The sequence below is a fragment of the Pseudopodoces humilis genome, chromosome 2 (genome assembly GCF_049639895.1).
Source record: "Pseudopodoces humilis isolate 2021_Gansu_Grassland_sample_001 chromosome 2, ASM4963989v1, whole genome shotgun sequence".
NCBI classification, from domain to species: Eukaryota; Metazoa; Chordata; class Aves; order Passeriformes; family Paridae; genus Pseudopodoces; species Pseudopodoces humilis.
Genome location: NC_142201.1, coordinates 82,694,758 through 82,766,846, shown reverse-complemented (window position 1 = coordinate 82,766,846; position 72,089 = coordinate 82,694,758).

Here is a 72,089-nt window from a genome sequence, read left to right as displayed (position 1 = left end):
CAAGAAAAGGTTTTAATAGCATCTTGCCATCACAGTCTCCAGTCCTGCCACAATTTCTGAGTGCTTAGTGACATTAGAATAGCTCCAAACTGTAGCTTGAGATGCTCCTTAATTAAGCCACAAGAAAGCAAACAAACAAGCAAACAAAATGAGGCTTGAAAACAAGCCATTCATGGTTTGAGAAATACAGCTAAATTGTATGTAATGCTTTATTGCTTTGAGTGAGAACATTTGGCTTCAAAAGTTGGAAATGTATTATTCTGTAAATCTTCTCATTAATTACATTTCATTTTAAATTCAAAGCCAGGCCAGCATCAATTTATTTCACTCAATTGCATCAGCCCTGTAATGTTATTCTTCAGTTTTACTTTCTATCTGGCTCTGACTGATAACATTTTGAGATCAATAAAAAGGCAGAGGTTGTTACCAAAAATAATGGTATGGTTTAAAGCTGTTGTAGTCCAACAATTAAGGACGTTTTATTACATAATAAAGCCATTGCTATTTTTTTCACTGAAGCCACACAACATTAATTCAGACACTAATTTACACGTGGTGTATTATTGATGGGGCAAAGATGCATTAGTTTATATCAAGTTCAAAAATCATGTATCTTTTAATAAATTAAAATCAGAGTCCTCAGGAGGTTACAATTTGATCTTTTTTACTTGAGACAAAATGTATGTATAGCATTGATTAGATTCACTTGTCAGAGTGGTCCTTCCTGAGCTGGGTGTTATGGAAAAAAGGTAGAAACCACTTTCTGCTCTATAGAACTTACCAGCACTGCATTGAACAGCATTACTAAAAGTTTATTCTCACTGCTTCTATCTAGTCTGAGAAATGTATTCAGGGGAGAGGTTATCACTGGCAGGAGTTTTTTACTGTTTTTAGGTGCACATTTCTCTCGCTTCCCATTACAGACTGACAAGTGAAAAAATGCATCTGGCATTGGGATCAGAAAAAGAACCTTTTCGTCCTTTAAGAGATCCCTGCACAGTTTTGGCCTAGCCCCAAAAAAATGGTTCTTTAGCACAGGAACAATATATGTATGATACATAATTGTGCTCTGTCTGAGAAGTGGAGCACTTCTGGATTCTCCAATGACATTTTAGATAAACTGTAGACAGATCAGATCCATGCAGATTTCTTCTGAGGTTGATTCACATCCCGTAGGAAGCCCGGAAGAATACAGAGAATTTGAGAGAGTAGTACATTCTTCCCGAAGCCTTCTGAGGAGTGCAAGTTATGACTAAGTGCATGCTTCAAGGATGGATTGTAAAATTTAGGAATTCAAATTTATAGTTTTGTCTTTAACACATCTATGTTTGCAGCTGCCACCAATGATAGTTACTGAGCTGTTTTGGTTGGATATGAGCTGGTACCATTAAAGTCCAGCTTTGTAACAGTAACTGTTGAAAGTGAACAAGAATTCTGGAAAAAATAGTCATGCTTCAGACCTCAGTTCATCACAAAACTTTGCTTCAGTTATTTATTCACCACAAAAGTTTGGGAGAATTCTTTTTCTAGTGATTGGATAAGTAAAAATCTTGCAGCAGTGTCTGCTTCTGAATTAGATCCTTAAAGGTAATTTTTAGAGACAGGCTGCTGAGTAAGATGGAGGACTAGCCTGATTCACTGGGACTCTTTCTCTGTTTCAAAAGCTAGAATGATCCTTAGCTCATTAGAGAGTTATTTGCATCTGTCAAAGATCCATGCTGTGTTAAAGACACAGAACTCATAATCTGGGAGACTTTTTTTTTCCATTCTAAATTATTCTATAGACCTCCACCATGATCTTTGTCAGGTCACAAATTAGACCTCATTTCCTCAGCCCTTGTCATTTTTGAATAGTGATAATAGTACTTACCTCACAGGACTGCAGTAGATCTTCGTAACACAGAATCTGCAAAGCACCAACAGTATATAAGAATCCATAGAGAAAAAATGTCTGTCATTAGGCACCTTTCAAATTAAACCAGATGAGGCAAATGAAAAGAGGAAGGACCAAAACAACACTCTCCTGGCTCACAAGGGCATGGCAAAAGTGATCAATGTCATTGTAATTTCCAGCAGCCTGCCCAGTGTGTGAATGCATAAGAGGAGCCAAGACATGGATTTATGAAATCCCCCGAAAGCATGAGTCCTATCTAAATCCCAGTTTCAGAAAGAAAGAAAATTTCCTCTGTCTGCTCCTGTCACAAAATATTAAAGTTCCTTTTTTAAACTGTTGATAAAGTAGTTAAAGTCAGAAGTGAAAAGCAAATAAATTAAAAGGATATTATCTCTGAAAACAAATAGATCATGGTGGTATGCAGGGAAAATATTGCTGAGTTGACCATCATTTTTACTACTGGATGGCAAGCTCTTTGTTAATAACTGTCTGTGGATGTGGCATTCACTGACAGAGGTCCATATGTATCACAAAATCTCAGGCATCAGATACAGGCAATCTCAGTTGAATCAGGAATTGAAGATGTGGAGTTCAAAATTCCCTTATCAGTCATGCATTTCTTCATGGTGTGGTGGGGGTTTTTTGTTGTGGTTTTGGGGTTTTATTCTTTGCTTATTCCCCAATTTCACCAAAGTCAGCTTTGAAATCACTTAAGCTCCTAAACTGTCCCTAGGTTAAAAGGAAGAGGCACTATCTATGCCATAATGGACAGGGTACCAATCTTCTCCATTAAATGAAAGAAAGCTGAAAAAGCAATAATCAAGGTATCTGAAGGACAGGAGTAAAATCAGGTTGCTTAGAATTGGAATTTAGTGAAAAAATATCTGAGAAGAGACTCCTGCAAAGAGGGACTGACCTTGCAGCCTACTGTTGTGCAGGGCATGCACAGGGAAAAATTACAGACTCGGAGAACTGCTTCAAAGAAGCCATTCACACAAAAAGAGAGAAAAGAGAGAGCTGGTAGCCATTAAAATGACTTGTGCCCACAGCCCACACTTGAAAAGGAGACCCACAACATCAACAGGACAGAAAAGTCTGTGACTGGTGCCACTCAGGGGCAGAGACTTGTGTTTGAAGGGATTTTGCCAGCCAGCTTCTCAGCCACTGGCTCTGAAACTGCATCTGTAAAGGTAAAGTGAGTGTGGCAATTCACAGCTAGTATCCAGATGTGGATTGACTGTACAGGGATTCTTCTGAGCCTGTGCAGTGAGACCAAGCCCTGCACCATGACCACAGTGAGATCATCTTCTGTTTTAATGTGGAATGAAAGGGGGTTTTTGTTTTCAGAGAGAGACAGAATTCCTCATTACATGCACAGTCACACACAGGCCAATAATCAAAGAGCTTAAATGCCTCATCTCAAAGCATGAAATCAAGGGGGAAAGGGATAAAACCAGGGCCACTAGAGATAAGCCTGAGGGTAGCACACCAGTGTTAGAGGAATGGTGTCCTAGCAAGGTCCTTCATTCATCTATCTCACCCTCCAAAAGGTATATGCAAGGAAAGAGTGGCATTAGGGTTGTGGCACCACCCCTGGAGGTACTTAAAAGATGTATAGGTGTGACACTTAGGGACATGGTTTAGTGGTGAGCCTGGAAGTGTTAGTTTAAGGGTTGGACTTGATGATCTCAGATGTCTTTTCCAACCTAAACGATTCTAGGATTCTGTACTGTAAAGAAATTTCAGTCTTGAATCTTAGAAGCACTGACCTGTTGTAGAGTCACAGCTCTCAGCTATCTGCAACAAAAAAGATTAATTAAGTATCTGATTTTTATGCAACTTGACACATTACGCAAAAGGCTGTATTTTGGTGTCTCTTGGCAAGACTAATGGTCATCATTGCCTGTTAGATCCTCCTCCTTCCAGAAATACTCCAGGTCTGGGGTTCCACTACCCTACAATGAGGCATCCACCTTGCAGAGTGGAAATAGCCGAGAACATTAGGAAAGGATGAAGAGTATGGCAGAAGAAAGATCCAGAGACCCACATGAATAATGTGCTGAAGGCACACCTATATCCTGTGAAAAGTCTGATGACTTCTGACTACTAGATGTGAACTTGCCATTGAGAGACTCTGGCTACTGTTGTGGATTGTACTTTTAAATGCGTGTCTCTGCTGATCTCTGTGATCCCCAAAGTTTTGTTTTTATTTCTTTAGCCTCTGTCTTATCTTTATCTCTGCTTAATCTTACACTGTTTCCTAAAATATAGCTTGTTTTTTCTAAATCTCATTTTAGCAATGATTGTTTTTCATTCCTAGAGTTTTAGGTATAGGGAAATATTAATTTATGCATCTGATCATTAGGTAGCTCTAGTCCATACTGGGACTCGATTTGACTGAACCAACAACAAACTAAAGGCTGCGACCTTCATCTGCCTCAGGAATAACCCAAGAATGATTGATTTCCAGTGGGCCCTTTGCAAATGTGAAATTAAACAGCACAACCTCTTTTGAGGTAAGTTTGCTCTTTGAAGGATGATCATGTATTCATTTGATCCTCCTTTTAATCCTTGTCTGCAATTTTTCATGAGGATTGTGTTACAGCATAAGAAACACAGTGGACTCAGCAATGACAGTGGTACCCACACATTGAAGAGGGGACATGAGAAAGAAAGGATACCTGCCTACTTCACCTTCCATGACTGGCAACAGGTTGAGAGTTAGTTTTGAAAATAATTATTATTTCCCTCATGTGTTATTGGACACAACATCTGGAATTCAATTCTCTAGCTAATAAGAAACCACAGGGGATCTATCACACTGTGATGCTTTCTTTGAGGAAATGTGAAAAGGATTTTAGATAATACATTCATCAGAGAGTTCAAAATCATTTGATCTTTTATAAATAGCAAAATATGATAAATTATTCCATTACCTGCCTCACTAACACTTTGGTGAAAATAAAGTTTGGCATGGTGTCCTTTTTGTCTACAACTGGAGAACACAGAACCTGATAAAATAGCATAAGAAAATTTAAAAAAAATGTAAGTTATGGAAATGGATAAGGTTTTCTGTTGATAAGGCTTTAACTTCTAAATTTCTCACAGACCCTTTGTCAATAACCCTACTTTTCAAAAATGCCAGTGCTACCATTTGTCTGATGCCAAAAACCTAATAGGGCACATCCATAAGAATTATGATATACAAAAATATAGCAAAAAACTGCCATTTCAAATGGAGATATAATGTTTCCTGCCCTTCTCACGTATTTTCTGATTATACCAGCATCCAGTAGAGGGCAGTTTTGGTTTCAGTAGCAATCTTGTACAGTTATATTCTCATTTGGGGTAAGTTTGAGTAACATTCATGAAAGCATTAAAATGGGATAGAATTCTGCAGATGACAGTGAAGTTGTCATTTTTATACCTTTTACATAGATATGAAAAATTAGTATTTAAAGATTAACTCATGATACAAACAGATCATGCTGGAGAATAGAATAGAATAGAATAGAATAGAATAGAATAGAATAGAATAGAATAGAATAGAATAGAATAGAATAGAATAGAATAGAATAGAATTCAGTTGGAAGAGATCTACAGTGGTCATCCAGTCCAACTGTGATGGGAAATTGAGATAGCTTGTATGGTAAGCACAATGCCATTGACATAATCTTAAACTTGGATGAAGGTTACAGCCCAGCCATTTAAACTGTTTCACTTAGGACTTCTAAGCAGCTAGGATGAAAAAAACCCCTCAGGCTAAAAAATTAACATAGATAATAAAGTAATCATAGTAAATATTGAAAATAATTGTAAAGTTTACTTGACATAATTGTGGATGCTAGTGATTCCTAAACTAGAAAACAAAACTGTGGGACAGAAAATAAAAACTATTATGTTACTTCTCTAAACACCTTGAAATCTGGAAGGAACATTTTACTTTCCTCTCTATTGGCTGGGATATGTTTAGGAACAAAATTTCTTTATTTCTTTCATTTTACTTATCATAGAATCATAGAAATATGGAACACCTTGTGTTGGAAGGGAATCTTTAGAGGGCATCTAGTTTAACTGCCCTGCAATTAGCAGTAATGTTTTACACTAGATCAGGTTACTTGGAGACCCACTTATTCATGTTTGAAACCAGTATTATAGACGGCAAATAGTTTTTGCAAAACCCAGTAAATTATTCATTGATTAGGTGCCCAATAGCCTGGTAAAGACAAAGAGTAAAAACCTTTCCTGAACAAGGGTATTTAAATCTGTGTTCCATACAGTTCATCTTGTAAATTCACTGCTGAAGAATCCCAGAGTTCTAGTAACCAATCTATATTGCAGGGTTAGTCAGATATTCAAAGGGATGTTTTGCAGTGAATTCAATCACAAATGTTACCAGAGAGTAAGAAAGCTGAAGGAAATCACATTTACTACCTTCATGAAATATTTTTTCTGAACAACAAACATTTCAGCACAATCCACTTAAATCATAACTAAACTTTCCATACACCAGTCCTTCTATTTTCAGTGCTGTTTATATAGGCAACAAAATTATTTATTCTTTAATAAATTACCTACTTGAAAATATTTTTGTTTGCAAGATACCTAAAAGCAGCAGCAACTGATTATGTTGATCCTGAAGGGTGCAATCTGCAGTCATGAATTGGTGGGGGAACACCCTGAACTCCTTTACCATCTATTTAGAACCACTAATATTCATGAAAATCTGACCTTCAGGAGTATGTTAGCTCCTTTTAGCTGAGGGATTTCAAGTAATAGGAAATTCAGTTGTAAAGTGAGAAGCTTGAATTATCTATGTATAGATGTGCTCTAGTTAACATAAGTTTTGAGCTCTCCTTATATTCTAGCCTATCCTCTAGTTAATGTAATTTAGAGTCTTGGAGAAATTATCCCACTTTAGATTATGCATTACTACTATTATTATTATTATTATCATTATCATTACTCATGGGCAACTGAATTGTTTTCCAGGATTCACTGATAACAGACAGATCTTGCACCCAAGTGTCGTGGTTTTAAAGTAGTAACTAAAAAAATTACTAGAAAACTTACTTATTTCTTGCTGTGAGATATGGATTAGAACAAGAGCAAAACAGGTTTAAAACTTAAAAGGAATAAAGAAAGTTTATTAATAAAACTACAAGAATAAGAACACCAGAATAAACTTCCAGAAAACTCCTTTATCCCCCACTACCCAACCATTTCCTTGTTCACATGACAACATAGAGACAACAAACTTTGGAACTTTGGTGTTCAAACAGTCCCCAGTTCCTGTTAGAATCTTTTCATCAGTCTCTGTAGGGAAACAGAAGTCTTCTTCTGCTCATCTATGGAGTTTCTCGCAAGAAAGCTATTTCTGTTATAGTTTTCTATTTCTCTGATGCCAGCTGCCCGGAAATCTGTCATCAGTTCTTCTCCTCCCATTTCACATCACTCTGAGGTGTGTATGGGCCATGAGTCTAGGGATGTCATTTTTAAGGATGAGTTATTCAAAGGCAAAAGTTCTCTTCATCTGCCTCTGTGAGCTTCCCTGGAAAACAGAAGTTTTCTCTTTGCCTCAAGTGGCCCCAAATCTTCAACTATTACTTCTCCCCTTCTGTTCCAGCACCTCACTGTATCACAATTACTCCATCTTTTGCTCAAAATCCAAATTTTGAACACTCCATTCCTCCCCATATACTCTGTCATGAATTAAAGGAGTTTTTTTCAGAACATTATTGCCCATCTCCATAGCTTTAACAGAAAAGTATTTCAGCTTAATTAAAACATCTCCTTATTCTCTACCTTTTCTGAAGCTTATTTCTTTTCTTTACTGTCTCTGATAGTTTATAAAGTCTCTTTACATGTTGATTACTCTCTTTTTCTTTCTCTGGAAAAAAGGATTAATCTGCAAGTCTCATCTGGGTAATGAAAAGGTTAAAATCTTGCCCAGGCTTTGTAGATGGTTTTGTGATCTCTGCCGGAGCAGCGGCTGGAGCTGTCTGCGATGGAAGATTCTTCATGGCTGCTCTGGAGAGTGTGGTCGCTGTCTCAGCCCGCCGCAGGTCAAGAGCTTTTTTCTTTCTTTACTCAGCAGTCTCTGGTGAATTCAGTCACAACAAAAACTGCAGCCGAGCCAGGGACCGGCCTGGCCCGGCCAGAGCCCGGGGCAAGCCCCGCAGGCCCCATCTCCCGGCCGGGAGCCGCTGGGCCCAGCCCAGCCCCTGGACAGGGGACAGGGAGCCAGCTAAAGCTCTGTTACCTTTCACAGCCAGGGAACAAAGAGACAAAGAAATTCCCAGGCTTAGGTCTTAAGGTGGTGTTCACAGGTTGATCTCACTTTTCAATGGTTAAAACTGCTGTCAATTCTTAGAAATGGCCAGCCGTTGGCTAGGAGACAAACTCCCATCAGCCTCCAGCAGTTTTAACTTCTTTAGGTGTTTCTCTTTGTTTTCTTAAATGCCAATCTATCACACCAAGACCCATGAAGATATCCATAGCTAGATACAAATGTAGATGCTTTTATCTAGAGTTTAATCAATCCTTGCAATTTAACATGATTTCAAGTAGACTGTGAATTAAAAATAGAATAGTGCTTCCTGATTAACTCCATGTGGCAATTCTTTTCTTTTGTGATAAGGCTTTAATATAAGATTAGTTTGATTCCTGTATAGAGGAAAAAAAAGCTCTTCAAAAAGGTTCATCATACTTTTATTGAGCTGTCAAGCCAGCAGAAACATTCAGGAACATTTATCCTACCTCTTTTGTCTGGAAACTGGAGACAAAGAGTAAGACAGAAAGTGCTACAAAGAGAATGGAAAATGTAGATCATTTCAAACTGCTCTAGAGTGGGATTTTGCCACTGAGGACTCCATAATAGGCTGGCACACAACCTGGATATAATTTCTTATTTAAGACAGAAAAAGTATTTACACTTGTAATCATGCCAGGTTCCCTGCATTAGAACTGGAAAGACAATCATTTTTGGGGGGCAATTTATCCAAAATATGGAAAATAATTGCTACTTGAAAGTGTCTATTCCTCTCCACTGAATGTGGAGGGATTTAATCCAAGCCAATAATTCATATGTAGAAAATTGTATCTGATCAGAGGTGTCTCTGACTTGGTACTGAATGCCAAGGAAACATGGAGAGTCTGTGCTAAAACAAGGAAAAGACATGCAGGACTTACTGATTCATTAACTGTCTATTGCTAAAAAACAGACACACATATTCCAGCTGTAACAAAGAACAACTGTCCTCCCACCCAAAAAAAAATTCACAACAACCCTCCCTCCCTACCTCAAAAAAACAAAAAACAACAACAAAAAAACAAACACCAAAAAGACCAGACCACACAGATGCACAGAAACAGAAACAATAACAACACACCAGAAAACTCTTCAAGGACAACATTTTCTGTGTAAGCCCAGGCTCAATCAGGTTTTATCCTAGTAAAGGTACGCCATTAAAATCATGCACTATCATAGTACAAAGGTTCTCCCCAAAGATTTTTCAAAGGCAGAAAGGCCAAACACTGTTCCTATTGCAGGACAAATTCTAGTACTGCTACTTCCAGTATTTTTCCTCTAGTTCTTCTGAACCTTCTATCTAGCCTAATACATGTGTATAACTGCTTCTCTACAGCCAGATCACAGAGTGAAAACGAAGTGGAAAGATCACAAAAGGGCTAGCAGTTACCTCCATCATCTGTAATATCTCTGCATGTTTAGAAAAGAAAATGCCTGAGAGAACAAAATGTCAGACTATTAATTTTTTTTTTCTGTCTCATAGCCCATGTTATAGAGAAATTGTTTTATTTCATTCCCTTTTATAAATAATAAGTTGTCTCGAGATCTCCATTTTCTGAGTCACATTAATTGTGGTACCCGTCCTTCACATCCCTGCAGAGAGTACTCTGCATTCAGAGACAGTGGACAAAACACATTATAATAGAGTAGATCTTGCTGTATGTCTGCCACTAGAGTAAGTATTTCTCTTTCAATTGAAAAGCTGGTTTTATACTCTACATGCAATTATTTTTAAGAAATAATGTGCTTTTCTGCTGTCAGTATTATTCACACATGGCCATCACAGGACTACCAAGGCAGTCACTGAGCTGAACTATGAAGGCTGCTGTTATTCCATAGGCTTCTTAGCAACCAGGATATTCAAAAGTGGAGTTCATGGCTCATTTAAGACTCAAGATATGTCTCCTGTGTGGTAGCATAGAAGAACTCATACATGAACCAGAGAATAAGAGATACTTCCTTCCAGGCAACTACCAAGAAGTTTCTATGAGGCACTCAGGCAGGAGGGTAAAGAAGTGGATGCTGGACCAATTCTTACGTCTCATAGCCAAGAAAGTTGTAGGTAGCAAAATAAAGTTTTCAAGTCAGATTGATAACCAGGTATCAAGATTCAGCATCAGCTCCAGAAGCTGCATGATTTCACAGAGCATGTTCATGTATCTGTGTGCTGAGCAAAGCAGAGGGATTGAGATGAGAAAGCTTTTATCATGTTAACACCATGATCTGCAAGGTTAATCTGCCCTGATTGTCCTACCAGGATAGTCACAGTGGCATGTACGTTACTCACATAACCTCAGCGTATGGGTCACTAAGACAGTATCCGGGTCATTGCTGATCCTTTAGTTTTTCAAACAACTTAAAGCATGGCAGTCCAATACACTCAGTAAATCCCCTCAAGTCACTCTGAAAATCCCAAGGATAAAAAGACTTTCAGCTTTGTTTTGCTCATTCTGTTGTTTTCAACTTTCAGATTCCTTTGGGGTTTCCATATCTTTCCTTCCCTTTTGCAATCCTTGCCATAAAACAAGAACCATACTCAAATGTTAGAAGCTAGAAGCAGCTTTTTAACGACCTATTGAGAATGAAATGAATAATTTAAGATTTACAATAGCTTTAAATTGGTTTTGCTTGTTGTAGGGTGTAAACTTCATTACAGAGGGAGGATTTATTCTCGTTCTGTTTACTTGCAATGAAATGATACAAAATTCTGTCTCATATTTTCTTTGTGTTAATTGGGGATTTAACTGTTGCTTCCTTTGCTTACAGTGATGTACATCAAAGCCCTTAAAATCCATTTTAATTGTGCTGAGTGGATTTGGTCAATTACACTAGTAATCTTTCTATTAATAAGCATGTGAAAGGAAGACTGTTCTGTATGTAAATTAATAGAGCTAATCAGTTGTCCTCCCTTTGTAATACATATTACAACATTTGGCAGTACTTCAGTAGGAAGTAAAAGTTTTGCGGCGTATCCCCAGGATCATGTTTTTGCAGCCTACACACAAAGAAACTGAGGTTATTTCAACCTCCTGTTAAAATGTCCAGAATTTATCTGGTTATCCTCTAAATATCAGAATATGAGGGCTTTGACTTGGAAGAATCCTCAGAGTGGGAACTGTTAATGACTACACAGTTTGGAAGTTGATCAAGACAATTCTTTTTTGTTACATAGCACTTACCAGCCCTACTTATGATAAGACCTTATAGCTTGGTCATGACAGACAAGCAAGACCATTTCCAGCCAAGTCTAAGAAAAGACAAAAAGAGAAAAAAAGAGTTCCAAAAAAGACAACATAAGACATTATCTTGCTTAGTGTAAGTGGGTCTCATCACAAGTGTACTACTATTACTACTACTACTACTACTAATACTACTATTCAGTCATGTACTTTGCTTTTACCATATAAATGACAGTTTCAGAAGAGACATGGTGTAGTTTATTAAATTACTAGTAAATAGTAATTTTGTGATACCTTTGAACTTGCCTGGAAACCAGGTGACTACCAAAGCCAATCTATCTCTCCCCTCCTCAGCTGGACAAGGGAAAGAAAATATAACAAAAGACTCACAGTCAACATAGGGACAGGGAGAGATCACTCGCTATCCAGCCAAAACAGACAGCTTGGGGAAAACAGTTTAATTAAATACCCATCAGAGCAGGATTGTGGGAAATCAAACTAAACCTTAGAACATGTTCCCCCTCCACTCTTCCTGGACTTAACTTCACTCACGATTTTCTCTACCTCTTCTCCACCAGTGGCACAGAGGGATGGGGAATGAATTGCTGCCAGTTCATCACGTTATTACTGCTACTCCTTCTTCCTCAGGGGGAGGACTCCTCACACTCTTTCCCCACTCCAGTGTGAAGGTCTCTCCCATGGGAAGAAACCTCTACAGATTCTTCTGAGTTCTTCTAAAATGCTACAGTTCTCCACAAACTGCTCCAGCATAGACTTCCACAGGCTGCAGGGGAATCTCTGCTCAGGCACTGAAGCACTTCCTCCCCTCCTTTTTCGCTGACCTTGGTGTCAGCAGAGTCATATCTCATGCCTTGCTTTATCTGCAGAATTTTTATGCAACTTTTTTGCCGCTTCTAAAATATAGTATCCCAGAGATGCTACCACCATCACCAACAGGCTTTGCCTTGGAAAGTGGAGCTATCTTGCAGCCAGCTGACATTGGCTTTGTTGGACATGGGGAAAGGTTCTAGCAGTGACTCAAAGCAGCCACCCCTGTAGCTTCCCTGCTACCAAAACCTTCCTACACACATCAAATATATTGTCACAAAGAAGTAATTTGTTAAAAGTTTTTGGGATGCTCCTATAAATTAGAAAATCACCATGGGACAAAATAGTGTTAGTTCATGAAGTTAGCAGGTCAGTGATGTAAAAAAAGGAAGACAGGCAGACTGAGAACAGGAGTCACTATTCAAGTATTGAATGAAATATGATAGATAGGAAGAGAAAAATTTTCAGCATTTAAAGATATCTGCCAATGAATTCAATGAGAATATAATCCATCTGAAGTGCTTTCAGAAATCCCCTTTTTAATCTTTACATCTCTGAGTGGAGGTTTCCCAGAATCTGGAGGTATAACAGGGGCATCACTTTTTGGGGCCCTCCTTCCCCACACAACTCAAGCTCCCCGACTATAACTTCCCAGGATGGGATTTCATTGTCTAAACATAAACATTTATAAGCAATTATGGGGTCCTGAGCTTTTTAAAGACACCAACATGACAATTAATGAAAGACCTAAAAGGCACTTGCACTGCTCTGCAGAGGCAGCTGCTGGGCAAGACATCATATTAACCACCTATGCTTACACAATGAAATTCCACCCTTCTTGAAGCCATACAGACTGTGTGCCAGTAATGTTTACTTATCTCTGTTAACTGCAGAGCAAAGCACAGGGCTGCGTTGAGATGGAAACAACTTTTTTGGTTCTCGACAAAGTCTAATGAATTTCACCTACAGTTGCTTCATGCACAGACGTGTGCATCCAGGATATGTTGGATATAATGTGTACAGAATGTGTTGCTGACCTGTCTGGGCATCCTCTGTGTCTCATAGATCAGGTTACAGGTACTAAAACTGTAATTCAATTGGATCTTAACCACAGGTAAAAAAAATTCTTCAGATGCTGCTCACATTGATTCTATGGACAGAAAAGTAAGACATGGCTGCTTGAAAACTTGGTTGTGGGACAACTCAGAGCATGATACTTGCAGCTGCAGTACTATGACCTTAACAGGAGTTTAAGTCTAAATTTCTGAAACAGAGGAAAATCAGGATTCATTTAATTAAAAATTAAATTGAGGGAGATGCAAGAGACCTAAGTTATAATATAATTTATGAGTTAAATGCCATGTTGGATATTTGGACACTCTCCAGTACTGAACCTGCTTCTGCTCATGTTAATCATTTCTGCAAGAAAAAAAAATTATCAGATTATAGAACTTTATGTCTGCCATTTTCAGGGTAACTCAAAGCATTGGCACATTATTGAGAATCTGTATTTCATCTTCTATTGACATGTGAAAGAATGTAATTTTCATTCAGCCAGAAAACCTAAAGCAAACAGTGAATTGAGGAAGACAGGTTCTGCTCTCTTTTTAAGCTCACAGACTGCCTTCTCCTATACAAACAGGCTTGCAGTTCTTCCACTTCAATTCTAAGCAGTCCTCATTTCTTGTCAGATTCACTAAGGTGCTGAGTATGCACAACTTCTGCTGAAGTTCACCGAGACACATTGCTTAGCCTACCTACTTCAGTTGTGAGCTTCCTGAAATAACTTGTAACTCAAATTTTAGAGGCAGCTAAACTTCATCAGTTAATCAAATCAGCAGATCTGCACAATAATCTGCAAAACCTATTAAGTAAGGCTAATGGTTTACTAAGTCAATATAAATTGCTGTCCGTCCTATTGTTTTATTTTCAAAAGAGTTTTATTAAAAGATTTGCTGATTATGACCAGTGCTTGACAGATAACTCTTTACTTTCATGTCTTCTTAAAAAGGTATAACTTTCAATAAACCATAGCAATGTTATAGATCAGCTTATGCTATGAAACAAAAAGAAACCCCTACTGGAGTAGTCCTGCTGTAGAAGACCTAATTCTAATTAGAGTTTCCTCAGAATATAAAAGTTAAAAAACACAGCAAACCAAAACTCAAAAAGCAGCAGATTTCTGAAGCAGAAAATAAGTTATTTGCAGAGCACAGTTCCCCAGGAGCTTCATTTATTTGCTGATATTGAGGAGGAGCAGCAGCCTCCTGAAACAAGCGGTCAGTAACAGCACCACATTCAGGGATTCTGAGCACCAACAGCAAGCAGCAACTGAGTTAACACATAATTATAAAGATAATATTATAAAGCTCAGTCAAGCCTGATAAGTAGTTGGGATTCTGTTCAGGTCATCAAGATGAATTTTAGGATCCTCTTCACTCAATTTCCCTTTCCTGTTACTGTGGTTGGTTTTACTGAAGTTAAACTACTGTAAAACTAGTCTCATGCAGGGCAAGTTAGGCCTCAGTATCATTGTTCCTCCCTGCAATAATTGTTTCCATAATTGTTCTTGTCATTGTAGTAGATGATCTGCACAGAAGAAGCAGCCAAAAAAAAAAAAAAGGTTGTGTCCTTTCCTGCTACTTTATAAGGCATGATGATAGCTTCATAAAATTTTATTGTGTTACTATACCAAGACTATAATACTATTCTCATACTTTATTATCACACCAAGAGCTGGAATTTGAACTCAGACAAATTCAACATTGAAATAAGATGTAACTTGCTACCACTGAAGGCAGGGAAACATAGGAATGATTTGTTGTGAGGGCTAAAGAAACAGAAGGAAAATAGTAGTTCTTCAGTGTTGTTCTCTTTTGCAGTTAGCAATTCCTCACTCCAGTTTCACCATAGCTCTGTGCACAATAATCCTTCTTTCTGGAGCACTCCTGTAGGAGCTATCTCAGTCATCTGCATGATGTTACCAGTTAATCTATTCATTCTGCTCACCCGAGTCAGAAAAAATTCTCCATTACCCCAGTATAGTTGAGAGCTTGTAGACAGTTTTGCTTTTGTCTGCCTCATGAGATACATTTTGTCAGCTGAAATGGGACATTTTAACCTAATTGATTTGGTGTCCTTAAGGTCTTTTGGCACTACCAAAACTGTTTTTACTGTTTTGTAAAAGTGATTTATATTTGCCCAAACAAAAATGTTTTGTTTAACTGTTTAACTGAAGCTGGATAAAAGTAATGGTTTGTGACAAATGATGGTGTAAATGGTCCCTTACAGACTTAAATGTTGTGAAAATGTCCTAATGTTCTGCTTGTGCATTTGGTTTATGTGACCAGATTTTGGCAGTGGAGGGACTGATGGGGTTGCTTCTGCAAGAAGAGATCAGGAACTGCCTCCATGTCGGAAAGAGTCTGTTCCAGTTGGCTCCAAGACAAACCTGAGACTAGCCAAAGCTGAGCCCATCAGCAAGCCTGGTGGTGCCTCTGTGATAACATTGAAGAAAGGGTGGAAAATAGGGCACAGCAGCTGTGAAAGAGAGGAGTGACAAAAAAATGGGAGAGAAAAAGCTCTGTAGACACCCAAGTCAGTGAAGGAGAGGCAGGAAATACTCCAGGTGCCAAGGCAGGTGGATGTGCCTTGAGGATGCAGCCCATGGAGAGCCTGTGCAGAAGGAGGCTCCTGGCAGGAGCTGCAACCCATGGCAAGGAGCCCATGCTGGAACAGGTTTTCTGACAACACCCGTGACCTTGTGGTTATCCACACCAGAGCAGTCTGCTCTGAAGTTGTGCAGCCTATGTGAAGGGACCACATGGGAACAGTTCATGAAAAACTCTTTCCCTTGGGAAAGAGCCTACTCTGGAGCAGGGAAACTCTGAAAAGGAAGGAGTGGTCAAAACAAAGTGTTATGAACTGACCATAAACCCCATTCCCCATTTCTATTCCCATTCCCTGTTTCTCCTCAGGGAATAGAGAGATGATATGGAAGAGTTGGAAACGAAGAATCAATTTGAGCCTAGGAAGAAGGGAGAAGTGTCTGTAAGATGACTTTAGTTTCATCTCTTTTTCTCACCATCCTACTCTATTTTAATTGGCAATAAATTAACTTAATCTTTCCCAAGATGAGTCTGTTTTGCCCATGCTGGTAACTGGTAAATTATCTCCCTGTCCTTATCTTTAAACTGAAGTTTTTGAAGTTTTCCCATCTTATTTTTGTCTTCTCCTCTACTTGAGAACGGGGAATAAGAGAGCTGCTGGGCAGAGGTTTGGCAGCCAGCCAAGGTCAGCTCACCACATCTTGTTCAGTAGTTCGTCTTTGGAGTTTTAACTCCTGACATTTGCCTCTTTTTTTTTTTTTCTTTTGCTATTTTATTCCCCCAATAAGATGCAGAACTTTCATAGATTTATAGGATGAAAATCTTTTTGCAAACTCATTGTATCTAATGTAAATTAACCATCTTTTATGAAATGTTCTCCATGCAAATCATAGCCATACAGAATCCTTTGGGTTGGAAGGGACCTGAAAGATCATTTAGTTCCAGCAGCACCACCACAGGCTGGATACTACCTACTAGAGCAAGTTGCTCAGGATCCCATCAAACCTGGCCTTGAGCACTTTCAAGGATGGGGCAGCTTCTCTGGGCGACCTGTACCAGTGCTTTACTACCACCTGAGTAAAATTGTTCTCCTAACATTTAATCTAAATTTCTAGTCTTTTAGTTTAAAACATTACTAGGGAAAAACCTTGAAAAACTCACAACAAATGGTAAAACCTGGACTCTTCTATTCTACAGCATCTAATGGAAAGATACCACCTTGTTTCCAAGCACATTAGCATTTCTAATCCCAACTCACTGCTTCCACTTGCACAGTGGAAACTCACATTACATCTTTATCCTCAGATGCTTTTCTGCCAATAGTTCCATGTAGTTGAGTAAAACTAGAGTATTTGGAAAAAAGAAAATACTATCATTGGAAAATAACCCCCCCAAAATAAACAGTTACACCATCATCTTGATATATCTAAAGGGAAGTGCAACGGGCACAATAAAAGCATGGTAGGTTCTTGCTTTGAGTTAGCCAATAGCATGCAGCTCCAAAACAAAACAAGTCAGAAGGATCATCAGTGATGTAGCCTTGTGCAAAATCTTCTATGTGGGAGTCACACTCCTGCTTCACCTGTTGCAAAGATACAGGTCCCTGATATTCTCTACTTGTCCCCATTCCACCCGTCAATATTATTCTGAAAGCTGAGCAAATGCAAAAGCAGTCAGTTCTTAAAGTCTATATCATACCTTCTTTTGCACAATAAACAGCATTTTTGATGTGGCCAAAAAGAGCAAGAACAAAGCAAACCTTTCATCTTCTTTCATAAAAGCCACATTATAATTTTTTTTCATGTCCCTTTTCTTTTTTCCCCCTCTGCAGTCCCTGGAGCATCAGCACAGTATTTTCTTCATAAACAGATCTCAGACTTGAAAATGTCACTGTTAACAGTGAATTATCCCAGATGTACAGAGAGCACTGTGGTCATCAATAGTTCTTTCTGTAAGCCCTCAAGGCTCTGAGCTGCTGATAAAAAGGGAAATCAGAGGGAGAAAAGGATTACACAGTAAATAAATCTGACTAGTACTATGAATTTAATTGTTGGCCAGCACAATTAACTGAATGAAACAATGCCTTAGGCATGGAATGGTCTGCCACACAGACCACTCTCACCCTACTGTGTTTCTCTGTGTGTAGCCAACATTTACAAAACCCACTAAATCATAGGTGACAGTATCTAATAGATTTGTCAGCTTGAACAGTTTTTCTTTCAAGGTAAGTGCAGAAAATTCAGTTCACTTTAGAATGACAAAAATCTCACAGTTTTGAAGTTTTTAGCATTTCCAGTTAAATATTAACAGGCACTGTAACCAGCCTGAGCAACAGGATAAACAAGAAAATATTAATACAAATGTCTGTGGTTTAGATATTTATTGAAGATTCAGCTCAAATTGCTTATGGAGTTTAAGAATATTTTTAAATGTAGAGACTATATTTCACAACTCTCTTCCCTTAAACCATTTACTTTTTAAAACACAGATCATCAAAATACTTTAAATAGTCAAAATAGCAGCATTGAAATAATTCAAACCATTTTACTTAATGTCTTAAGTCATTTTTCTAATGTCTTATTCCCCAAGACATTAGGGAATTTCAATGATTCTATTGTTTAATAATGCCCCACAGTGTCTCAGCAGTAAGTGTGAAAGGGATCTGTAAAGGAATAAATATTACTATTTCCTTTTAACAGAGAGAGAAACTGAGGCAAAGTGCCTTGCCAGGAAGACTGTCTTGTTCACTAAGCAGATCCAGAAAAAGGAAACAAAGCCCTGAATTTCAGTCCAGGAAATGACCATAGATATAATAAAGATGACTGGCTGAGGTAGTTCTTTTAGAAGTAAACATTAAATTCAGAAATAAAAATTCTTGCTTTGCAGTAGAAAAAGGATATGATGTGCTTGGAAAGCTGGAAAGCTTTCTGGTTGGCAAGCTGCCCAGAGTAAAAGGACCTGAGGGAGCTGGTCAACAGAGGCTGGCCCTGAGCTAGCAGGTGGCCAGGTGGCCAAGAAGGACAATGACATCCTGGCTTTTATCAGGAATAGTGAGGCCAGCAGGACCAGAACACACCAGGACACTGTACTCGGCACTGGTGAGGCCACACCTCGAATCCTGTGTTTAGTTTTGTGTCCCTCACTACAAGAAAGACATTGAGGGGCTGGAGCGTGTCCAGAGAACGGCAGCAGAGCTGGGGAAGGGTCTGGAGCACAAGTCTGGTAAGGAGTGGCTGAGGGAGCTGGGGGTGTTTATCCTGGAGAAAAGGAGGCTCAGGGGAGAACATAGAACATTTCTACAACTGCCTGAAAAGAGGTTGCAGCCAATTAGGGGTCAGTCTCTTCTTGCAGGTAACAAGTGATAGGATAAGAGGAAATGGCCTTGAATTGCACCAGAGGAGGTTTAGATTGGATGTCAGGAAAAATTTCTTCCTGGAATAAGTTGCAAAGCATTGGAACAGCCTGCCAGGAAAGTGGTGGGGTCACCATTTGTGAATGAAGAAAAGAAAAATGAAGTGACAACCTTTAAAGTGGGAGAAAAATAAGAATAGGGAAGCTTTAAGTCCCAAGAAAGTATCATAATAAATAAACTCTTTGTAAATACTTAGATCAGAAAAGGGAGACAAATTTTTTCTTTTACAAACAGGGAATTTCCCTTTACGGAGAGGGGAAAAAGCAACAGATAACCTATATCTTCATTCTAGACTGACTCTCTAGCTATTTGATGTACTGTTCTCAGAATGAAGCTTAGAAAGGTCTGTGAATTTGGTATAAAGGTGCCAGGAAAGTCATATGCAAAGAGTAGCTATCAAGGGCATGCCTTTAAAGTGGAATGATGCAAAAGGTGGAGTTCCTGAGGAGTTTAACCCAATACACTTACATATCTGCTCAAAGGCATACAGATAGTGCTTATTAAATACACAGATGACTCTAGGCTGCAAATATATCAGAAAACAGGGCTGAAATTCCAAAGGGGGAAATTGTCTGGAGAAAAAATAAAAGAAGTTGCAATTTAATGAGAACAATTAGAGGATATAACTGACCAAATAAAAACAGATTAGAGAAAAGATGGCTTAGGTAACCAATAACTGAGAAAAAGATAAGGAGTTCTGGTGGATCAGCACTAGCTGTATATGTGTGCATGGTGTAGTGGTACACCTACATTCCAATATGTGCTATAAAACATACATGCATTATCACCTCCACTACACTCACTGCTGATAGAATCTCTAGTAAAACCTTGTGTTCAGTTCTGAGTATTGAATATCAGGAGAAGTATGTGTGAATTAGAGACTGCTGAGGGGAAAGTACAAAGTTATTAGTGGTCTGAAACTCATGATCTATATGGAAGTATTGATGGAATAGTGATTTTTTTTTTTTGTCTGGAGTAGAGAAGACTGACAAATAACATCAAAAATGTTCTCAAAGCCTGAAAGTCCTGAAAATTGACATGATATCCATGATACACAGGACACAAATTAAAGACTGAAACTGCAACTTGAAAAAAAAAAAATTTAGACACTTCAATAGGTCACTGAGGATAGCAGAGCATTGGAGCAGATTTCCTGGTAGCTTTTGGAATCCCAACCATCTGACCATTCTAAGAAAAAATTACACAAACAGTCCTCAGAATGACACAGGAACAGCTGACCAAACCTTGAGGCAGGTGAATGGACTAGTGATTTTCTGCAATTCTTTTAAAGGGTTAATTTTTTTTCTTGTGACTCTGACAAGGGAGAAGTCATATCAAGAAGAAGCTTGCAAAGACACCCAACTTTAATGGGAATTTTTGAGAATCCAGTTCAGTATGCAAAAAATTTCATTGTGAGTTTTTCTTCTTCATTTCATAAGATGAAGATTTTATTATAGGTATCACCACCAATAACTACAAACAAAAAGCTTTGAAGAATGTTTTTTTCAAATATGAGAACAATTATTTCCATTATAGCTTTGCAGCTACTGGGATGGACACTGAATATCTGGCTATTGATTTCCTTTCCCAGAGAACACTGCTGTACCCTTAAAAGTGCATCCTGGATGAACCTAGAAAGGCAGCAATTGTGTTTGCAGCACTGCAAGTTCTCTTAGAATTATGTTGTTTCATTTCACTATGACAATCCTGCTTGTGATAACAAAAAGATCTTTTGGCTCCTGGGTCAAGATCTCCATGTGAAGTCTCCTTAGATGTTAGACCTCATGAATTTTTAGTGACAAGAAGCTAATGGCTCCTGAGACCTGTAAAATTCAAAGCTATTGGAAAATGCAGAGTCTGGGACTGATGCTTATCAGATACTTCTTTTCTTATTTGCTCGCACTTGAGGCTTCACACCTCGAACAATGCTCTTGCTGTTCTGCTGTCATTGTGCCTTGATTTAGTCAGTTACAATAATATCCTTTCTTTTCATGCCTATCTATTTTCAACTCCCTATAAAATTTTTGAGCTTATTTGCAAGAGGAGAAGGCTGTAAATTTAAAACCTCTCCATTCCTGGGGTGTCTTGTACTGCTCTGACTACATAAAGAGGCAGAGTGCTTTGTGTTCCCAGGGAGAGCCAACAGCAATCAGCCACATGGAGATATTTTTATTATCATTTTCTTCCAATATCTGTCTATGAGTATCATACAGCACAGATGTAGGTCTAAAAATAAGTATTCCTGGCTGAAAATTTCTCTCATTGATAATAGTGTATGGTTTGCATTTGAGGATTGTTTTTTCCCTTCTTTTTTTCTCTTAAAGTAGAACTGAAGAGTGAGATTCGGTGCCAGGAATGGAAATTGGGCCAGATCATTTCCCATGCTAGAACATATGCTTAAACTGAGAAGAAGCAGCACAGAATGCTGACAGTTTTAACCTCACCTGACAATATTCTCTTGCCATATGCATAAGGATTATACACCCAAGAAATCTAGTTTAAAATCTGATAAATTTAGGATGGCTGGTGTAAACAATCTTGGAGGTCAATGTCCTACACACTTCGAACTACACAAATGTGTCAAAATTTGAGTGATATGTTTACCTAGGCAATCCTTCAGGCAAGGAGAAGAAATTCAGAGTTATAAAGCATGGGATAGATTTAATATTAGTGAAGATGTGCTTGCTGCAGGAATGTTATATGATCAGGAATGAAGGAATCCACAGGAAATGCAAAGATTTTCATGTTTTGTCTTTGCCTGTTGTCTCTTTGTGCTGTTTGAGACAAGATCCTTCTCCTGTTGTATTTGGTGATGTAATTTCCTTTAAAAAAAAAAAAAAAAATCAAATGGAGCTGCACTTGAGTGTCCAGAAATCACTGATAGGCAGGCTGGGGAAAGCTGGAGCCAGTGGCCAACTAGACAGAAGACAGAAAGCCTTCAGGTGTCTTGTTCACTACAAAACTTTTGTCTTTCCTATCACTGTAGACAGATAAAATTGATCATGTAGTTTGGACACAGAAAATGCCTATTTCTCTTCATTGGCTGTAAGGCTGACAGGGGACACAAGGTCCATAGCTCAAGTGGAAGTACCTTACAAAACTCCTTTGGATACCATCTGTAGGGCAGAGAAATGCTTGAGGAACTGGGTTTGCTGAAGATAGGAAGTGGAAGATTACAAAGTGTTTTAATTTATGTAGGGAAAACAAAAAAGAGTATGATTTCATGGTAAGTTCAAAATTTTATTAATAGGAAAGGAGAAAAACAATCAATATGTAAAGCAAACTCATTGTTACTATAATTGAAATCTTAACAAGCTAATCAAAGAGTTATTATTAGTCTATCTCAATGTATTTAAAAAAAAATAAAACATGAAACAAATTAAAGAATACCACTACACACAAAAGCTCTCAATAATAATAATAGACCAGCTAGGATGATTTTTAAAATCACAGTCTCTATCCTCTACCTTTTTCTTGATATTATGTTCACCATTTTACTGTCAGCCAGGCCCTGGAGTTCCTGGCTTCCATCTGGCCAGGGAAGGGGACATGGACATAGAGCATCCCAAGTCCTTCACTGGGTGGACTATGATGATATACTGGTGATGACTTCTTTCTTTTTAGGATTTGCTTGGGGTGTTTTTTGTTTGCTATCACATATTCACACCTTGCTTTTTCTTTATTGGTTAGCCTGTCTATGCTTCATGCAAATTTCATACATAAATGCCATTTTACAGATATGGCATATTTGTTCACTATTCTCTTCATTATTCTTAAATCGAATTTTTCCACCAAGATCTGAATTCCTTTAACTGACCATGGCTGATCTATTTACAAACTTGAGGTTTCCATGCATGTCTGTACCCCATGTTAGCTAAACCAAGTTAAAACAGAGCTGCAGTTAGGTGAGGATTCATTCAGAAAGACCAAGCTTGACAAGGCTTCAATCCCATGGCCTTGCAAATTCAGTGCAAGAATTGTGATCTTTTTTTAAGGAAGGTAGCAGCTTATTGCTTGGCTGCAGGGTTACATTTTCTAAATACCCTGCTTTTCAAAAAGTCCTGTTTTAGCCAATTTGATGACAACTTATATGATCTCTGTTTACTATGCTCATATTAAAAGGGTCCCCTTTTTCATACTGTACAGCAAGGCATGTTCTAAATGCATCATCTGCTCTCACATTTAGGCAATTTGTGTTCCTTCCAAATGAGCTGTAGCATGAAACACCCATTACTGGAAACAGACAGCTAGAGATCCAGTTTTATAGTCACCCATTCTAGTAGGAGCTGACAATAATGACCTCAGAATTCTCTGCACAACCTGCAGAATCAGACTTGGCATGCAAATAAACATTGTAATATAACACGGTCAACTTCTACTTTTGTTTAAAGATGAAGGGAGAGGGAGAGATTTTAGGAAATGAGTGACAGCATGAACACACACACACACCAACCAGTGAGAAGTTCTGTGGCAGTTACTGGTGGGTAGTTTTCCTCACTGCAATAAACAGACATATTTAAAATCATAGGCTTGAATTCAAAGAAGGCTGGTCTCCTAACCCTGAGAGACTCTCTCTAGTCTTTCTAGTATCAGATCCCTAGAGATAGTGAAACCACTACAAAACCAATATCACTTTGGATCAAATAGTTCTCTGCTGGCTGAACTTGGACTGTGGAACTCCTTCATTTAGCCTTTTGCATGCCCCTGAAAGTAGGCAGTTGAGCATTTAAGCGCTCCAGTCAGTGTCTACTAACAAACTCAACACTAAGATAGACTGTAAAGACCCCAGAATCCAACCTCCAGCAGACTTTTCCACTTCTCATTATACTGAGGTTACAGAATTTGTTTTAAAAATACATATATATATATATATATTAAAATATTACTTTTCATTGATCACTTACTTCAACATGATCACTAGAAATTTAAACTTGCAGGATCTGTGTAGTACAAAACACTGAGAGATAGCAAACAACTCACCAGTGACTGCAGTCCAATAGTCTGCATAGCTGTCAGATGTTGTGTCTTTCTCATAGCTATTTCAAAGAGCAAACTCATGAATAATGTGCTACACTAAATAACTCTTTTACCACCTAGCAAATGCTGCTTTCTTATACTCATTCTATCCTGAAAAAGCAATTGCCTTCACTGATGCTATAGAATCTTTTCTTAGAAATTTGTTTTCTCATTTCAAAGTTTTCCAATAGAGCGTTCCTTCTTATTAAGCTGTCAGCTAGCTTGAATTTATTTCTTGTATTGGTACATGAACTTTAGAGATATTTGACCATTGCTCTTTAGTCAGATAATTTTGGCATGAATTTTTGAACATGACTTAGAACTAAAAAAAAATAAAAACTGGGAGACATTGAGTCACAGTACTCAAAGGGAAAACAAATTCTATCCATGTTATCACATCAGGATTGTCATAATATTTATCAAACTTGAGTCCAGCTCCTTGATTTTAGATATTTTCAAGAGAAACTGCAGCTGCCACATCCTGTCTTTCACAATTCCTACTGTGAGTACAGCTGCTACAATAGTTTTGTAGCGTTGAATAAAGAACACCTTAGTGTACTAATCTTTTTTCATGGAATGTTGAATTGTAGGTTCCTGTTCCTGAGATCAAGAACTGCAGTCAGGCTATGCATGGGGAAAAAAAACCAAAACCAACCCAACAACAAAATATTCAAATTCAAAAGCACAGAAGAAGAAATGTAGGAAAAAGAAAAATTTTGAGCTGAAAAATGTGAGAAGCTCTCTCCCTGAACAGAAAATTAAAATTATTCAAATCTATGAGGCAGTTAAACCACTGGAAAGAAAACAGAATGAAAAAGAATTTTAATAGATTTTAAAGGCTTGGAGTTTTATACAACATCTTGCCATCATTTGCAGTCTCCTGCTGTCAGTTCAAAGGCACTTGGCCTTATTTCTTTAAGTCAACAAAGCACCAGAACTCACAAAGGTTAATGCAATTCCTGAGCGAAATTTATAATGCAGTATTGTGGAGGAAGCTGACAAAGTGAAGAAATGGTAGATATTTTGCAGTGACTGGCAAGCTGGAGAATTAAAGAATTTGACAATTTTATGTATTATATAAATAATATATTTATGCTAGGCTTTTAGGCTATAATTGGCATACTTGAAGGAGGATCTCCTTTGTATCATTTTAAACCTATAAGACCAAAACTTGACTATTACAATTAGGAATTATTTTACTTGTACTATACATAATGTATGATGTTGCAGACCCACAGACACAAATTCATGAGCTAAACCTGATTTTCAGAGCAAAAAATACAAACCATAGGTTGTTTGGCACCACAGTTTTTGTGGGATTTGTTTTTTGGATTTTGTTTTGTAGGGGGAAGAAAGTTAGAAATCAGCAGAACAGGTCACAAATTATATGAATTGTTCTAGCAATCTATTTCTTGATTTCCCTTTTCTCAAACACCATAATTTATCCAAATTCTTCAGTTCATCATTCTTCCTTCAGCAGGGTACCAGAAAGTATCTGTCTTGTGTTCAAAATGCAGGCATCCCCCACCTTTTAAATTGTTTATTACCTTCCCTTATAAAAGAGAAGGGTGTATATAAGGGAATTAAATTATGAGGAATTCTAGCACAACTTGTTGAAAGACCATCCATCCATCCCACAGAGGAAGATACCTATCTCATGGTCATAGCATTGATACAACTTCAGTATCAGGATGAATCTGATGGATGTTTCCCCCAAACTGACTGTGTTCTCCTCAGGTAACTGAATGCAATAACAGAACCTGGTAGTAGGTGCTCACAGCTGCTCCTAGCTTCCTAAACTGAAATATACCTCCCTGGTCATGTGCTGGAGAAACAATTTAAGTTTGTATTCTTCAGGAGCCTCTGAAAAGCTTTTGATACCAAGCTAGATTGCCTACTACAGAATGAAAAATCACTTTAGCAACAACATTTTGAAATACCCATCTCAAGATACATTAGAATGACTATAGAGTAACACAGTATTTCTTTTGCTATGAGACATATAGCTGAAGCTCTTCAGAACGCTGTGTGCTGCAATCACAGTGTTCTTTATGTCTTTACTAGAATTGTGGAAATTTAAAGAATCCTTTTTTGTGGCTTTCAATTTGTGATATTACATCTCTTTATTAGCATAACAATACATTTCCTCACAAAGCCACTAGCTCTACTAAAGAGGTACTCTTCATAATTATTAAAATAATCAGTAGCAACAATACTCTCAAGAAAAACAGGCAATTATATTATTATTTATAACAGTGTTCAAAACAGTTTTTAAATCTCCTTTGTAAATTAGTTCCATGCAAAAGTCTCTAATTTTGTACTCATCTATTTCCTACCTTTCAGGCTATCAGTCTACATGGAGATTTGGTTTTCTTAGTGCTTGCTTGAATCAGCTTACCTTCACCTGAGGAAAGCACCATCTTTATCTCTTTTTTTCTGTATCTTTCTCTTCTGTCTTTGAGAGAAACTTATTCATATTCATATTCCTCAGCAATATCCCTACATCCCACAAGGCCATATTTTTGTAGGCATCCTACAGATCACAGAGAGGACCAGTGTTTCGCAAAACTGACGTACAGTCTAAGTGGCTTTAACAGAAAGTCTGTTTTTCTGCCCATTTTATACATAGGGAACTGGGACAAATAGGCACTAATACTTAAGTATAATCTTAAATGGTATTTCCAGATCTCTATCCCATTTAAAATTAGTTTTGTGCCTAAAGAAGGAAGCACACACTCCTTGATAAAGTAACACAATGTTAATATTAAACCAGATTTTATCAATTACTCCACAAACTAATGCTTACCTATAGATCCTGAGCTATTGGCATGACCATGGTTCACACAGGCCAGCAGACTGGTAATAGGGTCAAATTAAACTTAATTCAGTAAACACTCTCTTAGGAACATAATTACATAAAACTATTTCCCACAGTGATTTACAGATTCTTAGTGTCATTCAGTGGCCTAGAGATCACCTGTGGGTTGTCTGCAACATCCCAAGTAAAATTAAGCACCTGGAAATCCTCTTTAACAACATAAGCTGTGGCTATAGCACACCCCTGAAAGAGCACAAATAACTAGACAATCATAGTAGTCCTAGTCCTTAGCACTAAGGACCACATCAAAAGCCTGATTTTCTTTGGCTGTTTGTTTTGTTACAGGATTTTCGTACCAACTGTTTCTTGTGCTACCTACAAAGGACTAACTCCTCAAGCTCTTGCTCAGCTGTTAAAGACTTGGAAACCTACCTAGGATATGATGATGTCAGTAATGAACTGAAGCTTAATTTCTGATGAGAATCTCAGTGCACAGCTGAAGAAAAGTGTGTTTCAGGGCTGAAAGTAAGGGTCTTTCAAAAAAAAAAAAAAAAATCAGTGAAAATCAGAAGCCAGAACACACTGAAACCCTGGATATACAGATTGTTCCACTCATTCTAAATCTGCTCACATGGAATTTAACTGGCTGATGAGCTGAGCAACAGGATCAGCAAAAAGCTGAAGACACTTACTTAGCCTTTGTCATCCTAAGGCTTGAGCTTCAAACTGCCCCAGTTTTGGATGCCTGTGTTAGAAAGGGGTCACTGCTTCGCAAGGTTCACAGTGGATTCTTGATTTACTTGATATTTTGCAGTGGCCTTAAAATGGCTCAAGCAAAATAGTAAGTTCTCCTCCAGGCTCCCATGCCAACTAAAGGTTAGTTTACAGTTTATGGTCTTGAACCATTAAATTTTTCAAGAGTGCAGTAATTTTGAGAGAAGTCTTGAAAATTCTTACATTTTGCATGGTCTAGTACTTCTTCCAAAGGCAATATTTATAAATATTTAGGGAAGAGTGCAGTCATTATCTCCCAGTCCTATGGAAGCTCGTCTCCCTGTATTCTTGTCCAGGCTGTTGTCAAGGTGTTTCGGAAAGGTTGACTAGATTTTTATTGGTCCAAAAACAAAACAGAGGTGCTTCTGAAATTATTTGGATCTCAATAAAGGAGAAGTAGAGGAGTCAGAGGTCAGACGTGGACAGTGATGGTGGAAACACAGAATGAATATTATGCTTGTATTATTTCATGGAAATGGAGAGAAGTCCAAACTAACTAATAAAATTACTATGTTATAATCCCCCCAAAATAAAAAAAAAAAAAAATTCTAAATAGTTTTTCTTCAAATGCTGGATGAAACTCTTGAAGGAACACAAGGGATTTAGAAAACTTAGGGATTTTGAAATTCTTTAAATACTGGTAAATACTCCAAATTTTCTAAAAGATTCATTGCAAAAGCAATACTTTGATTGCATGTATGGGTGCAAATACTTTATCACTCCTTTGTAACAGACCTTGCTCAACAGAGCTGATAAAATCAGTCAATTAATCTGATTAATTAGCCCTTTCTTGTTGTTGGACAATGATTTTTGAACATACTTTTATTCTTATTCCATTAGTTCAAACTGTTCTTCACAAACAACTCCCTGTCTCTATGCTTCATTTACTCACGGTAAAATTGGCAGTTCTCCAGCGCAAGATCTGACCACTAGTCCAATTCCAACACAAGCTCAATACAGGAGCCTTGTGTTCTACAGCTGGTCATTCAAATCACACAGGATTTTCTTCTAGCATTTTTTCTGCTCCACACAATTTGGTTATGATGAGCATAAGATATTCGGTTTTTATTAATGCCCAGATTCATATAGAAAAATGACTGTACACAGCAACAGCAGCTATTCAGTGAAAGGATAAACAAGAATACATTTACAATCATTTTTGTGAGCAGTTAGAGGAAAAACACTCAGTAAACATAACCAAAACTAGAATTCAAATGAACAATAGTACCATCAAGTATTCACACATCCTTTATTGAATTTATCTGGAAGAATACTCATTGCTAATGAGTTATTTGAGACCACATGCATGCATCCTGTATATCCCCCACTTAAAAAACTGTCATATTTTGCCCACAAATAATAATTAATCCCTTTTTAATGTATCTTATAAATTTTGAAAGTCTGGAGCAGTACTATTTATTAATAACATTATTAATAAAATATTCTGACTATTTTAATAACATTAATAAAACATATAGAGGATTTATTAACAAGATTTTTCAAAGTCCACACACATCTATTGAGTCACCAATGACAATGCATGATTCTATTACATCCTGTTCAGCTCTTTCTCAAGTCACCTGTAATTCAGAAATTTCTACTGAAATTCCAATAGAAATTTTTTATATGACATTGCAAGATAGTTAGCAATATATTAGTGATTGCTGGGTCTGTGAAATATTATGGCTCCTCACATGCTATTTCCTTCTTTTATTTTCTAATAATATTGACCCAATTTCACATATGTCACATATAGAGACTGGCCCAGTTCTATTATCCAGACAAAGATAGGAGGACCTCAAAACTTTATCCTCAAACATTTCTCAACTAAAATGCATTCCCAGGGCATCCAGGAACAAATTCAAAGGTCACTGACAGCTCTTTTGAATATATTTTGAAGAACAGCGAGTAAAAAAATGTTCTTCCCAATACTGGAAGGGGTCATTAACTAAAAATTGTTTAATGACCATTAACCATCATTAACTAACCATTAACTAACAAGTGATGTTATTCATTTGCCAGAAGCACTCTGCAGCACTTAAAATGAGAGAAGAGGAAAATATAAACCAAAAATTCTCTCCTGAATAACACTCACAGCTGAATTTGGGACACAGTCTGGTATGTGCATTGTAAAGATACACAGCATTCCAAAAGTCTCACAAACTACAAAGGCTTTTATATTCACATTGGCCCCAGAAAAATCCCTATTAAGAGTTCCTTCAGGTCAGAGCTTCTTCTCCCACAGAGTGCCTAAAAAGAAAATTTCTGTTGAGGAAGAAATCTCAAGGTGAAGAGAGTTCATGGGTAGGAAGTTCCTCACTGAGATTTTTACAACTGCAGTATAAACCTAAGATCTTGACTTACAGTGTGTTCTCCCCTAGGATATCTACAGGAGTCCCAGGTTTGATCATTTAATCCAACCCAGACCTGAACTCGGCTGTAATCTCAGTTTGTAAAACTGGACACTTTGGATAAGAAGGCAAACAAAAATAATTTAATACAGACGGATCTCTAGCTCCTTCTCACAGTTCCTCTTTAGAAGTGAGAAATGTTGGGATAGCTGAGGATGAAAAGACCCATGCATTGGTCACCATAACAAACCTCTGGACTTGGATCTCTGTTCACACACACCAACACACATAAGAGTCTAAAGAAGGCAGGTAAAATGTAGTTGCCATAAGATAGGAGCATTCCTTGTGGGAATGCTTGCCCAAGAAGACCTTACAGCTGATCCCTTTGTTAATTATGTAATATAAACAGGACTTTGGAAAAGTAAGGTCTAATGGCCTGTGTCATCCCTGGTTGCAATGGGAATTCTTCTCTGGGAATATTATTCCAAGTCTAGTCTTCTCCCCATGCATAGTCTATTGAAATTGAAGGCACTTCACTGTTCCAATGATTATTGGTTCTTCCCTCCTCCCACAACAGAAAATTAAAAATGCATCTTACATATTCCAAAACATCAACATTTAATTAAAAGATGTAATCAATTTAATACATATAATTTTTCTGTTTAGTGCATCCTAATACACATAATGGAGACATTAAGCTACAAATAAACAAGTACCCAGCACAAATATGTAAAGTAAAAATGGTACATACAATAATTTTGTTTCTTGTAGATGATAAAACTGTTATGGGAGGTTTGTTTTGCTTTCTGAGTATAGGATGTGTCCTTGAAATGCAGATGACACACTTAGCCAGCCAGCTTTACAAACTGGGATAACAGAGTGAGTTGGTTGAACAGCCCAAGGTACACAAACAGCTGCCAGTATTTCATCAGGATGGATATTTTTCAGCTAATTAATTGACCTGAGTGTAGATTAAATATAAACCATGGGAAGTTTGGATATTCAGAATTTTTCACAACAAAGATATGGAGGAATTTTTAAAACACTGATGATTCCAAATCAAAGTTTAATTGCAACTTTAGGTTTAATATGTTAATAGAAAAATGTTCAACAACTCCTACAGGAAAAAGGTGATCAATATCTTATTGTGGCAATTATTTTACAGTGGTATTGTATTGAGAAAAAAATATGCAAAATTTGTGTTTATAGAGCCAGAATTTAGCTAGTGTGAATGAATAGATATGGGTGAACAACTGTAAACACAACAAATTTCAGCTGAGACAACTCTTGAGGGATGCTCTTGAGGAAAGTCCTTTGAATTAGACTCATTTCTTCAGTCTGCTCATAGAAAGTCAATTTTTTGCTCATTTGGGCAGATCCCACTGCAGCAGTTTGAACATCCCCTTCCTCTTTCTTCTCCTCCCTTCCCTGTCTGCACACCTGCCATCCCAACAGGAGCTAAAGCCATGACTTTGTCAATTACTCTGGAAATTATGTTTCACAGGGCCAGTGCTGGGTCTGGCAATAAACTACACAAAAGGACCATCTTCTCCAGTGAGCATATCATTCCCTCTTATCTCACCATATGGCTTATCCATAGGGGCTACCTCTGCTGTAAGGTTACCATGTCTGCCAACAACAGATCAGAGACCTCAGTGTATGAGCTTCTTTCTTCCCTTAACAGATGCTTAGAGGACTCAGAGCACTCCCTTTATGGTTAAATTAAACTGAAGCCAGCTGAAGAACCTATGAACCCTTGCCTTTATAATATTTGGGGTGAAGAATTGGCTCCATTTTACACAAGGTCCTTGACAGATAAATATAATGTTAACACAGAAACTCCAGCAGAACACACATGTGCAGAACCTGCCACACATGCCATGCCTCAGAACTCAGTGGTTTAGCTAGAAAAAGGAATGAATTTAAATAACAGATATAGGTAAGGGTCTCCCTTACCTCCATTTCTGAAACACTTCAATTCTAACCTTGGTTTCTATATTCTTTTTCCTCTTGTTGCAAGAAAGACTTCACCCAAAGCCCACATAAGCCAGCATGAATTTTTATGTTGCTGCAAATGGACTTTGTGTAAGAATGAAAACAAAAACCACATCCCTGATCAAACCTCTCTTAGCACTGCAAAGAGCAATTAGAATGCAGATAACACATTGCTGTTTCTAATTGTTCATTATCATAGCATTATAGATGTTATGGCTGTGTTTTTTTCTCCTTCTCTGCTGATGTTGCCACATCAGTCAAATGTCCCTATAGCAAATTATACAGACATATTTCAATCTGATTAAAAACTCACATCAGTGTAATTAAAAAACATCAGTAGCAGTGTTCTAGAGGGAGACAGCATCCCATGTATTTTCAATAGCTGGAGGTGGGCCTTTCTTTTGCTGTAGCTAATCCATATTTCCCACAATAAGGTCCTGCTGCCAGGTGAATCTGACCGCACTGAACTTTAACTGCTAAGGTTGTACTGTTACATGCCAGGTGACTTCCTGAGAGTCTGATTTTTCTGGAAGTGAGACAAGGTTCCATGTGGAAAACTGTATGGGATTCTGTGATGAAAAAAAATAATTTAAAAATATGTGCATGCAGCACTGAATTTAGGCTGTACTCGGAAATGTAATCTTGACTTTGAAATAAGTGACTTTGAATTCTTTCAATGCAGCTTGCTAACTGTGGTTCTCTTATCTTGCTCTGTGGTAGCAAAGATCTCAAGGGCACAAAATCCTCTACTTAAACATTGCCCTGTGTACCTGTTTCTTGACAGGAAGATCTGCAGACTTCTCTAGTCTCTGCTGAAGGAACAGCAGGACCCACCTCCTCGTCTTGAAACAGTGGGTCTTGGATTAAAGGAAGATTTTGATAGCAGGTAAGAGCCAGCCAACTCCACTTTACATAGCTGTTAGTGACTGAAACTCCCTTAAATATTCATTTTAAAGAGCAGCTTCCTAAGTCTTTAAATGTTCAACTAAGTGCTGATAGTCTTATCTCTCATAGTTAATATGAATGACTGTCCCTTTTAATCAACCAAGCATTTATCGCTGAAGATGTGTTGAATTAAGGAGAAAAGGCTGATTAATGACTCTGCCTATCTCTGTCTGTGTTAGTATCTCTTCAAAAGGAAGGGGAGTTATTCTCTGTATCTTTTAATTAATTGACACATTTGCTACTATTAATTTAGCAAGTCATTATGTCATAAAGGCATTTGTCAATAACATTGTCAGTGAAGGCTGATAGAATACACTTAAAAGGTGGCTATGAAGACACAGCTCACAGATGCTTACAGAGCCTTCTGGAGATGTCAAAGAGGAGGAGAAAGTTTTCATTGTTGATGGTAGCGTATAACATTCTTATGGAAACAAAGAGTAAGGGCTTATTACAGTGTTTAACAGATCTAGGAGTTATCTCACTTCCTTACTAAAAATCTGCTCAAAAGAGGTTCCTAGAAAGGGAAGCAAGAGGTGTAAGAATACAGAATATCAAGATGTAAAAGATTACCAACGTCTTTGTGACTCCAGCTCTAACATTCACCTTCCATTCCTACTACATGTCACTCCCTTGATCTGATCTGTATAACCATTCATTCCCTTTATCCCCCTCTTCTGTCACAGTGCAGTTTTGTCACTCACCAGAAGTGGCTCCATTACAATTACTGTCCAGAGCAGTTACTGGCTGTCTTGACTTCTGTTTGAATGAGCTGGATAAACGTTGTCATCTGCAGCCCTTTTGATGATAGTCACTTTCTTTGCAGGAGTCTGGAACTTCCAGGCTTCACTTTCCTTTTCCCATTCCCCAAATGATTCCTCCAGCAAAATTGTTCATGGTGTATCTGCCAGTCAGAAGAAAGAATATGAAATTGAATAGGATTTTTTTGCCTCTCGCTGTTACGCCAAGCCCTTTAAGGAAAGAATAATGAGCCATAGCTGACACCAGTCATTCATGACCATTGCTAAAAATGTAATGCAAATGTAACTGCAAAGAAGTGATATATCTATTCTTGGATGCAAAATTATTTCGAGTTTTCCTCTCCTTATATATGATAGAAAAAAAGAACAAGAAAAGAGGAAACCCTTGAGAAGTGGGAAAAGCTCTGTAGAAAATTATGTTCAATGCACCATTTCTATTTCTGTATCCCATCTGCAGAGATGGGTCAAAAGCAAGCAAAGAACATAAATCCTATGCAATCAAAAAACCTGTTAGGAAATGTCAGCGATTCCCCTAAGCTGCCAAGTCTGAGTGCAAGATCATGATGCTTCTTTCTCTCTCCTCAGTGATATTCAGTATTTTCTCTTAAGCCCCAGCTTTAGAATTAAAAAGGCATTAAAAACTCTTTAGCAATCAAAAGCAACAATCTACATAACAGAACAGAAAGGTCTGAAAAGGCAAAGCATCTGCAGCCTGAAAGCTCCAAGCCATTGGATAAATTGAATGAACTTATCAATAACAGGGTGTTTGATTTTTTTTATTTAATTACATATTTTTAATCCAAAGCAGGACAGTGGTCAGTGATTTACAGTGCTTCTTTTCCTTTCAGAGTAATAGTTTGATGTCCTCCAGCAACCTTAGAAAACCACTCTGGTCCACTTTTGCCATGATCTCCCAGTGCCCATTTCTTTAAAATTTAAATCTAACTCAGCTTTAAATCTTTCCTCCATCTATTCCTAAGATACCTCACCCATCTACCTTCATGAATACAAATCTGAGCAAGCACACAGACAGAGCAGAGCTTTTCCCTATCCAAAAATTTCTTCACTTGATTAAAAGAAGTTTTGGCAAAGAAAAAATCCCTATTCCTTTAAATGCAGTGAGAAGCTTTATGTCTGGTTAAAAAACTACATGAATCCACATTTCTTTTGTTTGTGAGAGAAAATAAGAGCCTGTGTGATGACCCAAACTTGTCTTTTAGCTTAACCTATTTCTAAGACTACTTTTGCTCACCAGCATGCACATGTAGATAACTTCACTATATATCAAGGCTATAAACAGCACCCTTGAAGCTGTTTGTTTACTTACCATGAAGATAAATAAAAAACTCCTATAAAATGAAAGACTTGTGTCTCCCCTTGACAACATGAAAATAAGTGCATAGTGAGTGAATAGCTTGTCCAGGTTTGTACAAGAATTCTTGGGAAATGACTCAAGTCCTGCATAGTGCCAGTCCAGCCTCCCTCAGAAATTCATGGTCAAATCAGATTGGAAATGATGAAAAGAATTTCCAGCATTTTCTGCTAGTGAGTGAAAAATAAAACTATTCCTTGTTCCTCCTACCAAAACAGCTCTGGATATGGGAACTCCTGAGTTCCTAAATGACTCTGTTTCTTTGTGGAGCTCTTCGACACTCCTGCAAAGAGTGTCACCATGAGGCACTGCCACCAGCACCAATATTCTACGTAGCTAGCCAAATCTAGAGAGAACGTCTGTCACTGTTCATGAGGAAACATCAGCAGCATACCTTTTCCACTCAGTGACTGGAGCTTTTTTTTCTAGATTCCTCCCTCTAAAGGAAAATCACATCCCATCTACCATAAAACAAAAAGAGGTAAACAACACAGAAGAGTACTTCAGATTTCATTCTCACTGCTTCTCAGTGTGGCATCCTAACCCTGATGATCATTTTTTTGTCCCAGTCTGGTATCCATTCTTTCCCATCCCCAGAGATGTACTCGTCCTGCAGATCTTTATGACTGATTTTCCCAAAACCATTTGAATATCTGTACCACCAGGGTCAGTGTTATATTTCTAACTGTACTTTTCTCCTTATTAGAAACCCAGCTGAGGGCTGTGCAAAACCTTATGCATTTATATGCAGATGACACTTCTATTTTCACTGAATGATGAGGTGTCCTCTCCTCCTAATTCTCTTTCCTCTGAAATGGCAAATGTGATCATCTGACTTAATGAGCACCTTTTCTTTCTTAAGGCCAGATTAAAAAAAAAGCGTGGCTTAGGCTTTGTGTTCCTTTCCCTGCTCAAAATATCTCTCTTGCACAATATGAACTACTAAATTTTCGTAACTAAAAGACGTGTAACTCTTAGATGAAATTATTGATGTTTGTTACAGGTATTCACACCTAGATGTTGTGTCCATCTTGCAGATACCTTGATGCTATTTAAGAGACTTGGCTCTATCTGATCAAGTTGCAGGCTAAATTACAAGCCATCTGACCTGACCAAGGAGTAAAGCTGGGAGCAGAAATTACTAAGTGTTATCTGTATTTTTTGGATGATGAAGCACAACAATCCTTCTAATACTACATTTTATTCAATTCTATAACATCCTGTGTTGTCACTCAGGAGTAACAATCTTTCTGAATGTAAACAAGACTATTAGAAAAATATTTTCACTCTTCCAATTTTCTTCATTTCTAAAATCAATTAATTTTAAAAATGTGAAAGCCTGTATAATGTAACTGGTTTTAGTGGTTTCTAATTTATTCCTGGGAATGTAGTGCCTCTTGTCTACATATAGACTTCTTTTTCTGGAGAAAAATCAATTTTGTGGTAGGGGAAAAAAGTGTCTCTCCTGTAAATTATTTTGGTAATCATTTAAAGGTCTTGCCCTTTTGGTCTGAATACGATCACATTAGATCATACAGACCATCATTTACTGTAAATAAGCTTAGTTCCCCTGAGGCACTAAATGTAACAACTTGGGAGTCAGAGAAGTTTTTGACATGGAGTTTTTTTAACGGGCAAAAAATTAAATTCATAGGTCTTCCCTTTCTTCTGAAAAGGTGGTGAAAGTCATGGAGAACAGCTGAAGGTATAGTGCTCAAAATGAAGCTGATGCTGTGATAATAAACCAAAGAACTAGATCCAAGGCTTGCGCTGAGATTTCAAAAACAAAAAACAAATTCTGAGAATTTCTTCAGAGTTAGGAAATGACCCCTAACCCCAATTACATTTAACAGCCACTGATTTTTGTCAAGATAATTGCATCCGTGGTCCTCAGCACTTACACTGTGCTGAATAATTTCCAGTTGTCTTCTTGCTTCTTTGCATCTTGGTATTCTTTAGACATTATTCAAAAGTTTTTTAATTGGTTTCACATTGTCAGATTCACTTAATTCATCAAAACGTGATTTTGAATTAGGGACACGTTTATTGAAATGTTCTATTTTTCTGGGGTTTTCTTCTAAATTGAAGTCATCCTTTCTTGTGTTTGTTTTTACTTAGACCGGGAGATTGATCCTACTGATAGCAACAAATTAGACATTGTCACAACTGTAACTAGTTACAGAGAAAAAAGCAGCATATCCATTGTTTAGAAAATAACATGCTAGATTTAGGCCTAAAGTGTCTACACTGTAAATGTCTCCAGGTAGATAGGGCAAAACCTTATAGACCAAATTCACCAAGATATTTCAAGAAGAAATGAGGAATTGAAAAGAAATTTACAAACCTAAGCATTCTGCTAAATCTGTGCTTATGCAGAACTCAATCTAAGTTCTGCATTTAAATAGCCTACTTATTAAATACACTTTCACAATAAATGAGTTCCATATACAACATAAGAGTCCCTGCTACAGGCCAGTTATGACCTACAATAATTTGTGGTCCTGTCACATTCCTGTTAAGACCTAAAAAATTAAACACTTTGAATTTCAGTTATTTAATATCCCATAGAGACTCAAGGTTGCAGTTATGGTACCAGTGGTTTCCTCAGGATTGCAATTTCTCCCATATTAAAAGTAAATCTCACCAGTTTCAGACAGCTACATGGAAAATACTTTTGGTTCATACTTTGTGTCTGATTAACTCCTTAGTGATCCTTTCTATTAAAATATTTTTATTTTTTTAATGAAATAGCACAGCTTCTAAAATATTCATTTCAAAGTTTTTGATTATGATTACAGATTTTGAAGTGCAACCTTGTGAATTTATGCAGCATGATCCTGTGTATTATACGCTCCCTGTGATATCACCGAAAACCAAGGATAACATCAACTTTAGAAATGCATTTAGTCCTTGCAGGAGGACTTCTGCTTTGCTGCAGGAAACTGTTACATAATTCAGGTTCTGTTTCATTCTTGATTTTTTCCAGTAAGCATGAATATATATTATTTTATTAGAGTTGCTTTTACTCATACATCAAGATCTAGAAAATCAATAAAACTATTTATTTTCAGGAAGAGAAAATCTTTGCATTCTTCCCATTGTTCCTTGAAATGAGTTGGCAGCAGCTAAAAATCTTGCAACATAAGAAATTTAGGAGGAGAAAATGCAAAGTAAATCACGTAAATCATACCAGGGCATGATACTTCTGATTATGGACTGATCTTCATTACAGAGATTCTACTTCATTATTATAATCACCTATGGTCTCACAAGATTTAATCAGTAACACCGGGCAGTCGAGCAATGCCAGCAATTTTCTACATTGTAAAGGACACTTCAGTACATTAAAATGACTACAATCTCCAGAAGAAAAGAATCCTTACTTCTCTCAGTTCTTAAGCCCCACCACAGGACCAGTCCTCTCAATGTAAGTTGTTTACTTGACTCACTTCTTGTGAGATCAAAAAGGCAACTGGGCGCATGCTCTGCAGCCTGTTTGAAAAGATGCATAGGAGGACTCTTTCCCTAAAGAGCACAGCATTCAAAACTTGTGTAGGGGAAGTTTGTTCAGAGTTGTAATACTGATCAATATGAGTGCAATTAAATCTTTCCACAATTAAAATTCCTCTATCCTTTCAAAGTTCTTTCTTTATTTTTTAAATCAGCTTTTCTTGATCTATTTTGTCCCACTGTTATATAATATTTGACTCTGTCCAAGAATAATCTGACTTTATTTATCACTTTGAGTTTTTGTTCATATCATTTGTTTTGCATCAGCCCTAAATACCAATATAATTTCTTGGCTCAGAGATATATTGCAATTCTCAGCCCACAGTCATCCTTTTCTTGCTGCTTTCTTTTGTTCAAAGCTTTGTCATACTCTGTATTCTGGAATTTAAAATTCCATTATTTTTTTTCTGGCTTTTCCATGTGCTATTGTTCCCTTAATGTGATGCATATCTGTATCTGAACTGAATAGCTGATTAGAAATGATTCAAAGTCCAGTGCAGAAGACTTGATCATTTCCCTCTACACAGAGGAGGAAGCATCTGCATTACAATTAAGCAAGTGCTTTAAGATTAACCAAGTAAGATGCATTCAATCCATCCTCTTATAGCAGGTATTTAGTATAAGACAGTCATTTAGATTCTCCCAATAAACAACAGAAGTGGGCACCACAGAAGGTGAGATGCATTCTATGCTTTGGTTATAAATTCCATGTCCACGAACAGGGACATGTACACAGGCATATCCTACAAAGTATTCCTTGGACCAGAGAACATCCAGTATGAATTTACTACAAAGCATAAGTGTCCCTACGAGAACAGTTATTAACCCTAAAAGGATAGTATTGTTTCAAATAAACAAGGGTCCTTAAGTGGCTTGTGTCAGCTAATTTGGAAAATCTTCACTAGAGCTTGTGCAATAATTTGTCTCCTAGCACATGAGACAGTCCCTAAAAAAATTTCACTTATGATGTTCTCATATAGGGCCTTTTCAGAGCACAGAGTGAACTGGCATCAAGCAATGAGTGTGCATCAAGCAACACAAATGCATCAGAAGCGGGACTACAGGAAAAGGAAAAATGCTGGTATCAACACACAGTTAAAATTTGTCCTGGCCAGAGTTCATTCTGTCTTTGCTTCTGGCAGGTATTTTTTAGGTAATTCTAGGAAAGCCTTAATCACTGAACTTTTATATAAATCCAACACAAGCCTCAGGAGTTTCACCGTGACATCTACAGACAGCAGAAACTTCACCTTGAACAAAAATCCACTAAAACTCTTGAACAGTCAAGCACTGTACATTTTCAATTGTTCACACAGAAAATATTAGTACTTTCTAACCTAGCTCCATCTATAAAGTTGCCCTATGTCTATAAAAAATTGTAGTACCACCACTTGAGTTCAACAGTTCACCAAGGTTAAGATCCCAGCAATCATCAGAATAAATAGTCTGATCTCCTGCATGTTATAGATATAGCCCTCCATGGATTATATGCAATTTTTGTCTAGTATATCAACTTTTGGCAGTATATCCAGACTTAATCCAAAGGTATGTTGAAATCTTTATTTCCATGAAACACCACTCCTCCCTCCTATTCTGCTCCATAGAGGAAAAGGAAACTTTATTTCCTCTTAGTTTCTCATTTAAGTCCACCTGATTTCATATTCCAACCTAGGTTGTTAATAAGCCAGTTAGTATTGTATCCCTACATACTGTAATCATACCCTTCTATCATTCTGACTTACAGAAAGTTAACCTCTCCCAGTACAAGTCTTTTTTCTTCAGTACTTGAATAAGTTTTGAGTTTCTTCTCCATCTTCTCCAATTTTAACAGTATTTTTGGCTGTGGAGACTGAGTTTCACATAGTATAAAGCTGTATTAAAAACAAAAATCACATCTTTAGCACCATTATTCCTGCAAATTCTACTTTTCTTCACAGGATCCTTTAGGATTTGATGTTTAGTTGCTTACACATTATAACCATTTGAAAGTACCTTATTTTTCTCTTTAATTCATTGACATGAAGCACTCAGCTCTTGCAAGAAGACTAATCTATGAGGTGTTTCAGAGATCATAGTAGGTGGCATTCAAGGTAGATATCTAGATCTGAACAGTCATTAAAACTTTTCACTCAGTGAAACCGTCCATGTCCTGCATGTTCACAGGCATTAAATCTGTTTATTTTGTCTGTGTTCTGGAAGATTGTATGAATTTTATTCTAGAAATGTCCATAGGCCACGAAGATTACTTCTAGTCACCTTGGAGCATTAAGAAGTTGGTGTCAAATAAACACTCACATTTTGACCCTCTTGCACCTCTCTCTAGTGGGTCTATATGCTGTTTACCAGAAAATGATCATTCTTTGGTAAGCAATTGCAAACTCCTTTTTTACAGAGCAAAGGGACTTTCAGAATTGCACAAAATCTTTGCATGAGGTGGGCACAGTATCAAAGCACATGGACAGATTGAAAATAAAAGTCCTTAAAACTCAGTTGGAGCAACCTGGAAAATTAATGAATGGCCTCACAGTGTTTGGCTACATGGCTGAGCCTGCTGTAATGATCAAAGAAATGAAACGTTCAGCCTCAGCCATAGGATGATTTGCTTTTCTCTGTATTAAAATAGTAATAGGAAGAAGCATTTCTATGTGTGAGTGCATTTCTGTGCAAGTTACAAATGCTTGTAAGAAATATGAGGTCAGCACATCCCAAGTACTTAAAATCACACATTCCAGAAGGGAGATTACTTAATAATTTTAGTTAATGTCCTGTTATTCTATCACAGAAACAATGCATTTTGAACAACATTTACAGACAGGATCAATAAATTAGACTGCTTTTATTAAAGTGCCTTAATAAGGAATTTACAAATTGGCAGCTGAGCCATAGAAAGACAAATTAATGATTCAAGTATTGAAGGCAAATCAGCCTCAACTGATTCTCTCTAAAATCTGTAGCACATCACTAGCACTAGCTCCACATGAGAGTGACTGGAGATTTCAATACTGCTGTATATAGCTGTAGGTAAAAACTATCCATGGCCTGAATGTGTCAAGGTGTTCATGCCACAAAAAAACACTGTAACTGAACAGCAAATCTTATTTTAATTGAGATCCATCTCACCTAAATTTAAGGTATCTAAATTCAGAATAGTTAGATTAGTTGTCTGACATTTAGATGCCTGAGATTAGGTGAAGTTAATTCTGTGATGAAAAAATTCCACAGCTTAGTTCTGAGGATAAAGACAAAGAGATGGTACATCCCTATTTGTGCTCTTCTGCTAATGAGGAGTGGGAAATGGGCTTTGCCCTTGGTTTTAATTAAGTATGAAGGTTCCAGTTTCTTCCAATACCAATAGGCAGTGTCTGTAACATAGGCATCTATGAGGTAAGAATTTCAGCAGTGTTCTTCTATGATGGTGTGTCAGATGAGATAAAAACAGAATGATTCACTTTTCTCACCCCACAACAAGCCATGTCATGCAGAACACTGCTTACATATTGTAAAGACTGAGCACATCACCATATCCTGAATTTTCTCACTGAAAGGTAATGTGATTTAAAAAAAATCAGAAGAGGTCATAACCAGGTCTTGACACAAAGAAATGAGGAGCATTATGGAAATCAGGTTTTGAGCCTACAGGAAAAGTGAAGATACTACAAAAGTGAGATGCCTGAAGGTCAGGCAGGATTCAGGGAGAATGTTTATACAACCAGCCACACAGTATCAGGATAATGGAAGCAGAGTAGTGAGACTGTGCTTTGTCTAGGCTAATTAGTCCTGCTGAGAAATTCCATTTTACCATCATTATATGGCTTGAGTTCCTAAATGAGCTTGTTCATAGTGTCCAATGCAGACATACCTCCCCATCCCTGGAGAAGAATGCATTAATTCCTGTACCTCAAGAAGAAGCTTTATCATGTTGAGCTCACAGCAAAGCACAAGATAAGATGAGAGTAAGTAATGTGCACTCTGTTTTGCAATTGCAGTTTCTGCAATCAAAAGTATTGTTTAGTTGCTTGTTGTGTGTTCCCCAAGGTAGGCAGCTAAGCACTACACAGCAGTTCACTCAATCCCTTCCCTCACACCAGTAGGCTGCAGGAAAAGGAATAATAAAAGCAGGAAAACTTCAGGGTTGAAGTAAAGGCACATTTAATAAGTGAAGGTCACATAGAAGAAGAGACAAATAAAATAAAACAGAGCAAGCAATGCAAAGGCAATCACTTACCACCTCTCATGACCAATGCCCAGAGAGCTCCCAAGCAAAAGAAAAACCCAAAGCACCTAACTCCTAAATCTCTCTTCTCCCTTTTTATTGCTGCATATGACATTATATGGCATGGACTATCTCCTTGGTTAATTTGAATCTTGAGCCGGGTTTGCTCAACCTATTGCAAAACCCCCATGTATTCAATGAGAAGGAGAGGGAAGGACAGAATGAGAAACAGAGAAGGCTTTGACTCATTGAAAACACAGCTCAGCAATAGTTAGAATATTATTATGTTATCAGTACTGTTTTGGTCAAAAATCTAAAATACAGCACCATCCAATCTGCTATGAAGAAAGTGAATTCTATCCCAATAATGTCCAGTACGTTGCTGAATAAAATAATTCAAGAGTAGCCTCATGGTCAGGTGAGAGATTTGAGCCATTATAACACACACCAATACAGTGAGATCTGCAGCTTTGCAAACCAAACCTTATGTGACTTACTCATTCCAGCACAAGGAGTCTCATTATGTTTGTGTATATTACAGTGAGGTATCATTCCAGATCTCTCTGAAAAAAGTGATTACATACACAGCCAGCCAAGTCAGATAGAAGCAAAGAAATGCAAGAAAAAGTTACCTGATCAGCTGAGCATAATCCTATATAAATACTTTCTACTTTTAATGCAGATAGCAAACAAACTATTTCTTTTCTCTCTTTGTCAATGACACAAGGGTATGTGTCCTGCAGTGACTTTATAGATGCTTGTATCCCCAGTTGCCTGGTTTATGTTACATATTAAGTTCTGCACCTTTAGCACTGGCTCTGAGAGCAAAGGGGGGAACAAGAAGGGCGCAGTTTGTGTTGAGAAAGAGCCCTCACTCCCCTGCATCCTGCTCCTGGACTGTGCTGTCTGCAGCATGGACAGACAGTGGGACAGAGCTCTCCTTGGCTGTTAGTTTTTAGCTAGGTGAGGCAGAGAAGTTTCCTGGACTGTTTTTCTTTTCCTTTTTCTTGGATCTGTTCAAACCTGCTCTGGACTGAAAACCCAGACAAACCCCGGGAGCTCACACCTGTGGCCCACTGGGGCCTGGGCCTCGGCACTTTCCCCGCGCCAGAGGGACTGATGAGAGACTGAGCGAGCTGAGCTACACCCCATGACAAAACCTTTTCTAGAGTTTCCATCTCGTCGAAAAGTGAGAAGATTTATTGCTTAATATTATTCAATTTCTGTTAAATAAACAGGCTTTTTCCACTTTTCTCCAAGGAAATCTTTTTCCCAAACCAGTTAAGAGAGGGGCTGCATGAATTTGCTTTCTGGAGAAACCTCATTCAGAAGTTTTCTCTCACATTTGCCCTAAACCAGTATGTTTCTTCCCTCAGACATAACTGTCCTCATTATACACTCCATTGTATTTCCAGTGCCTTGGTTTGGCTGTGCCTCTGAAATTAAATTCTCAGGTTATCCACATTGTCAGACCTTCAGATTATCCTCTGAGGAATACTGTAAACATCAGCAGAGAAACACCAAGTGCAAATCTGCAGAAGTATTTCGTCTTTGTTCCAAGGTGTCCCAATGTCCAGTGCTGTAGCTCATCTCCCGAGATGTGCTGTTTCTAACAGCACCTTATCTCAAAGGCCACATTGTCCTGCCACGCCCTGGTATCCCTGACCCCCCAACCAACAATTTTCTAAAAGTCCACTGTCTAGTTCTCCTTTTTATAATAGAATGCTACCATAATTAGGCAACTGGAATCTGGGGAACTCTGAGTTGCTACAGTCCCTTCAGTCCTTTCTATGTTCACAGGATGTAAGGGAAGACAATTCCTCAAAATTGCAGTACACGTCACATACTTCATCACAGTTTTTGCTGACACGTGCAGATATCAGAGCACACCGAAAACTGTTTTGACCAAGACTTTATGGATGGTGGCCACCCAGACATAGAAAAATGCTTAATATTTTCCCTGCTGTCCACATCAAAACCAGCAAACCTCTTGATATTAAAAATCTATGCCCCATTGTGTGAATTGATAGATGCAATTTACCAAGGTGACCACAACCCACAGCTGAAGAGCAAACACTAAACTTATTCCTCAGTATATTAAGCTCACTGGCTGGAATATTAAAAAAAAAAAAAAAACAAGCAGGGACACACACACTGCTAAGCTTAGCCCAGGCTTAGCAGGGGCACAAAACACACAAGGCCATTCCCAACCGCATCATGTCAAAGGGCCTGGAACATACACAAAACTTCACAATGCTGTGATTTCTATAACCTCCGAGGTTCTTGTCCCTCTTTCATCCAGCAGGAGACTCAACCCTGTCTGTGAAGGATATCTTTAAATTCTTTGACAACACTCTGTTCTCTTCTATAGAAATTCCACTTCCCAAGACAGACAGAAATCATCCCAAAGCAAGCACAATATGTGAAATTTCCCATATTCTCAGCATCCCCCAGTTGCAAGGTCATCTTGAGACAAAACAACTCCATTTTCCCTTCTCACCAAATCTTCCAGTTTAACCCTTTCCTCCCAACACCCATGTCTACAGGATCTTTGCTAGAGATGACTTTCAGAGTTGATGATCAACTTGTTGACTAGAGTGATCAAAAAAGAATACCAACACTTTGCATGTCTGTATGCAGGTTGACCTCTGCTACCTGAAAAAACATTTCATATGTAATCACATCATTGCTGAAGAACAGTGTGGTGTCTCAGTGTATGTTTTGATGAGAACTCAGAGCTGCAGACACAAAAGATCAGACTGTGCTGCTAAATATGACAATGCTTGTGAACAGTACAGTCCATGGCACAGGTTTTGGAAAAGGGCAGCTAGCATCATCCAGGACATTGTCTGGCACCAGTGATAGTATAAACCTGAGACCATTCTTGATCCTACAGACAGATTGCCCCCGTTTGGAGTCTAAGATAATTTATTCACATAGACATTCATCATCCTATACCAGATGGTCTCACAGAGAGAAATGTGGCCTCACACACGTTTCATTTACAAGAATAAACATAACCAAAGAACCAAAGCTGGGTGTTAGTAGTCTTCAGAGTTCAGCCATGTCTTAGGTATACTGGAGAGCAACAGAGAAATGACAGACACTGTTGAGATTCACAAGAATCTGCCTGGAAAAAAATTAGAAATGGAATAAGAAATTGTAATGTTTCACTTCTGTGATGGAAAATATGGATAGTAATGTTCATTTCCCTTTTAAAAATGAGATTTATGAGACTGACAATACAGGAAGAGTTCTGAAAATTACAATATACATGCTGAACTTATGATTTATTCAGCAGTACTACTCAATTAGCACTACTGGCATTAATGCTATTAGAAGAAGAAAAAAGTGTCTGAATAGCCAGGGCAGAAACTGAACCACTTAGAAATTAAAAATATATTCACAGAAAGCCCTTGCAGAAGACAATTATGTCAGAGAAAACTCAGCCATTTATTCAAGCAAATCAAAAAGTAGCCCACAAGCCAAGCAACAATTGAATTAAGATACCAATCACGATATCTATTAAGCTTTTTAAGATTATATGACAAAGTTTAAAAGAACATTCCAGTACAATGTGAAATATTATTCTTATTGCTACATCTAATTACAAAGAGGTGTAAATCACTTAGTTTAACCTTAAAAAAAAACAAAAAAAAAAACCTGCTTCAAATACATAGTATTTAAAATAGAGATCAGATATGCAGCTCCCATATGAATGGATTATATACTGGCAATTTTTAGAGCCACTGTGAAAGAGTTTATACTGAACAGGTCCAGTTATCAGATTGTGGTTCTGGACCATGCACGACAGGACAGTGGTAGGGCCCCAAACCAGCATCCTGCAGCATGACTAGGCAGGAACTGATCCTGTGCTGGTCTGAAACAGTATCCTTGATATTGACAGGGCATCCAAGGAAGGTAGACTGGGATGGTAAGGATTTGTAGGGCTCTTAGAGCCTAGAAGATTTCACCTCAACAAAGCATTTAAGCAAATATTTTAAGACCCAGGTAAGCAGTTAAGAATGTGACTGATTTTACCCCACAAACTGTTGATGTTAATGCAAATTACTGACACAGATTGGAGTGCTCCTTTTGAATGAAAGTTGTGTTTGCTCTCTGAAGTGAGAACTAGTCAGCTATTGAATACACTCAGCTGGATCAGGATGGCATAGAAGAACTTTATTCATTACATGATTCTCTGTCCAACAGCATACTGCAATTGAATAGTAATGATATCATTAAATTTTAGGACTTCAGCATTTTGTAAATTAATTTGGCCTCTCTGTCTTAGGAGGCAAAGGGCAGAGAGGGAGTCCTTAAATACTGATGAATTTTTTTAATAGACGATAAGAGCCCTCATTTGTGGAAAAACACTTAGCTGGTTTATACTGTATTCCAGACATCCCTATATCACTTTCACTTCTGAAGTCTGATGCTGTTCTGAAATGGGATGAGACAGTAAAATCTGTGAGATGAAGTTCATTGTCTTCTGTTTCCCTCAGACTGAATAAATTATCAAGCTAATAACATTACTTTTTTTAGACTGCATTAAAGACTAGTGCCAGTCCCAAACTTTGCTTCTGAATTAATTCCAGTCCAAACTGGCAAAACTGCAAGTAATTAAATCCTTGCTAGCCTATAGAAATGTGCCCATTCACCTCTTCATTCAGCAAATACTAAATGAAGGCGCTGATCAGTCACTATCATCTCACCCAGACAATTTTGTGAGACACTTGGGTAGAAATGTAGGATCAAGCAAGTGAATTTTATGTGTATTTTCACTGATTGCACTAGTACATTCTTCACATCCTGGTTTTACAGACTAGACATTTTGGCAGATTAAAAGTAATGACTTAGGATTTGCATCAGATTTTCAGCCATTCAGAAATCCCAGATGTGTCCATTGGATACATGCAGATCACTGCTGTAGCTCACATGCTACTGCATGTTAGTCTTGAATGTGCAAGAAGGAAGATAATTTACAACCTACTCAGTCTAAGAAGCTCACTGAGTGTCAAATGTAGTGCTTGTGTATACCCCATATAAATAGATAATATACAATAGATTATATTTAGGAATAAATCCCTCACTGTGAGGGTGGTGAGTGGATGCCTCATTCCTGGAAGCGCTCAATGCCAGGTTGGATGGGGCTGTCTGGTCTAATGGAAGATATCCCTGTTCATGGCAGAGGGGTTGGAACTAGATGGTCTTAAATTTCTTTTCCAACCCAACCCATCCTATGAGTCTATGATGATTCTGTGATATATATTCAGAGGATAAACAAACATCTGGGACAGAACTTTCATGCTTGTTTCTTACTGGCTAGATAGATAATTATCAACCCTTTGTCACTGTAGTAATGCTTCACAGGAAGGTGAAGTGACATCACTCCTCTCAGCACCAAAACCCACTTCTTTACCATGCAACTTAATGGTGGTTCTCTGTTGACTGGTAACCCTCAGAGGCTGTGTCTGTATCTGTGAACAAAACATTACACAAAACATTTGAATTGTTGCCTGGCATTGAAGCCAGCTGGCACACCAGAGCTTTATCCATCCTTTTAAACTCTCTCAGTCTCCAGTGCAGCATGTCCATAGTCACAGTGCCTGTTTGGAATCATCACTCATAGCTTTCCAACTTGGCTTGGGAGGCATTTGACCGAACACTGGGTGCCTCCAGTCAAAACCATGCCAGGGATAATGCTCACAATGCAACAGAAGAGATGGCTGAGGTCCAGGCCACAGGAGCATATTCTGGCGTTATTTAATTTATCAGCATAGATGTGACTGCAAACTATTATTATGATAGTGAGGCTGATAAAGATACCCACTGTTTGTAAGTCGAGTAAAGGCATATTTTTGTGAACTCACACATTTGTAAATTTGATTTTATCTACTAATGTAGCAGTATGGAACAAAATACCAAGAAAGCAAGTTTATTTACCCCAACTTGCCTCACAGAGGATCTGACCCAGGCCAAAGCTCCTCAAAGGCCCTTTTCATTTATTTAGGGGTTGGATAACTAAACAAAGAGAAGGCAGTCCATCAACCGAAAAGGACTACAAATAGACCTTTCTACCCAAATCCCATTTTCATAGCCATTTCTTCCTTTCCTAGAGTGATGGATGAAAAAAAATCATTTCCAGACTAAAGAGCAATGGAGGAAATATCACTGGAAATATGGTATGTAACCTGTCAGGGCCTCCCTGAGGCAAAAAGGAGAGAAATGCAAACTCTGATGAGGACCCAACAAATGTTCTTTTTCTCCATAGGTTGTAACAGAAGCCTTGAGTACTTGGCTTAGACAGACATGCCTATTTTATCAGAGGAATCTCTCCTGACTTTTCCCTTCCCCCCTCCCCCCATCTTTGTCATGCTTGTCTCCAACCACTTCCCTTTACAAGCCATTGATGCCCCCAGGCTGCTGAAATACTCCCACATTTCAAGTGATTCATAAGGCTAGGGTGGCAACAGCAGCTCTGTGCACTCCCTCCTGCTCTTTTATGCCTTAGAGGACAAAAAGAGACATCCAGGGCAGACTGGGATCTCTTACTTATGCCTCTCCTCTGCAAAATCTGCCTTTTCAGAGTATTCCAGTGACAGCCTCACTCTTCATACACAAAGTAAGGAAAATATCCTTGGAATCACAACAGATAAGGCAAAACATCAGCCATAGAAGCAGGTGAAAACATTACTGGTGTTTTCAGGGTTTAATCCCAGGGCCAGTCCTGTTCAATACTGTTAACAAGTTTTCTTGTAGTATCAAACTGGGATGTAGTATCAAACTGTTAACTTTCTCAAGAAATGAGGCATGGAAGAGGGATCTACATAGATTGGAGCACCGGGCAATAGTTAATGGGGTGGAATTTAACAAGTTCTGGCACTAGATTATGCATTTGGGATGGAGTAACACTGGGCACAAGCATAACCTGGGAAAGGACTGGCTGAAGAACAGCCCTGCAGAGGGGGATCCAGGGGTGCTAGCCAGCAGGAGTTCAACACTATCCAGCAGTGTGTTCTGGCAGCCAAGAGGGCAAAGCCCATCCAACACAGGGGTATCCAACACAGCATCACCATCCAGGAAGGAGATGATTGTCCCACTGTTTTCAGCATTGGTTAGGCCTCATCTGGAGCAAGATGTGCAGTTCTGGGCCCCACAACTTAATAACCATGTGAAGGTCCTTGAATGTGCCCAGATAAGGGCAACAAAGCTGGTGACAGGGATGGAAGGAATGTCTTACGTGGAGTGGCTGAGGACTCTGGGTTTGTCTAGTTTGCAGAAAAGGAGGCTGAGGGGCAACCTCATTGCCCCCTACAGATTTCTAAGGTTAGGACATGAGAAGTGAGGTGCTGAGATGTGGGAATGGTTAAAAGCTGCAAAGGAAGGTTCAGACTGGACTTCAGGAAGCATTTTTTTATCCAGAGGGTGGTCAAACACTGCAATAGGCTTCTTAGAGAGGCAGTCAATACCCCAAGCCTGTCAGTGTTTGAGGCACTGGGTCTTTTTAGTGGGAGCTATATGGCTTACTTTTGAATTATATATGCATATATACATATTCAAGTTCTGTATTATAGATCTCTTATAGAAGTATTCAGTAAAGACTGGTTGTTAGACAAACAGATTTTGACTTGACAGCTTGACACTGTTCATAATGGAAAAAGTCTTGACAGAAGAAGGAAGAATGAGGTAGAGTACCTGTGAATGAAACATGCTCCAAAAAAAATCTGGAAAGACTCCTTAATTGCATAGAGTTTTCATACCTGTGCTGTTATGATTAATAAATAGTAAAAGAGATGGAGAAAAATGGATGTGCTTAATTCTACAGAGAAAATATGAGTTCCTGTGTCCTATGCCATACAAGCCTCCATCTCTGGAAACTTCCTACACTTCTGCTGGAGTATATTAGTAATGTGCGTCTCCATTCAGGTGTCACAGTTAGACCCAAGATCCTATTTATGCTAACCACAGTAAAATTTATCATCCCCTACAGCATTTAAGTTCAAGGCAAAAAAATGAGATCTTCCTGCTATTCTTTACCCAGAGCCATTGAGTAAGGGCACTGTTTGTAAGACGAATGCCACATCAGCACCAAGACTGCTTCTTCCCATCAACACTACAGGTATAGTTTCCTGCAGAGAAAAGTTTGAATCAATGACCCTCATCTTGAGCTCAACCTTCACAGTAGGCACTTAACTCTGAGTTAGGCAGGAGAAGCGTTAGACTGAACAAACTCTTTTTCTCTAGGGGGCCCTTCTCTGTAATCAAATGACTAAGAAAGCACACTGGCATTGGGTCATGAGGCACAGAATGAGCCCTTGTACTCAGTGAAGCGATAAGATGTCTCAGCTCAGTCCCCTGTCTCCTGTTCTTCTGTTGAGATAGTGGCATGTCCCCATACATATGAGAGGCAGATGGAAAATCCCACTAGTTAGCAAACAAACTTCTGGGACAACAGAGCATACTGAAAATTTTCTGGTCTAAATTTCTAGATCCATATCAGGAAGTTGGTACCTCTGTTTTTAAGCATCAAATTGCCCAGGAGGTGGTTGCATTTCAATGATGGGGAGCAATACCACTCATGATGGGTGCACACATGGTCCTCAGTAAGGGAAATGGATAAGAATAATTGCAGAAGGATGTACAGTAATGGTTGTTTGACTGTTGAAAAAACAAAATAATTTGCATTCTTAAATAGGTAATAATTGAAATAGTCTGGCAGTTCCATGAGAGTTCGAGATTTTTACATATCTGATATTTATAAGGTCCCATTTGGAACGATGGCATAAAGAGGTTTAAAGAAAAATGAAAAATTCTATTATTCTTATTATCTTTCTAAGACAGTATTTTATTCACATTTCTGAACTCTTTCAATTTGCCATGAAGTTTAACCATCTCTATTCCCTTTTGAATGCTAAATAAATTGTTACTGAAAACCTCCGACCTATTTTCTTCTGTTATTTTTTTTCTTTTTTTTTAATCTGAGTCATGTCATTCTAGGCAACCTCCTAAAAAGAATCTGAAACAGCAGGTACTGTGTTTCACCAGACACTAATCTCCTCTCTGCCTACCTCATTTTTAAAGGAAGCTGCACTGAAAATGGAATTTGATTACAAAAGGAATCAATCTGTAACTCAGAAAAAAGAACCTCCTTCATAATTTATATAGCCCTGCTGCTTCACCCTAATTAATGTTCATCTGTAACTTATTCTTCCTGCAGGTTTTCCCTTCTAAATGAGTGAAAAATGACAGGAAACCTTTGGAAAGTAGTTTGCTATTACAGAATTATAGAAGAAACTGGATTGACTCATTTTAAGTCCCTAGCAATAGTCTCATAGGTCTTAAGAAAATACTGTCATTCAATTTAAATAGGGTTTTATTTGATCCAGGTGCAGCTGATATCAGAAAGGTAATGTAAATACAACAATCTATTGTCAAGTGTATAGGCAGTTTAATTTCTTTGCAGATGATATATACCTGGATTTTCTGTTTAACTGGCAGGATAATCAGCATGTAACTGTGGGAAACAATCATTAACGTGATGAAATATGGAAATGAGCCTCATGCATAGATGGAGGGTGGAAGCACAGTCCTGGGGTGAAGGACTGGATTCATGGTCTTGGCTTGATTTTTATCTCAGCTTTATAGGCAGAAGTCTCTGTCTGCAAAGAGATAATATAGATATTCCTTTCTCTCATCCTTTGTGTATTTATGGTTGAAAAGCTTAAATCCAAGGACCATCTCTCATCTTTTGCATGTCTGCAGCCTAGGGCATGGGACCTTGCTTGTCACACAAACGTATAAACATAAATATATACAATCAATATAGAGAGAAAAGCAATGTGTGAATCAAGAGCAGGCATATCATCAGGCATGTATCTACCTTCTGCACTTGAAAAACTGGGACACACAAAAATCAAAATTCTTAGGAATGCAAAAATATGTTATCAAAAGTTTTATTACATTTGCCACCTTATCACAAAGAATGATATAAAGTTTATTCAGTATACTTATAAACCTTGCATGTCCACAATTTAATGCCATAGCTTCTTTCATCACAGGGAAACTGATGCATACAAACAGCTGAAGGAATTGCTCAAAATCAAATGGTGGAAGCTAAGAAGTATTTTTACATATGCAAACCACATGCATCAATTCCTAGACAATATTTTAGGAAAAAATAAATATGTTTACTCACTTATATTAATTACTGTTTTTCAGAAATCAACAAAAAATGTACCCATTAGAAGCAAAGTTTTCCAGTGCTTCCATTTTGAACATGAGGAAATAATTTGGCTGGGAAAGTAATTTATTTGACTCTTCCAAGTATAATTTATGGCACACATGTGAGGTTTTTCCAAAGCAATATTATCCCAGCCCTGAATAATAATGAGACAGAGCACAGTGCTGACTTTTATTTTTGATTGTTGTTCAGATAATTAAGATTACTTTAACATTTTAGACAAAACAGTGATAAGACCAGCAATATATATGGAAATTGGATTTTAGGTTTTGCTGAACTTATTTCTTCTAGGTAACAGCAAAGCTCAAGATCTAGGCTCACTTGCTTCATATCACATGGTATATTAAAATTATGCTTCCATTTCACATTTGTATAAATGGATTAACCTTTCTTAATTTAAGCAGTTTGCAGATGTCCTTGGAGGGCAGCTCTTGCTCCCCAAATTGTATGTAGCAAAATTGCTTTGCTACAGCTCTAGCAAACCTGTAGTAGGAGGGGAAATACAGGAAGAATTAATGTTATCTGAAGGATATGGTCTAGGGTATAGGAGGTACTCATGATAAAAAAATAGCAGGGGGGTGTTTCTGGCTACTTCCTCTTTTTTTACCTCATACTTCCCATGCAACATGTGTAGATACATAATTTAAATCCATGTTTTAAGAATTTATTTTTCATTTATCTCCTTGTGCACTGCAAAGCTGAAGAAAGTTAGCAAAGTCCTCCTGTCCAGGTTCTTGTTACATTGACTCTGCACTTTGTAAGGAGATGCCTCACAGAGCTCTCCATCCTATTTCCCTGGACAACCACAGTGACAGAGAAGTTGGTTGTTCTGTTATGCCTTTGGAAGGAAATCTCACTGGTCTCCGCCAGGGTCCAGAATTGGGGACACAGTGAAATTGCATAGGACTCCATATTAGTCAATAAGGCTGAAACTATAAAAAACTGTCCAGGAAACAATCTAGGCACTGGAATACAGTATTACAAAAATGCCAAGGCATTCCTGAAATGCGTTTGTCTCACTTTTACTTTCAGTCTCACAAAAAGTTGCTTCCACAGTTCACCTGTTGATTTTCCCTGTCCAGAAATCATGGCTCTCCTCATCACTATCTCACCTATAGTCACACAACCCCACAACCCACCCCACAAACAAAGGGATCAGGACCAGCCTTGGGTTGTCTGACCATAAATAAATAAACAAATAAATAAATAATTTAAAAATAAATTTAATCTGCTTCTCTTTAGCTTTTTTTGTTTGATAGATCATTCATGTGTCAAGCAGAAAATGCTGTATCCCACTTCACCATCAGGTATCTCAAGACTTCTGCTTCCTAAAGCAGATATGCTGAGCTAAAAAAAGTTCACAAGCTGGACAAAAACCATAGAGATTATGCTACCAGCTTATTTATAGTTACTTAGTGTTATTTAAGTTCCTCCTGGTTTACAGTGATAAAACTGAGAATGGAATAGAGAGCATAGAGTGACAAAACCTTCCAATTTTACTTCAGTATTGACATCACTGTTATTTGTGATAGAGTAAATGTAGCAGAACTCCACAAGCTGATCATTAGCTGATAAACTTGGCATTGGTGCCACAGAGACCTCTGGCACATCACAATGACATTGAAATGAACGCAACTCAGATGAAACAATCAATGTAGAAGGACTTTGACTTAGAACACCCAAGCATGGACTAAGGAGCTGTGACCTCTCTTTTCCCCAATCTCACCTTGACAACAACTGACATTGACTTCATGTGCAAATGGAACAATTGTTGGATTCTCATTGCAATTTGATTGAGCATTATCCACTGTTCACTGGGAACTCAAAACAATACTGAGAAGTACAACATTAAGACTGAGCTCAGTGCTGACCCAGGAATGGAACAGTGGGTGCTATAAAAACATACATTTTTCCCAGTGAAATATTAAAATATCACAAGGCTTTGGAAAATAAGACCACTATATTTGTTTCCAAGTCCACTGAAAGAGTAACCTGACCATGTCAATCACAGCAGGAAGTATGAAGGGACAAAAGCTGAGGGAGGTTTAGGTTACATATCAGGAATTTCTGTAATTTTGATAGTATTTCTTTGAAATAATTTTTTTACACACATTCCCAGTTACATCACACGTTTTTTCTAGAACACACAATGACCTTGGGTATTTTGGTGTCATTAGCTCCATGCCTGTACCAATTAATTGGGGGTGTCCAAGAACACTGAAGTCAATTGACATCAATATACAGTTCTAGAAAGTCCACCACAGGGCCATGAATACAGTCATGAACACATGAAAAAAAGGAGGAACTGCAGGAGGTAGGTTTATTCAGCCTGGATAAGGTTTATGGGGAACATTTTTGCTGTCTTACTGCAGAGGGTTACAGCTACCTACTGAGTGAGTGTAGCACCAATGGAGCTTCTCTTGTTTCTCAGAGGAGCACAGCAATAGCGTAAACACAAGCTGCAACAACCTAAACACTTACCAGCAACTGGGGACAAAAAAAACCTCTTCATGAGCATAATCACATTTATGAAGAAGACCCAAAGAGAGATGTGCCCATCCCTGTAGAAGCACAAACTGTAGCTTGAAAGGGCCCTGAGAAGATTGCTCTTCGCTGGTCTTGCTTTGGGCAATGTGGTTGGCTTGAGGCCACTTCCAACTACAGACATCCTGTGATTCTCTGACTGTGATCACCCGCCCCTCAAGTACTACAGGAGCTGTTTCACTGCTGGACAGCTGAAATTTTAGAGGCCTGAGCTGTATTTACATAGAATACACCAAACTGACTGTGTGCCAAGGCACATACTTTAAGCACTCAAATTATTTGATATTCAGACCCATTATTTATCTTCTCCCTCATGAGACAGATGAGGTGCACCACTGAAATTTGAGAATATGCTTTTTGGGAATATGCTTAATGCATGGTTTGACTTACTGACACACGAATCCTCCAAAACATGATTATTCTAATAGATAAGGCTCTCTCTTCCTTGCTACTCTGCCCTACCTCACTGGGCAATATTAAAATTAAACTAAACATTAAAATCCAAGATAGTCAGAACCAATAATGTTAGGACTGAAGGATTGTTCACACCTGCACACAAAAAATAACACAGAAAACTCAGAAGAAATAAAACCAAACCAAAACACTAGAGGTTTATCATCTAACAAAACTGGGATAATGGGGAGGCTCTGTCTGCAGAGTATTGTACACAGCTCATGACTGCTAGTCAACCAAAGGTCTGTTCTGCATGCTGGGCACACACCATACACTGACTATTAAATAGGATTCATATAACTGCTCAGCCAAGTTTCACAGTAATAGAAATGGAGACACAAAAATTGGTAGCATTCAGCATGGGATCAGCAAGGTGGAATGTGATCCAATTCACTGGGGCTTAGAACCTCCCTTCAAAGGCAGGAGGCTGGAAGCACCAGTTCAACAAATAAATGGGCAAGAAGCACACCTGAAATAAGCAAGTATTAAATGATGTATCTACACATGTTGCATGGGAAGTATGTGGTAAAAAAAGGGAAGTAGCCAGAAACACACCCCCCCCCCCATTTTTTTACCATGAGTACCTATACTCTGGACCTTCAGATAACATTAATTCTTCCTGTATTTCCCCTCCTACTGCAGGTTTGTTAGAGCTGTAGCTAATCACTGGCTAAAACAGAACTTGAGCTATTAACTGGAGGATGTCACTGATGGCCAAAACAACACACCACTATGCACTCAAGGGAAGCCTGAGCTGTGTATTCCCAAAATGAATCCACTGAGTGTGGTCTGCAGCTACAGTAAGGAAAAACAGAGGAAAAGAAATCCAACCACAGTTGTTAGAAGGCTTAAGAATATTTTTAAGTGTGCATTTGTCCTCAACATATAGAAATAGGTCATGCAATTCACCCAGTGACATGAAGAAATTTGGCTACAGGTCTAAGAATTACAACAGGCATGAGACAAATACAAAATTATTACCATTATGCAAAGGACAAATATATCAATAACTGTACACTGAAGCTGAATCTGTTCCATTTATCTCTGTAGATGAATCCATACTGGCAGGGATAGCATTAAATTTGTCAGTGCCTGGCCTAGAAGTGTTACACAGCTGTTCCTCAAAACAATGGTGTGAGTTTAAGCATCACTTGAGCAGAATTTTCAATACATCCCAGTGTTTGTCTTTCTTCCAATTATTCTCTTTTCCATTATCCTACTTTCTTTGTTCTCCCATTTATGCTCAGCTGGTCCTGTATTCTCCATTCCTTTTTTGGCATCATTATGATTATTACTTTTCTCGGTATTTGTCTTTCTCTACCAGCTCTCATCTGTGCCATTTGCTTTGCCCTTTGTTTTACTCTTGTCTTCTGGACTGGGCTGGCAATAGGAGATGACTGCATGGCAGGGAAATCTTTCATCTCAATGTTCAGTCAGTAAACAAAAGGGTTGAGTTTACTCTCTGGAGTCTGGCATTTTTTCTCTCCATCAAACAGAACAAAGTAAAACACAACATCTCTCCTCAGGTAAAGCTCAAAGCTCTGTCCTTTGCCAGGGCACTTCTTATAGATTCTACTGGATGGATCACCTGCATGGTTTCCAATCATAACTCACAGTTTAGCAGTACAGAGATTATTGTTGTGCTGTTCCCACATCGCAGCATTTCATTTCTTACCATTCTAAATTCTGCAAATCATATTTAATGATGTAGCCTTCCTTTACAAAATGCATGAATATGTATTCAGATATGTAGTCAGAGAAAAACACTGGAGTTTCATTTTTTAACATGCTCCAAAAACTTTATGTATTGCATATAATCAGACCAAAAATATTCCAGATTCACTTAAGTTTTTCAAAAGTAATTCCAGTCACATTTTGCAGGTAAAACTGTGCATTTTAGATGGCTGCTGTTTGTCATGTTTGTTCTTTCAGTTGTATCCAAAGTTGCTATCTGCAGAAATCCAGTATTTCCTTCTATTTCTTGCTAATGGATTTAGCAGACAAAAGAGAGATTGCTTAAATGTCAATTTTTTTTTCCTCCTGACAGATTGCCTATTAAGTAGAAAAAATTTCAAGTAATGTGTGAAATAATGCTGCAAGTCAATGACAGGGTTCTGGCCCTCTAAATCTGACATCCTACAGCTTCTGCCAAAGGTCACAATTGCAGACACTTTCCCTTCTTGATTAAGTTTTTCTGCTTATTATGTTTTATCATCTTATGCTCTTGGTGTGAAAGAAAAGTTTCCTTTTTTTCCTTCCCTGTCTGCTTTTGAAAATGTACCTGACCAGAAAAAAAACCCATTTTGTATTGGCTGAAAAATTAGGGCTGATTGGCATTTAATTTTGTGTTGCAAGTTTTCTCTCCTGCGAAATAGAACAATTTCTTTCCAGGGAGCTGATTTCTTAAGGGATCATCCAAGGAGTTCACACTAGTTCCACCTGCAAGGCAAGTGCCTGGCTCACCCACTGGCTGGCATCCCACCCATGTTTCTAAGCCAACAGCCAAAAAGAAAGGTCACCTGAGAGCAGCCTGCCAGGTGGAGGTGAGAAAAGCCACCCGTACACCAAGGGAGCCAGGTGTCATGTTGGGCAAAGAACAGAGCAGCCTTCAGGCAGTCTGGGGAATCAACTGGTTAAATATTTGAAGTTTTCAAATAACTTAAATGTGAAGCAACTTACAGACAAGTGTTCTGAAAGGAATTTCCAAGAATTGTGATGGTTGCTAAAAATACATCTTAATATACCTTAGTACAGAGTAAGACTTACTTCTCGGTAATGTTCAAAGAGGAAAGGGGGATAATCTAGGTAGCTGCAGAGCAGTTAATCTGATTTCACTCTCCAGAAGAGAAATCCTAAAGTTGATATGGGATTCAATTAATGAAAATTAAAGGTAGAACTAAAATTAACATCAGTCTACAGTTTTATAAGAACAGCTCATGAAACAAATTTAATTTTCTTATTTGGCTTCATCATGTTTGTGCAGCTCATAATGTACTTAGATTTATTAAGGTTTTTCACTTCAGATGGAAAGTTAACTATTTAAAATATCACTGAGGCACATATTAAATGGTTTAAAAGCAGGATGGCTGATGGACAAGAGAGATGTCAGTAAAAAACTGTCATGATCAAATGCAAGTGGCTCTGGAAGGACTCTTCTGTATTTGTGGTATGTGAACAATATTTACTAAGGAATGTATCTCTAAACTTTAAAAAGTGATTTGGAGAAGGTTGATAGGCTGGCAGACCTGCAAGAAGGTCTCCATGAACCCACAGAAGTCTATAATGAAAAAGAGAAGTCTATTTTCTTGTATGTATAAAGACAGAAGTAATCAGGATGAGAGAGAGCAGACACTACTACCATGAGTTGTAAAATAAAACAGGTCAGTACCTCTGTACTCTGCCTGTTGAAACATGTAACAGAAAACTATACGGTTTACAGAAAAGGGATACAGAAAACCTGTGTGACTAAAGAGCTTTCTAATTCTGTAGGAAGATTAAATCAGGTATAGTCATGATACTGATTGCACACAACTTTTTCATATCAAGGCTGATTACCAGAAATAGTGATAGTTTCTCCAGCTTCAAGTGTTTACCAGCAAATCCTAGATGCATTCCTCCATGTGCTCTGCATTTAGACTTCATGCACAGACTGTAGTGTTGGGATAAATTGGTTAAATATAGATTCGGGTACACAGGAGTTAAAAATTTAAAAGGTAACATTCTTCTTAATCTTTCAAGTCTGTGAAGATATACAAAACACCTTTATCAGTTTTCATGAAACTCTCTGCAAAAATGGCTCTTCTCACTTCAGTAGTTTGAGGCACAGTTGCACAGCACAGGGCAAGAAAGAGAATGAAGATACTTAAAAGTTGTTTATCTTGGGAGAAATGCAAAACCTCGGGAAAAGCCCTAGGGTGATATAAGCTTTGTATTTCCCCTAGAAGCAGAGGTGTTTGGATGTCTGGCTTTTTAAGTGTGGTGCAGAAACACTACACAGACACCACCAAGCATAGGACTGAAGTTTGAATGATCAACTCTAACCATCATTTTATAAAACATCCTTTTTAAAATAAACCCCCTGGTAAAGACATAGATCATAATTTGTTAGAAAGAAACTCCAGTTAACTTAGTTGCAGCTGTAGGACAAATCTTTCTCTTCACTAAATAACCTTTCAGCTGATTCTGATTCTTTCTGACATATTACTGCTCTGTGTTTAAGAATTCCCCTCAGTTCTCAGATTAATACCACCCAGTCTTTCACTAATAAAACAATCATTTCCCTTTGCCCTTTCTAAGTTGAAGCGTATGCAAATTATATCCAAAGACACAGTCCTTGATTGATTCCCTGATGATGGAAGGGTAATTTGCTTTCTCTGTGTCAGGTAATGCCACCCTCACACAGATGCTTGAGCACTGGTTCAATTTTCTTGATTGTCAGTAATGATGACATCTGTTAGCCTGATTTTATCCCAGGACTATGCAAGGATTTTGTTATTTTGCAAAGCTTATGTACCTGATCTTTGCTGATGCTCTTGCAGCTGGAAAATGCAGCATCACTAGAAACACACCAGCTAGATTTTTTTCAGTATTTTTCTCAGTATTCACCTAGATTTTTTTTTTTCAAGTCTTGCCTTTTATGGCAAATACAGGGCAGTGTGAACTAATCAACAGATTGTCCAAAAGCCAGACAGAAGTGTGGCATGACAGTGTCTTAGAACAGACAGGGAAGTGTTTGCCATCAATTCATCTGATGTCAGTCTCAAAAGAATTACTTGATGGCTTATTATCCTACAGCCCTAACAAGAGTTTTTCAAAAATCATGTTTGTTATGTGATTTTTTCATATATGAAAAAAAAAATCCTCCTTTAACACTTAGAGATGCCTAGACTTCCTCCAAATTGAGGGAATGCCAATATCCAAATGCTCAAAGCCACTATATGACTGGTCAGCAGTGAAATCTCTCCCATGGGAAGATTACAAGATTCATGATTTTCAGAAGAGAAACAATAGCCCATTTACTTGGGATGTACAATGGTTACCTTTACACATAACAGAATGGCAGAATTCTGGCAGACCTCTGAAGTAACCATGGTAAAATCTTCACTTATTCTTTCTTCAACCCTTCCTTTATGCTGAGGTAATCTAGTAGCAGTAATTGCTCAAGTTGTGCCCCAGAGCATGGACCCGCATTTTTCAGATGTGGGCAAACGCAGCAGAAGAACTCCTTTTGTTCCTCCTCCACACTTAGTTTCTTCCATAGGAAGTGAAAAATGACTGGTTTGAAATTATTATTATATGAATATAGCTTCCAGAGTCCCCAGTCACAGCTAAGGGCCTGTTGGATCTGAGACTTTATGAACACACAGCAAGAGTCTATCCCTTTGCATAAAGACTTCACAATGCCAGGGATACAAGAGGAACAGAGCAGAAGAGAAGTGAATGACTTGTCTAGGTAATTCACGAGGTCAGAATAACTTACAGATCTCTCTTGTCCTCCAAACCCTTCATTCAGCAGACCACCTCTACAGAAAGTGCTGAAAGCTCAGTTTTGTGATTTTCTGTAAAAACAACTAATTAAAATAAAAGTGGGGAAAGTCTTCTGAACAGTAATGATCTTTCTCCCCTTTAATAAAGAAATAACCCAGGTGGGCAGGATGGTTCGTAAAATATGTTGTTGACATATTCAGAGATAATCTGAGAATTTAAATATTTTCAATAGCTTCAAATAATATTGTTGGCTGTTGTTTAACCTATGTGGCTCTGATAGCAAAGCAGTGGATTCTAGCAGCTCTCAGACCTATCAGAAAGTAAGACATGAGTTTCTGTCACTGTGTTTTGTACACAGAACCCAGGTGCTTGCCATTGTCTTTGTTTTCTCCATCTCCCATTCTTTCCCAGTAAGAAAAAAAACAGCTAAAGGATTAATCCTCATGTCTGGATTGTGGCAGTCTTGTCATCAAACCTGGAAACATTAACCAATTTTGTGGGAACCTTTGATGTGAAATAATGAGCTTTTTAAAATTAAACTTTTTTACAGGCAATAAAGCAATTAACACGAAAGAGACAGCAAATTGACAGCTCAGGTAAAGAAGCACTACTACATCAGAGTCCAACCTGTTCTTGAATGTTTCCAGGATCTACCTATCTTCTGGGCAGCCTTTGTCAGGGTTTCACCACAGCCATTGTAAAAAATTTCTTCCTTATATCTAATCTGAATCTACCCTCTTCTAGTTTGAAACCACAACCCCTTGTCCTGTGGCTACAGGCCCTCATGGAAAGTTTGTGCCCATCATTTTTATAAGCCACCTTAAAGAACTGAAAGGCCACAGTGAAGATGTCCCCAAAGTCTTCTCTTCTCCAGGCTGAACAACTCCAATTCTCCCAGGTCAATGACAATTTTCTCTGTACTGCCTCATGTCCTGCCAGTGCTACAGAATGTGAAGTATTTCACATATTCAACTTAGCACCTTAAGAAGAAAGAAACCTCAGAAAACTACAGAAATTCACTAAGGCATTCTTCATTACATGCTGCATATATGAGAATGAGGAGAATGTATTATAGTAAATTGAGAAAAAGCACAGATATGGACAGATATGTAATTAGACCTCTCAAAATGCATTTGTAAAATAGTTACAGAAAATTAATAATTTTGCAAAATGAAAAGAAGAAAAAAATAAAAGCGATTTTCACTGGTCTAGCTGTTGTGAGAGTTTAAACACTAAAATAACCATATTTAAGAAAATTTGTTCTCCAAAACATTCCTGTGAATATGAGCCCTCAAATACTACACTAAGTATTAATGTAATCATGAGGAAAGGAAATGTAGGACTTCTCACTATCTGTGAGGATGTAGTAGGATATCTTCACTATCCTAAAAGTGGAGACTTCCAGAGGTACTAAATAATGATTGGTGAGAATGAGAAATCATATCATAGAATCAAAGAATGGTTTTTGTTCTAAGGGACCTTAAGGATCATCTAGTTCTATGTCCCTTCCCTGGGCAGGGACACTTTCCCCTAGACCAGGTTTCTCAGAGCCCCATCCAGCCTGACCTTAAACACCAGCAGGAAGGGGGGACACATACTGTCTCTGGGCAACCTGTTCCAGCGCCTCACCACCCTTATAGCAAAGAACTTCTTCCTAATATCTCATCTAAATCTACTCTTCTTCAGGTTCAATGGCCACAGGTTGCACCAGGGAAGGTTTAGATTAGATACCAGGAAAAAATTCTTCACTGAAAGGATGGGCAAGTGGTGGGCATGTCTACCCAGGGAAGTGGTGTAGTCAGATCCCTGAAAATGTTCAAAAAGTCTGTGTATGTGACAGCTGGGGACATGGTTTAGTGATGAACACAGTAGTGCTGGGTTGACAGTTGAACTCCATGAACTCAGAGGTCTTTTCCAGCCTTAATGATTCTATTATTCTATTCTATTCTATGATGCAACAAGACAGCCTACAGCTTTGCTTTCATTCCCAGAAGAGAAATGAGACACCTGGCTCTTGGGAAGAGTGGCAGTAGTTCATATCAAAGCTTTAATGTGTTACGCAAGGACCATCTTCACAGAAATCCGGAGGCCACAAAGGAGAAAGGAAACAGTGGAAGCTAAAAATGAAAAAGTCAGTGATTATCCTAAAATGTGATGTACTTTTTCTTCCATAGCTAGAGAATTTCCAGGCACAGAAGGGCAGCAGATCTTGTGCTACTGGGCACATATACATAATGATGACAGGAAGTGCTCACATACCAAAAGCTTCAATTAAAGAACTAGTCAGACAAACTTTACTTCACTTTTCTTCAAATTTTATTATCTTTCCTTTCACCTCCAAGGACAGCAATTTGTGAACTCAGCTTTAAAGTGAGTAAAGGAGTTCAGAAGTTTTTGCTTTACAGGGTGGCCTTAAGGCTTAATGTATTAATGTCTGTCTCAGAGTAAGTTCCCTTCTCATCCACACAGAAATGGATAAATTCACCTTTCCTTCAAAGTGAAATGGGCACTACCTCTCATTAACATGGCATTTAAGTGCACACAGCAGGTATCATCCTGCTTGCAAGGAAATGTCATATTTTTGAAATGTGCTCATTAATATTAATTATAAATACTTACATTCACGAAAATTAATCATGAGTTATCCTCCTTTAAAATTATGGAACAGAAAGAAACAAGGAAGATAGGTGGCAACATAAATGAAAAATATAGATAGAGAGATAGAGATATAGAGAGAGAGATAAATAGATGGGTAGGTAGATGGAGAGAGAGAGAGAGAGAGAGAGAGAGAGAGAGAGAGATACGATGGAGCATCAAATCTCACCCATCATCTGGGTCTCAGCCCAACAAACCTCTCCCTGATTTCTTCTGCTTCCCTCTTCCAAACTGATTTATGCACAGTAAGGCAGGGAGAAAACTATGTCATTTCCATTCTGACATCCAAATTCAAGATATCATGTGGCATTATGAGCTCAAACTTGAGGAATATTGGCTCAGAGTTATTCTGAATCTATGTGTTCTATAACTATTATAAAAGGAAATCCAGATATTTGCAGATTCACTGGATGGATTTTTTTTGTTAAACCATAGATCCTGCTAATGAAAGAATAAACAGCCAGCAACTGTATTTATGAGCCCATTAAAGGGACCCTCTATAGAAACTGCAGTAAAAGTATGTTTATCATTGTTCCTGTATACTGCTTCCAGAAGCTTAACTTAAATGAGCTATAAAAAAGGAAAACAAGCTATTTCAAACAATCCTCACAATTTAAATAATAATTAACAAATAAATCTAGCAGCTATGAAAAAGAATAGAAAATAAGAGATGGAGGCCCCTCAATCAGGAGAGGCTGGCTGCCTAACTGTACAAAGGACCCCAAGTCCAAACCTGGCACAGAAAAGAACCAACATGTTGGTTTCCATGGAGTTGTGCCAGAGCCACTCTTGGTGCAGCTAGAGCCAGTTAACAGCCTACTCTGGTGGAGATCAGTGGGCAGAATAATCCATCATGCTCTACTCGAGACTGAGAAGAGCAGCAAAGACAGAGTCTTCATTAAGAGAAGGTGCAGATGAGACTGGGGGTATCATTCCCTAGAAGCAGTCATGCTTCAAAACATAGATAAGGCAACTGGGGTCATGGTTTAGAGGTCAACATGATGGTGCTGAGGTAATGGTTGGACTTGATGACCTTGGAGGTCTTTTCAACCTGAAAAATTAAATGTCCTTGGCTGTACTTTTTGTACAGTAGGTATTGTCTTTTGCAACAGTTGGCCTTACCAGTACCAAAGTTATTTGCTGACTTGAACTGAAAGGTAAAAGAAGTAAAGGTAGAAAAAAGGGCATAGAACAAAAGGGACCAAACTTGTTCCTCAGATCTCAGAAGTATCTTAACCCCTGTGTAGAGAAGAGTGTAATATATCAAAAACCCCAGAGGCCTTATTTCAGATATTCTCCCTTCAGCTATTCCTATTACCCACCTTAGACATTCCCTGAAAAGTATTCTGTTTTGAGATTGTCACAGTCCTCATCAGCTGTCAAATTATTTCATCTGCTTGTAAGTCTGGACCCTAATATATTTTGACACGTGTGTAAATTTTACTGTGTGCTCACTTACTCCTTTCAGTACCTAAATATTTGCAAAACTGTGACTTCAACTGCTGGCCTATTCCTGACAACCAACCTGGGGAACTGATAAAATATTCCAAATATACTACGAGAAGGATCTAAATTTTTTACCTCCTCTGAAGCACCAGTAAGAAAAGCACTGCTGAAGGATTAACAAATACACCTCTGACTTACGTTAAGGAAAATGTAACAGGCTTGGAAGGAACATAAAATAAATTATCATGTTAGCATTAGAACAGATTAAATAAGTCACAGTACATTAAATTACTTTTTCTGCCTTTGTATACTACTCAGGTGCTGCTGGGCTGAAAACCAAATGACACAATTCAGTTTTCTATGGAAAAATCCTAAGAGTTGAAAGCTGGAATTTGCACAATCCTATGGGAACTGAGATTGACATTCAAAACACTGACTTTGTATGTGAATAATGGGAATGTTCAGTGACTGAAGTGCTTTTCTCTTTATATCAACAAGTCTTTATATTTAAAACATATCTAGCTTGAGAACGAGTCCATAAATTGTTATTTATGTCAATATTATGCCCTCAGAGAACACTATTATGAAAAGTTCAATTAAAAATGAGCTTTCAAGTCAAGACATTTGTGTAATGTGATCAGATATATGGGTATTGAAAAAAAGATTTACCACCACCTAGGTAACAGTGCTCCCTTGAGCTGTTTCACCCCACTGCTGGTATGCACATTGTCTCGAGTTTGCCAGTTTGATGGTCAGCTGATGATTCTCCAATACTCAGAAACAGATTACAGTCTGTAACTGTTACTTTAGCTCTTCATTCCCAGTCAAAAAAGTAGTAGTTAAGTGTCTTAACTCCTTTAGGAGTTGTGTACTGACATGCATTTGGAGACCTCAATTTTAATGGCAATCCATTTATTTAGTCCAGTCATTAAGATACTGAGTGCATCCTCTTTGAAAGCACTGAGATGCTTTAAGACAGTAGTAATTTTGTTGTATAAACATGTAGCGCATCACTTCCGAGGAACACAAAAAAATGTTCCCAGTGACATGATGAACTCTAAGCAATCCTCAATTGAGGGTCAAAAGGAAGTATAAAAGGCTCAGATTGCTTGGGTCATACTCTTTGGATATCCCAGCATATAGTCAGAATACATTGCATGGTAAATGTTATATGCAAATGTTACAATATGATTATAATTTTAATTTTTTTTACCTTATAAGATGCAGGAGGCCAAGACTGTTGTTCTGCTTTATTTCTAGCAGGCTTTGCATAAGTGTACAGAATTCAAGGGATTGTTGTATTTATTTTGTTTAAACAAAGAAACTATCAGGGTTTGAATAAAAATGTGGGGATTTTTTCCCCCAAATTTTTAGAAAGTCAGGTTTTTTATTTTTTAGCATCTTCTGCTGTTTTCAACTCTAGCTTGTCCTGTTCCATGCTTCCCTATCAGACCACAGCTTCAGAAAAGAATCAACAGTAAATTGATTCCATGTCCAAACCAAAGGTTATTTATTTAGGTAAGTTACATTTATGTCACATATAGACTTATAAACAGCACCAGAAATTATCCTCAGGGACTGGAATTCAATCAGCTCTACTGATAGGCTTTATAGCAATCCCTGGTGATACTTTTGGCCCCAGCTCAGTTAGTCCCCACCTGAGCAATTTCTGGGAAGTGTTCAGAAGTTAGCAGGCACCAGGGATCACTCACAATAGGCAGTTTGGATGGAGGCATCATGCAATTGAGGCTGAAAGGTTTTAACATTATGTTCATGCCAGTAGTCCTTATCACCAGAAAACAACCCTTAGCATATTTGTTGTACTAGGAGATAGGTAGCTAGAGAGTCCAGGTATTTGAGATGAACATAAATTTTCTTGTTGCAATACATTTTAGATATAAGAAATGTTCAGATCCTGTGGCCATAAGACAGTTGTTTACATAGCCAGTGTCCTGAGGCTGCACTTTAATTAATTAAACGTTATCTGATTTCATTGTCAAAGGATCTCTATTTAAGGAGAAAATAGCTTGTGTGGATACACAGTTGAGCAGGAGATATGCTCACTGTGACATGGTGTGTTGGTGTGAGTTATTTAGAGGGTGCTATTCCTGAGATCAAATGTTGCATGACTGCTCCAGTTTTGCCTGGAGTATGTTGGCTTCATAAGACTTCTCTGTCTACTCAGCTGGAATGAACACATTTCAGTGTAATAGCTCTTAGGGTATTTGAATTTTTTTCTTTAAAGTACCAAATTTTAGGAGCCCTTGATCACATGAAAGTCTTCAATTTCAGAGTTGCTAATGGATTTTTCTGGGTCTTGTGATTTTGGGAAGTGGGGATAGGGGGGAAAGGAATGATGACAATACAAGCATTGCAGTCTTCAAAGCTGGTAAGAAATAGTAGGGATCTATATGTATAGTAGGGATCTATATGTTACCTACTCATGTTTCTTAGACCTGAGGCTAGGGGTGGGAGAGGAAAATGATATTACTTATGCATGTTTAGGCAGTGTAGCAGTGCATCCTAGCCCCAAGTAAACGATGCAGCTGACTTATACGCTGATAATAATTTATGTGTTTGCATCAGCTTATATGCTGCCTTCGCAGCACATTTCGGAAGAGCTGCAAATATCCCTGGAAAATGGCTACCTCTGATCTCTGACATTTTTTCCTAATTAAAAAACACTTTTGATTTTTTTATAACTTCATCAGAATAAACCCAAAAATATTTTTGAGAGAAACTTATTTTTACAGCAAATCTACAAAGGAGGCTTTCTTTTGCTTTCATGTCATACCAGCCATTGTTTAATTCCCTAGGTCAGCATGTGACTACAATTGTTGATAAACAGCTGGCCAAACAAACAGATAAAACTCCCACTGTGTAAAGGTTTTATCTGCTTTAGTATCATTTCCATATTTCAGATAGGTTTTGATAAAATGCTTCTTGTTTTTGCCGCTACATAACCATTAACTGACTGACCATGTAATAAGCATAAAACCTCAGTAATTATATGCTTGATTAGTGAATATTCTTTTCTGAGTTGCATTACAAGGTCATTTAATTTATATAGTGGTTTATCACCCCATTCTTAGCTACTAATTCACTGTGTCTTTGTATAGGTATCCATATATGTGACCTGGGATCACCATCCAAAAAATAGCAGCAGCCTCCTCCCCAGGATACATTAGTTGCCCACATCATGAGACATTTTTAAGCATACAGTTTATTTTCTTGTATTTGATTATTGGCAGATGGGACTGCACTCTGCTGGTTGCTCTGTCCTCTCTGCCATCTACTTGCACCAAGACCTTGAACTCTCTCTCATGCCCTCATGATGATACTGATGCAGTATGTGAATACCCCAGTGGCATAGCTGCTATTCCCGTTTTTGGCCAGGAATCATCAACTATCTCTGAGTTGTCTTCTCCTTTATTTGTCTTTAAGCCTAAGTCTCAGTCTGTTCCCAAGTCCGCATCCTCATACCATCCCACTTGCACAAGACAGGCTAGAGGGAAGATACTGAGTGTGCTAAGGGTAAATGTCTACCTCTGATCAAAACAAAACCATTGTTTGTGCCTTTCACGTGTGATTATGTCCAACTGCCAATTTTACAACATTCTTCCTGAAACCTTGTTTTTTTTTTAATGTACAGTGATGTTCTTTCATCAGTACAACTTGCTTTTTCTTTCCTCTGTTATTTGTATCTTGCAAATTCAGTATCTCACTAACTACCATATGAACCAAGGAGATTAATATTTTATTTTAATAAAACAGAATCTGATTCACCTTTTTATTCTTACATTTCTGGGATACGTGCAAGAATGTATGTATTTGGTCTTTGTCCGGTTAGTTAATTTAAGTGCTCTCCTTAAATGGGTCTTTATTTTTTGAAAATGGTCATCTGTGTTTCTTCTTTGCTTCATCTGCATTTTATGAACTTCTGCCCTAATATTTATTTCAACAGAGATTTTTTTATTATATCATCTTTCTAATGGTTGCCAAGTCATCTCTCTTACTCATCACACATTGCTCAACATGTTCTCATCACCATCTTTTCCAGCTTTATATTTTACACTGTCATTTTTCTTATCTTCAGCAACCAAAAGCCTTCTAGAGTGATTGGTCTTTGCCCCTGAAGGAATCACCCATGTCACTGATTTTCTCATCTCCTCCAGCTGGTTCCCTGCAGGCTAAAACAGGATATTCTGGCTTTGGGCACAACAGAATGTTCTCACTGCATGCTCACATATTTTAAGGGAAGCATTAAAACTGTCCTGTGGTTTTTAAAGTTGCTCTCGATGTCATATGCATGGTGAGAAATAGTTTCATTTGGAGAACTTGAGCATTTTATACCTTATATCAGGCCCTTATATCAGGGCACATAAAAAGTATTCCATGAATTAAATTTCATCCTCTTTGAAACAGCATTTTTATACTGCAGGACTTCATTATTGCACAGTAGTTCATGTGGCATATGTGGAAGACAATCCAGTTACTTTAGAATACAATTATTTTGATTTTGATGCAGCCAAGGCGTGTCTATGTTTGGCAAAATGGTGTTTGTCCTTAGCTGACACAGAGATCAATTTCTCAGTAACTTTTGCAGAGTTATAACAATTTGCATCAAGTAAAATACAGCCAATGCCTTCTGGGGAATAAGAGACCAATACAGACTTCTATTTGACCTTTCCAAGGAGGGCATTATTAAAGATTTATTCCTTCCAGAATTCTAGTTGGCTTCTTCTGGTGACCTTTCTGGATAATGGTGATGTTTTTCTCAAACTTTACAATGATCTCAGGTAGGGAATTCCTTTACTGCTCTGACACAGCAACTGAATTCTAATTTGCATGCTAGCTCCATGACTTCCTTTCTCAATAATTTCATGCTGCAGTCTTGAACAAGGTGATTTTTGCTGGGATTTTTTAAATAGATGTTTTATCTCTCATTCTTAAATCTAGAAAACTTAAGATCAGACCAGATTCAGGGAAGGTCTAATGACACAGAAAAAGCCTACCAAGATGGAAAAAGCATATGAGTAAGAATGCACTGCTAGTGACCAGCTGCTTAATTGCTACTGGTGACACCTGTTTTTACTTTGTTCTGTGTGCCCAGGAAACAGACTTGGCCTCTGCTTGCATCTGGAGTGTCTGCAGAGTGCAGGTCCCAGAGTGAATCAAGTTCTTTCCCACACCAGGATTTCTCCAGCTGGCAACTATTATTCTACATTTGCTCTACATTGAAGCTAGGAAACTCTGGGGATTATCTGTAGTATTGGTGACATGGGTAGAAACTTTGGAGTTGATCAGCTTTATTGTTCAGATACACCTGCTTGTGAATCTTTTCACTGTTCATTATGAAGCTGTAAAGATGGAGCTGTGCTCCTCTAAGTTTCGTCCAACAAACTGGCAAAAGGCAACAGACACAAACTGAACTACAGAAAATCCTGTTTCAACACAAGAAAAATAAGTTTTATTCTGCAGGTTGTCAAACTCTGGAACTGGGTGTCCAAAGAAGTTATGGAGTATTCATGTCGGAAGACTAGACACAGCTTTGAAAAATCTGATCTGTCTGACCCTACTTTATAACCTTCAAGGCCATGGACCTCACTAGACATAGCCCTGAGAAATCTGCCCTAGATGACACTGCTTTGAGGTCTTCAGGACCACAGACTTCATTAGGTCAGCTCGAGCCCTCATAATTTCTTATTTTACTGCTATAAATAATGTAAAAAATCTTGCTGCATTTTCTTTTTCCTGGAAAATAATTTGATTTGTTTCTCCAGCTGAAATGTGAATAATTTTTTGGATGCTACAGACCATGAAATTTTTATTTAAAACATTAGATTTTTTTTTTCCTACCTGACTGATTTCTAGTCCACATAGAAAATATTTTTATTTAAATTATATGAGGGTGAGTTCGTTCTGTACCATTCTGCTATGACTGGGATTACTTGTTTAGCCAGAACAAAACCTCTAAACAAAATTTAAAGTTCTGCTGCTTTGTACATTACCGCTCATTTTTACCATTCATTTCTGTAGTAAAATATGTGGCCTGCTGCCAGCATTATTGTGGCAGTGTCCCATATGAATGTTAAGCAGGCAACAATGATGCACTATAATTACAAGTGCTTGAAATGATTGGAAATAAATTGGCACTCCAATTATAGATGCAGGAAAGAGGCTCCAGTATATCACAGTCAGTCCATTAATTTCTGAAATAGCTCAGGCGATCTCACTATTTTAGTGACATTCGTTATTTGCCGCTGCAATGAATCACA